At 37.8% G+C, this 51574-nt stretch overlaps 2 protein-coding genes across 3 annotated transcripts; one reads left to right on the top strand and one right to left on the bottom strand.

The window, feature by feature from the left end:
- Positions 1-2567: 2567 nt before the first annotated feature.
- Positions 2568-8786, top strand: LOC115747077 (V-type proton ATPase subunit H-like). Of its 2 annotated transcripts, none has more exons than XM_030683116.2 (12): positions 2568-2645; positions 2889-2965; positions 3218-3343; positions 3479-3581; positions 3660-3732; positions 4767-4832; positions 4950-5040; positions 5378-5539; positions 5658-5783; positions 6029-6154; positions 7799-7978; positions 8281-8786. In XM_030683116.2, exons 2-12 carry the CDS (start codon positions 2936-2938, stop codon positions 8527-8529), a joined length of 1332 nt encoding a protein of 443 aa, XP_030538976.2. In that variant the 5' UTR covers positions 2568-2645; positions 2889-2935; the 3' UTR covers positions 8530-8786. The 2 variants fall into 2 exon arrangements, with proteins under 2 accessions (XP_030538976.2, XP_030538977.2); XM_030683117.2 differs by having other exon boundaries at positions 2584-2671.
- Positions 8787-30216: 21430 nt separating this feature from the next.
- Positions 30217-32641, bottom strand: LOC115747076 (1-aminocyclopropane-1-carboxylate synthase 3). The gene is made up of 4 exons (XM_030683115.2): positions 32492-32641; positions 32163-32294; positions 31895-32055; positions 30217-31395 (listed from the first exon to the last, which is right to left on the bottom strand). The coding sequence occupies exons 1-4, from the start codon at positions 32639-32641 to the stop codon at positions 30426-30428; spliced, it is 1413 nt and encodes a 470-aa protein (XP_030538975.2). The 3' UTR covers positions 30217-30425.
- Between the last annotated feature and the right edge of the window lie 18933 nt (positions 32642-51574).

Below are 51574 nucleotides of genomic sequence, written 5' to 3'. Positions count from 1 at the left end.
TGATCCTTGTTTTTGCTTTCAGTTTTCATTGAATGGAACGTCGGTGACCACCATGTCGACCTCAAACGACAATGGTGAGGTGGAGGGACCATCTAGGATCTGTCTACTATCTATTATTCATCCTTTGACCATAGATAACACAACACATCACCGTTTCAATGTCCCATTGCTCTAACTCTCTTAGCTTTCCACTTTCAGATTAACTGGCCCATTTTTCAATAAGCGTGATTAATAATCAGGATGAACTTTGCATATATTCTCTTTATTCTTTACTTGCAACCTCTGGAAAAGAATAATTAAGTAACTAATAAGCCTCGATCATTAGAGGAGTCGAGTTTATGTAAGTAACCGCTGCACATTTATATTTCGAAAATTAAAATTCACTTAAAATCCCTCTCTACTTCGCGCATTTGATTTATACGCAATATCAATGAAATTCGAGGAAATATCGTCGACAATAATATAGATCGTTTAATAATAGATGATTGAATCATTTGGGTCACATGTGTCGACTCACCATATGCCTAATTACGAAAAAAATTTATGTATCATGTTTAAGTAAGATTGAATTTAGCTAGGACTATTTTTCCTTTTTGAATTGAAACATTTATTTGGTCATTTTATTTGAGAAATCATTTTCATCGAGATAACATTAACTCTAGGCTTCCATTTTGCTAAATTTTTTTTGTTAGATGAAATCAAGGTAATTTCATTCTCTATGTTATGGTAATGATTATGTTATGATTATGTTAATAATTATCAACATTTTCTATATTGCGTTATGTATTATGTCTAGTGTAGTCAATTTGTTAGTTATAGATATTCTTTTTGTTTCGGTCTGATGTTTTGCATCACATCAAGGGACAAAGTCAACTCTTCCCTATAATATCACATCTATATATTTATAGATTTCTCATCTCGGTTACATAAAATTTGCGTGCACAATAAAGTCAATTTTACTTACGTATCTATGTTGTCGATTGTCGATATATTTACTTAATGGTTATACCTACGTAGATAAATTAAAATACTTTTATCTTAAAATTTTCACCAAAAGGAAAAATATGAAAAGACTTCTGTGATGACCCAAGCCTCACCATCCGCTTCACATGCTTACTCGTTCTGTTTTTAATCTGATATTATACATATATAATCTGCGCATGCGAAAGACTATACCTAGCAAGTTGGCCATACAAACATGTAAGTGTAATCACAAGACGGAGGCACGACGCTTAAAAGGGTATAGCTTCATTAGATTCACTAACCTGAACCTAATAAATAAAAAAAAATACCACACATATCATGAAACATCTGATGTCATATATAACATTAGCCATCATATACATCTGCCGTCCCGTTCAGCTACATCGGCGGGGTCGCTGGCCCTCGGCTAGTGGTCGATGGCTTCGTTGGCTTTGAAACAAAACGGAAAAAAAAAATCAAAATTAAAATCGAAAAATGAAAAAATCGAAAATCAAAGGGAACTGAATTGAGTTTTTCAGTTCGGTTCGGTTCATGATGGGTTTTGGTTAAGTTTAGTTCGTTTTTAAAAAAAATCAAACTAAACTATTGAAAAATCGAACTGAACATTGGATTGAGCCATGGCCATGGCGTGTGGCCCAAACTCCAGAGAGCCCAATCCATGGCGTGTGGCCCAAACTCTGTCCACTCACATTCCTTTGTCCATCTCTGTGTTTTGTAGAGAGAAGGAGATAGGGATAGGAGAGAGATCAGACGGCGAAACAGTTCCCCGTCACCGATCGCGTACTCTGCTATGTAGCACCGACACGACACGGGACACGAGATACGACACGACACGACACGCCGACACGTTGATTCTCAAAAAATAAAGAATTCCGACACGTTGGGACACGTTTTATATTAAATATATATTTAAATTTTATTTATATGATTATTTCAATTAAATTGATTTGATTCGGATTCATAAACTAATAAATAACAAAAAAGAGCTTAAAATAAATTTACAATAAAAATGGGATAAATGGTAGCCTCGTTAAGTAAGATAAGAGATCTGTGATAAAAAAAAAAAGATAAAAAAAAAAAAAAAAAATTTTTTTTTTTTTTTTAAATAAAAAAAAAAAAAAAAAAAAAAAAAAAAAAAAAAAAAAAAAAAAAAAAAAAAATTTTTTTTTTTTTTTTTTTTTTTTGTTTTTTGTTTTTTTTTGGGGGTGTGTTTTTTTTTTTGGGCTTTTTTCTTTTTAGTTTTTTTTCCCAAAAAAAAAAAAAAAAATATTTAAGCCACAATGCTATGAGAAAATATCGTCTCCCTCACTGTCTCTCTATCATCTCCATCATCTCTCTCCCCCCAAGCACACACATTTTCAGAGGTAGATCTCAGTCGACGTTTCCGATTGAAGACTGAGCCAATACGATCACCAAAACCAAATCCCAGGTAACAATCGAACCCATCCTCCAGCCCATTTCCATTTCGATCCTCTCCATCGAATTTCGCCGATTTTATCTTTGCAAAATCACTTCTTTTCACGCGTGCGGGCGTGTCTGGCGCTCTACCGCTCTGGCGTCACGCCGACCTCGCAAAAATCCTTACCTCGCGTCCTTTGCAAAACTCTGAGCGCGACTAACCTTCTTGATAGCAAGGAAGAGCTCGAACAGCGGCAGCTGAGGTACTCTTCCTCTTCCTTCGGCTAAGGTTTGGAATCGGTTTCTGCCATCTCTTCCTTCGCTGCTGCTCCTCCTCCTCCACTTCTTCTTCTTCTTCTTTCGACCGCAGGATCGCTTCAGAAAGCCACATCGGCGATCCGGGTCGCCGGCGATCCGGGATCTAGCACGTTCCAGATCATAAAATCGCGGGAGAATGAGCGAATTCTGGTGATCCTAACCTCTTCCTTGCTTTGTGGCGTTCGCAGGCCGTCGAATTGCTGGCGACTTTACTGATATTGAGTTGAGATCCCCGATGGACCAGGCAGAGTTAACCACAGAGCAGGTTCGTGTTCTACCCCACCAAAACATTCTTCATTCGTTACATATATTCTGTCCGTACCAAAAAGGTGGATAATTTTCCATGATATGCGCTCTTATCAAACAACGGAATGGTTGAGGCTGCATCTGGTTATTGATATAGGCATAAGTAAATTAGCCGACTTGCAAAATGGGTATTCTAGTTATCATGGGAAGCTTTGAAAAATGCGGCCCCAATTCAATCCTACTGATTAATTCCCTTCTTTTATCACTTAAGGTGCTGAAAAGAGACATCCCATGGGAGACATATATGACGACGAAGCTGATAACGGGGACGTGCCTTCAGCTGTTAAGGCGTTATGACAAAAGATCGGAAAGCTATCGTGCTCAGCTACTCGAAGATGTAATGCTCGGCTGCCCCCCTTTGTTCATCAGTCTTTGGGCTGAAACTCATGCATATGTGCAATCTTGAGACAATGTGAGCGAACTGTTTTGATAGAACATAATTCTTATACTATCTCCCAACTTCCCCTTTCAGGATGGACCGGCTTATGCACGGATATTTGTTAACATCTTGCGTGACATTTTCAAGGAAGAAACAGTAGAATATGTTGTAGCTCTAGTTGATGAGATGCTCACAGGTGCTTATATGACTTTCAGCATCGTCAGCTTTCTATTGATCACGAGAAGTTGACCTATCTTTTACCCATCATGTGCAGCAAACCCAAAAAGAGCAAGACTGTTCCATGACGAGTCTCTTGCAAATGAAGATACTTATGAACCTTTCCTGAGTTAAGTATTTAATGAGAAATTTGGGACTTGTTACTGTACTTGTCATTGTCTCGCATTTCTCATGTTATGTCTTACTTCCTTCGTTCTCTTATGCTGAAACTTCTAAGGATGAGGGCTTTTATTCGAGTTATTGTCATGTTAATGCTAGGGTTGGACGAGGATTGTGGCATTGAATTTGTGTAAACATTAATGTTTATATATCTTCTTGGGTTTGCTAATTAACTCCTGATCTGAGCAATTTTTTACCTCTTTGAATTTGGTTTATTTTATTTATAGTCCAAGTGCTTATGGTACAGTTGGTTGTGCACCATTGTCTTCTCTTGGAAAAGCACATTAAATTGTGAAGAGTAGTATTCAACTTCTACTGATAAGAACAATAAATAGCAAAAATTAGTAAAACTTATCTAGCACAGGTTTCTGGAAGAGTTTGGCTATTGCATGGGCTGCTGGTCTAACTTTGATCCCAGTATAATTGCTCAATTTGGTTCCTGTATCTATTCATCATGGTTGATGCTTCTTCTTGTTGTCCTTCCTTTGACGCGAATCACGTAAAGAACAAATTGAATGGGCATTTGTTCATCTAAAGTTGGAGGTGGGATGGCTGTCCTGCTGAATGAGAATCATAGCCTAGATGCTTCCAGAAGTCACAGTTGGATTTTTGTTTCCTCATTTAAGGCTACATGAATGCCCTACAATGGTAGCCATACTTTTAGGTTTTTAAGTTAATGAAGTCCATTGATTTTCTACCACATCACCACATCTGAATTGTGCTCTCTGATAGGTTCCTAGTTGGCAGTTATTTATAAGCAAGTAGTGTTGATGGGAAATGTCATTGGGAATTGTGATGATCGAGCAACCATCAAATATGAAGGAAACAAGAAAATGACCTACTAACTATTAAGTCACATGCTAAAATTCAACGTACTTGCTCTCCTAAAAGTGCATGGCATCAAATGATAAATTTAAGTGTTTCCAATTTGGCAAGATATTGGTTTCTGGAATTCAAATCTCTCATTTGTTGATTGATTCTTCAGATTGCTCTGGAAAGGGAACTGGTTCATACAAGAGAAGTGTTGTAGGATACTCACTCTGATAGTGAGGTATATTTATAATTTTGCTCCACTGACATTGAAAATATCAGGGAAAGGAGACTCTTTCAGTAATTTCCTTGGTATGAACTACTTATGTGGATGTTAAAACTGTGTATGTTGTTGCAGTGCTAGGCCAAAAAAAAGTGATAGTTCAAAAAGAGGATTCACCACCATAGATGATGTTCTGAAGGGGCTTGTAGAATGGCTATGTGTGCAGGTTTGTTTTTGACTCTGTAAGTAACTGGCCTTTTGTTATTCTATTAGGATGGATCATTATTGGGGGCTATTGATGTTTGGGATGCTTATTCTCTTCATCAAAGACCCTATTGGTACTCTTTAATACTGCTAATTTGGCTGCTGAAAGTATAGAACATGGAGACAATTGGAAGTAGGTATAGGTAGCCCACCCCATGAAAGCGTCAGTGGTTTGATCATGAAGAATGTGATGGTTGAAAATGTTGATCTGATGCTGTTCGTTACTGTGTGTTTTTATCATTCAAGATTTTTTTTTTATCTTTTACATACATAGTCTTGATGCTGAATTGGCTTTGCAGCTTAGGAAACCTTCCCACCCTACTCGAGGCATTCCTACTGCAATTAATTGCCTTTCAACATTGCTTAAGGAACCTCTGGTCAGATCGACTTTTGTTCGAGAAGATGGAGTTAAACTGCTGGTTCCTTTGATATCCCCAGCATCTACACAGCAATCGATCCAGGTACAACTATTTTCAACTGTAACAGTTGATAATGAGCATGCTCTAGTATTCTGATTGTGACCTCATCAAGGAAATGGTATTGTTGTTTAGCATATTTCTGACAATCTCTTTTTGGCAGCTTCTTTATGAGACTTGTCTGTGCATATGGCTATTGTCATATTATGAACCTGCCATAGAATACTTGGCGACATCCAGAGCACTTCCGCGACTTATTGATGTTGTTAAATGTTCCACAAAAGAGAAGGTGTGTGGTCTGTTCTGCCTTTGATTTCTCCCTGTTTTTTTGCATTTAGTTGATTCCAAGACCTCCCTCCCTCTCAAGCTCATTAACCATTGAACTTAACTCTTTCTCAATTGTTCATATCTAAGGTCCTTTTGCCCCTGAGCAAGTTTGCTTTCCTTTTTTTTTCCTCCTCCGCATCATGTTTCTCCAGATGATTGAGAGAATACATATAATGCGTATGTCTAACATTCTTAAGTTTTTGGTAGGTTGTCGGGGTTGTCATTTTGACATTTAGGAATTTGCTGCCCAAAGGGACATTTGGTGCCCAGATGGTAGACCTTGGACTACCTCAGATTGTTCAAAGCTTAAAATCCCAGGCATGGAGTGATGAGGTGAGAGACTTATATACTCCTTCTCCACTTTGGATGAGACAGAATTGTTAAGTTTGAATAATTGGATGAATGAAAATTGTGATATGGCTTCCGATTATTTGTTAATTAAGTCACAAATTTTCATTGGCCTTCTGTTTGCTAGATTTGTCTAGGAATTCTGGACTCTTTCATCCTTGTTGGCCTATAATGGTGTAGTCCAGGAAAGGCAAAATGATGCAAATGGTCCTTGAGCTTTGACCCAATGTGCAATGTAGTCTCTAAACTTTTAATTTGACTAATATGGCCCTTGAACTTTAATCCATTGTGCAGTGTGGTCTTTGAACTTTTGATTTGACAAATATGATTCCCGAACTTTTGGAACATGTTGAATTTAGTCCACTTTAACTCAATGTGCAATATGGTCCCTACACTTTTAATGGACATGTTCCAAAAGTTCAGAAATCATATTGGTTAAATTAAAAGCTCGAGCATCACATTGCACATTGGGTTAAAGTTCAAGGACCATATTGATCAAATTAAAAGTTCAAAGACGACATTGCACATTTGGTCAAAATTCAGAGACTATTTGTGTCATTATCCCTCTAGAAAATTAGTGCCTGGATTCTGATGTGAATGTCAATGACAGTATCGGTTTGTGAATATTAGTTTAAGCTAGCCCTAACTCTGTTTACTTTATCGTTTATTTAATGTAAATACCCCATGAATGGACATTCAAATTGACAAATAAATTCACTTGCTCACAGAAATGAAAAGATATTAAGTTGTCGTAGTTCCACCAGTCTTGGAAAGGCAATCGTGCAATCAAATAGTTGTCCTTTGTAATCCCCGCGAAAATAGCTGACTTTATATGGGAAAAAGTAGCTTTTCAATGTGATATGTCAAGTTTGCGTTTCTCTTAGAATCTTCTTTGATTTCTCTACTGTTGGGACGACATATCATGTCCAAACTTGCTGCAACTTCCCTTGAGCTCTATGTAGCACATATTCATGTGATTCTTGTTTATTCTTAATTGAGTACATTCACCTTATTAGGTGTTGCTTTTCCTGCAATCACTTTGGTCACACCTTGGTTTCTATTTTGCTACCACTTTCTTTCATACTCTAGTAATTTCCTGACTTGTGCTATTGACTCTTTACATTATAGTTTTCAGTTGATTGGTCTCTAAGGTAGACTTTATGGATTGTAAAATATAAATTCTGAGAGCATTCACAATTTTATTTGAAATAGATATGTTATGGTGGATGTGGGTCTAGAGCTTGTGATCAGTATGTATTCATACACCAATGTACATGTGCCTGTGTTACTGCGTACTTATATAGTTGATAGTTAATGGGACTTGGAATCTTGTAAATCTGTGAAGAGTACTGCGTACTTATATAGTTGATAGTTAATGGGACTTGGAATCTTGTAAATCTGTGAAGAGTGCTTTTTCCAGCCATTTATTGTGGCCAGCCTGTGATAAATATTAGCTTGGAGCATAATAGAACTCTAAAATGAATGTTTTCACTTCTTGCGGTGGGCTTCTTTTTATTGGTGAAACATATCTGTCCATCATGTGGCACAGCTAGTACATAGTTTATGGTCTCTGCTTCATATGATGTAAGGCTTTTATTCTACTCTAACTGGATGCTGAAACCTTTTCAGGATCTACTGGAGGCTCTAAATGAGTTGGAAGAAGGATTAAGGGATAACATTAAGAGGCTGAGTTCTTTTGATAAGTACAAGCAAGAAGTCCTCCTTGGCCAGCTTGACTGGTCTCCTATGCACAAAGATCCAATCTTTTGGCGTGAGAACATCACACACTTTGAAGAGAATGATTTCCAGGTTTTCTTTCTATTATCGTTGTAGATACTTTGAAAAGTACTTGGTTTTTATATGCACGCACAATATAAGGAGGTAAACTTGGCTGACGTGATGGCCTTGGCAGTATTAAGTTTTTGGGTTGGCTGGATTTGTGGAAGTGGCTGATCTTTTTATATCGGTATTTCTTCTTATTGTAATGTCTGTTGACTATCGTTGCTACAAAACAAGTGAAAATTCAAGCGGAGATGGCCATCTCTCTTATCTTCAGCCATTTTTGTTATGCGTTATAATACATTGAAAGGCTTTTTTATTCTTTTCCACAGATTTTGAGGGTCCTTGTGACAATTTTGGACACCTCAAGTGATGCAAGGGCTTTGGCTGTTGCTTGCTATGACCTCTCGCAGTTCATCCAATACCACCCAGCCGGAAGAGTAATATTGTCTGATTTGAAGGCGAAGGACCGGGTCATGAAGCTTCTGAATCATGAAAATGCGGAGGTCACAAAAAATGCCCTTCTGTGTAGCCAAAGGCTTTTCTTAGGTGCCAAGTACGCGAGCTTTTTACAGGCCTAAGCCAAATCCCGAGAGGGCGATCTTGCTGGAGTGCCTTATTGCTTGTGCTTTCTTGTTTATCGAATGTTATCGTCGAGAGGATCGATGTGTTGTTTAGTTGTTGGAATGCCTGGGTCTCCTTTTAGGCTGGGATAACATATGTAAACTTTGAGAGCTGTTCATTCTATCGGACCTCAAGCGTGTGGTGAATAAGTGGTTGTCTTTGCAGTATTTCTTGCCCGTTATGCTTAATAAAAATTTCTTGTGAAGTTACCAACCAAGTCCCAATGGAGACTCTGCCATAACGACAGCTCCCCCTGTTTAACTTTGTTATGTTGGGAGCTTGATCTTCTTGCATACGGAGATCTATGTCGGCGAAGCTCATCTAGGGGAAGGCCATGGAAATATCCGTTTGAAGTTCATTCTGTGTCGTATGAGGTCGGTCTCATAGCGAATGGGCGACCGGCACATCGCTTATTCACCCAGTGGACATAATCTTATAGTTATTCTATTCAATGACGCCTTGAACTCACTGCACGGGCAACTATTAACATCATAACAACTAACCATTGCAGAAAATACCTTGTAGTTAGTATAAACATTTTGAGCAGGATGACTTTATTGCACTTACAGGTAGAATGAAAGCCATTTAGGAATGCAAATTCTTCGGCTCTTTTGGAATTGAAAGTTCCAGGATTTACAGACAGAACATGCAACTCTCATTGGGGGTCATGAAATCGTTCCTACATGCTTCAAAGGTTTAGGTGTAACCATAGAGAGGGAACTTTGACAATTTTGAGCTTGAGTCTTCTTTCATATGGAGAAATCTGTTCATTTATTCGGATATTGCATTCGAAATTTGGTAGTTTATATGTTAATCCAATATATTTCGACAATTCTTGAGAATTATTTCATAATCTTGGCAGAGAGGATATTCAAGATGGATCTTCGAAAAAATTTGACTTAATTCAATGGCTCAATGGCGATTATACTATCAAAGGGTGTTGTTTCTCTGTCAAAGCAATAGCCAATAGGTATTTTTTTTTTCAAATGAGGACGATGAGCATTAGATTCGGTGAACTGCTTTAGTGATTACTTAGTCTTGCCACTGTTTGACAAGCCCGTCCAACGTAAGTGTGGTCAAACTATAACAATTAATGTTGAGATATGCTGTAACTTATGTGTTTGGAAATGCATACTTCAGAACTGCAATACTAAAGAGTTGGGTGGATCAATTCGTTAAAAGCTGCCGTAATTGTGAGTCGCTTGTCAAACACCTTATAAAAGAGGTAACGCCTCGTTTCAAAGTTGAACAGCCACTAGAAAACTGTATCAAACAACCCTTGAGTGACATTTTTTTTCTAGTTAAAGATTCAACATCATACAAATCGCCTATTTGTTTGATATCTTAAATGTTTAAAGCAAACAAATACGCTAAATCTCAAACCCCAAGTGATGAAAAATCATAGAGGTTCGCTAATTTCTCACTAACTCTATTCTAGTGACCGAAAGTTACTTGAAAAGAGGGTTAAATTGGGTGATCTTTTGGCGACGCAACCCTAGAATTTTCATGAGAAAAACAAAAAGTCATCACTCGAAGTGTCTTCTGTCTAGTTCCCCCAGCTGAGCAATCTTAGGGATGCACCGCCCACTTTGAAAGCAAAGGAAGAAAGCCAATAACCAAAAAGAGACCATGAGGAAACAAATCACAAAAAGTCACCTGGTTAAAGGATTGACATGTCTCAACCACGGTACCTAGAAAGTTGCTTTGTCGGGCTAATGCTTGGGCAAATGATAAGAGAAGTTTGTGGAGACAACAGATTTTTGTTGAGACTAAGAACTTTCAATCCAGACTACTTGACTTTTGAGCACTTGGTAAGGAGTTGCCAGGAATTACGATTGGAACTTTTGAGCTGGAAGTGAATATATTGGATAGCATGTTTGATAATTCTACCGACATGCAGAGTAGCTTTTGTGAAATTTCGATGTGCTACCATTGTTTCGTGCACATGCCCCGAACTCGAAAGTGATGGATACTTTCTAGGACTTTGATCTTCTGTAAAAGTTTCTACTCACACAGCTTGTCTAGGTGAATGTCGTGTGTTTTTTAAAAGTTATATGTATTGGATAGCATGTTTGATAATTCTACCGACATGCAGAGTAGCTTTCACGAAATTTCAATGTGCTACCATTGTTTCGTGCGCGTGCCCTGAACTCGAAAGTGACGGATACTTTCTAGGACTTTAATCTTCTGTAAAAGTTTCTACTCACACAGCTTGTCCGGATGAATGTCATGTGTTTTTTAAAAGTTATATGTCTAATCAATACTTTCCTTTCTTTTCAACCATTTCGACTTTCACGTATTTAATTGAGTTGTATGTGTAGGATTCATCCATATAGGAAACATTTGGATGGTCTCATTCTTATCAATAGAGTTAGTGACTTGTCCATCCATTTTGCAATAAGCAAATAAAAAAAAAAAAAAGATCCGCGCTATTTTCACCCTATATATGACTAAATCCACCCATCATCACTCAAAAGACAAAAGTGCCATTCGTCGTGTAATTGCAATTTAAAGTGGTGGCGCCCATTCCTTTTTCTTCTTCTTATTTTTCTATGTTCATTTTTATTTTTACTTAGAATATAATTGTCATAATTAAGCATTTCGCATGTTCTGTTTTTTTTTTTATTGTGGATATTTTGTGTATATAAAGGCACTATATTCCTTTTTCTTTTTTACATTTTACTTCCATAGAAATAATTCTTGCTGAATATAGAAATTTCCAAGAAAATATGTATCAAGTGTCCAAATTACCACACGTAAGGATGTCTTTTTTTTCTTCATTATAATGGGGGAGATATATTCACACAAAGCATGTAAGACGTTATACGACTATCTATAAACATACTAACAAACATTGACGTGAAAAAATTATGAATAATAAGGAAATTTGATATATATATATACATGTGTATTGTGAACACTTGATTGATGATATTAATTTTGTCAATCCATACTAACGAGATTTCACTGGCATTTAAAAAAGATTCTTTGCTATGTAATGTTTTTTGTATGATTAAATTTCATCTTTTAAAGTTTCATGTTGAAGAATATAGTTGTGATTTTATTATGGAAGCTATTTAAAGAGGTTTTCTTAATAGTAGGTTTCTTGAAATTTTTTCTTTCTTACTGAACTAATTTCCATGAAAGTAAAATCAAACTTTAAAAAAAGAAATATCGTGCCCACAATAAACAAAAGCAAAACATGTCAAATACTTAATTATTGCAGCAACTAGATCCTACTTAAAAATAGAAGAAATTAAAAGATAAGGAAAGTGAATGAATTTAGGGCCACCACTTAATTACAATTGACTGATTGAGGGTGATTTTGTTTTTTGCTTAAAATGATTGGAGGTAGAAATAGCGTCGTCCATAAATAATGAAGACACTTGAATCAAGTTTCACTATTATAAAAAATCAACATTTGAAATTAATGATGTCACCAAGAGGATCATCAATTGGCATGGCATATTTTAAATTCGTCTAAGCATGGCTAAGTCACGACCAGAGCAGACAATATCGTGTTAGCGCTAAGGTGGTCCTAGTTGCTTTTACGTGGTATTAGAGCCACATGGTGGAGATGCTGGATTTCAAATATGTCTCTCGTCCCACATAGCCTAAATTTAGATTGTTGTGCTGATGAAATATCACGTTCCTGGAGCGTTGATCTTAATGCACTTCATGACATTTATTTAAATGCATGAAGAACCTAAATGACTTGTTCTTTGAAATTCAAGGGTAAGAATGCCAATACTTCTGTTTTAGAAATCTATTTTTGGTCAGAAGTTGATTTTTCTATTTGTGGAGAGAGGTAATTTTTTATTTAACTTCTTTAAGTGGCTCCAAAACGACTTCTCGAGCAAAAAAATATTTCAGAAGTAGAAAAATAAAGTTGTATAACCAAACGGATTTTTTTTCTAAAAGTTATTTTATCAAATGGATTTTTACTCTAGAAGTGTGATCATACCCTCTCTCAAAATGGCTAGAGCTCATGGGCCGAGTGTGACAGCAGCCATCTCGACCATGGGAAAACTCATAGGTAAGCTCATGTGGGACCCACATAGTAAATAAGTTACGATGTATGTGGTCCGGTGGGGCCCGGGTCCAAGCAAGAAATTCCCCACTCAAAGTAGAATGACTCCTTTTAGGTGGAAATCCCTGCATTAAGTTATGGTACTTTCTAAAAGAACTAATATCACAAAAAAATCATAGATTATGCCAATTATGATATAAATATCCTGAATATTTTTTTGTTTCATAAAAAACCCTAAACTACGTCACAATGGCACATATACCCTAAACATTTTTTTTATGCCATTAAAAACTCTAAACTTATACCGATATGACAAATATACCCTGGATGAAACTAACATAGAGGATATGTTTGTCGCACATGTATAAGATTGGATTTTTTCATGACACGAAAAAAAAAGTTGAGGGTATTTGTGTCATAGCGATATAGTTTAGGGTTTCTGTGACAAAAAAAAAAAAAAGGTTTGGGGGTACTTGTTGGGCATAATTTAGGGTTTTTTTTTATTTTTTTGTGGTATTTGCCCAAATTCTAATTTGTTCAGCAGGAACAACAGCTACTAGAAGAGACAAAAAAGAGTGCTGGTAAAACACCTGGGGACACAAAGGAAGCGCGTACACACAGCAGCCATGTTCTCTGTGACCATCCTTGTCCTCCTCAACCCCAACACTTCCAAAGGCAATCACATACTTCCTCAGGTGCACAGGTTTCTACAAGCTCCATCAATGGCGATCCAACTTTCTCTCTCTCTCTCTCTCTCTCTCTCTATAACTACTGCAACATCCTTCATAGACTCTTCAAAAAACATGTGCAGGGTGTCTTGTGTTTCCCCCTCTATCGTGCATGGTTTCATGTGACTTCCACATGCCACCCCATACACCAAATCGTCCATTCCGGCCTTCGACTGCAGAAAATGTCTCATTTCTTTGCTTATACAATGTCGGAAGTTCAATGCCGATTGCGAGAAACACGGTGACTTCATTTAACGAGTCACTTTACGACTTGTTCTATGAGCCTCCTTCGATATTCCGAAAGATAACGAATATGCACGAACGCTATGATCTCCAGCAATCGAAGGTCTTGGATTATTCTTCTCTTATTCATGGCCGTTTGATGATTAGAAGTAGAATCGATTAGGGCTTTCACTTAAATGGCATTTTCATGTTGGTCACTAGAAGGGTTAACAGGAAATCCTATAGGGCTATAATCTAGTGATGTACTTAAGTGGTTACGTACGCATTGTGTCGTTGTCCCTATAATGTTGTCTAAAGCAAAACCCACAAGGATTCTTGTGTTACTGTCTTATTGTGATGGCGATGTCTTAAAGCTCATGTGGGAAAAAGGTTCTGGTCTGTTCCTGTCTGGTTCTCTCTTCCTTTCCCCTTTGTCATCTCTTCTTTATGTCCCCCAATAATTAGAATGTTTTAGAAATTTTTGTATTGCCCATTTCGTGAGATAATCTGCTACGATTCACGTGTGACTTGTGTTAGAAAAATTCCACATTGAATAATTGATGTGGTATTAAGAAATTAACACATTCAAGTTGGCTGATAATTCATTCGTTTAAGCTATTAAGTAAATATTGGTCCAATTGGATATATTGATTAACTCGAACTTGGGCTCCTTCTTAGCGATATCCCCATCCGAAGGTATTAGATTAACTCAAACTTGAGCTCCCTCTTAACGATCTCTTTGTCTAAATGTATCAGATTTCAGTTGCGCTCTCTTAACAATTGGTATAAGAGTCGATAGTTTATTAGTGGTGGACAATTACATTAATACATCCAAGTTGGTTCATAACTCATTGATTTAAGTTTTTGAGTGAAGTTGGAGTCAACTGAATATGTTGACGAGCTTGGACTTGAGCTCCCGCTTGGTGATTTTCTTGGTAAAGGTTGATCCCATTGGATATATTGACGGGCTTGGACTTAGGCTCTCTTTTGACGATCTCTGCGGTGAAGGTATCGGACTTCTTCTGCGCGATTATAACATAATCAATACCCAATTTCCTAATTTGCTTATTCTTTTTTGGGCCAATTCCTTCTTTGTTTATTGAGTCCATGGGGCATTGACATTTAAACTTGTGGGCATGTGCTAAATCCCGCGAAGAAGGTTTCGTGCCGCCCCATAAAATCAGATTTGCTGAACGAGTTTGTATAAGGAAAAATCAAGTTCACACATTTCTTATATTCGTATACCCAAAAAAAAAAAAAAAAAAAACCCCAAGAAAAAGGAAAAATAAAATCATAAGTCCTACGCGAGGCTTAGCTGACCACCAGCACATCCAGGCGATTCCCATGGCACGTGCTTTTGGTCAACGGGAACATGAAAATCAACCAAAAATGTTAGTAGGTATATCTTAGGGCAACGGTCTCTTCGGAGACATCCGATATATTAGGGCAACGCGAAGTATGGCAGCCACCAGTAACCCCTTTTAAGTTTGTTAGAGATAATTTGAATGATATGAGGAGATTCCCGAAATCACCTAAGTTGTTCACATTGTCCTTATGACCGCGCCATGTATGACTCATTTTGCTGCATTTCTTCGGATCCTTCAGCATGTCAAGGATACTTTATTTCATAATTTTCACATTTCTATTGACTCTACCTTAGAGTAAAGCGCTTATTTTGATGCCGACTAGTAGGCGACCCTTTAGATCATGGTTCTACTATAACATATTGCTTATTTCTAAGTAACTCACTTATCTCATGGTGTAGAAAAAAAATAGACCATTGTGGTTCACTCTAGTATAGAAGCAAAATATCGTGCTTTTGCTAATACAACATCAGAATTACGTTGGTTACAATGATTACTAGAATTCAACAGAATTCGTTGTATTGGTAGGGACACAAATTTATCTTGTTAGTCATTTATTTTAAAATAAAAATAAAAAAAAAAAAAGAATTAAACTTTAGTCCTACCAAAAATAATTAACCCATATCAGCACACAGATGGGATAATGAATTTTTAACCGTGATCTAATGGATGCAGTAGGTCGACCGACACCAAGGACTCATTATAGACAATGCCGTTTTCTTGCTAGTAGAGGACATGTTTGAGCAAAACTTAAATTCCTTAAAAATTGTTGGAGATTAAATGCCTTAGCTAATGAATTTAACATCTCTAATAGCATATTAAAACTTTGGAAAGGGATCAAGACATCGCAAGTTGGGGGTTGGTGAGAATATAATTTGTAAGATTTTCTAATTGCAAGAGTATATTCTTTTTAAAAAAAGAGGCAAGATTATATTTCAAGGAAGGATTACACTGCACGGAATTGGAAGGGAATCGTGCGGAAGATCAATTTTATCTGGAGCCAATCTTCTCATGCCTATAAAGAAGGACGTTGACACATTCAACGGGGTCGGCAAAAAAATTCTGCTCATACACAGAAATACTCGTGAGAAATAACGGAAGAGAAGGAAGCGTTCTGAAAAATTTCAAGCGACGCCACTTTGCTTCACCTTCGTTCAATGAACCCAATGGAAATTGCGTATACCCGTAGCTCTCCTCGACGCACAACAGCCCTCGTTTGTGCTAGTACTCGCTGGCAATTGCCCACCGCTGCTTAGTAAACCGACGCTACCTGGTCAACCGTCGAAGCGCCACCAATCCGTCCGCTGTCCAGCTCGGGCCGCACGCGACCAGCCCTCGTTTAGCCGCTGTTGCAGTCTATTTCAGCCCCGTTTTATTTTGAAATCGACATCTAACCCATCTGCTACTTTGTGCTAGACTTCCCTGGTAGTTTGGGGCTGCTTCGTTGCAAAATCAGTCAAAGGTGCAGTTTTTTTGGCGATTTCACAGCTCGGACGTGTGTTGATTTTGAGCAATACGAGCTCGATTTGCTCGCTGTCAACCGATCTGCTGCTGTTCGGTGCCGACGAAGGAGGAATTGGCTGTCGCGAATTCATTCCATCAAGTCCCCTTAGGTGCGCAACGTTCCTTAGCGGATCCATCCGAAAGTTCGAGCTTGATATTCGAGTTTTGTGCAAAGTTCGATTAACAAGGCCGATATTTGTTTCAAGGTAAAAATTTTCTACGTTGAATATTTGCTTGCCCAATAGGTTAACTGCATACTCACTGAGTGTTCTTGCGTATCTTGATACATCATGGGACTGGATTGTTTATCCTGGAGATAAAATTGGAGTTTAATTGGATGTTTACTTTGAAAAATAAATTTTCAAATCTTAAAAAAATTTTCTCAAATTGAAACTGGATTTGGATGAGGAAAGGTGGATCCCCAATCTCATATTTTCGCCACCCCCATGGAGTTTCAAATCATACTTAATGGACTTATTTTTATTTTATTTTGTCATGCTTTTTTTACTGTTATAAAGTTTGCACATCTTTAAACAAACTTGCCCATAACACATGCTCCCCAATTGTGCCTTGTCCCTCGGAAAACGACATTAAAGGCAACATATGACTCGATCTCGAGACGATCGTGCCCGTACGTGGAATTAGATATCAAATCCTCAATCTCGAGGAGCATTGCTAATTCCTAAATAGAATTTCAAGGTTTGCCCTATGTATATAGGGACGACGGTAATCTATAATATATTCATTTGCTAACCCTAATCTCGGGGATGTTGGAATAAAAATCGAATTTCGGATTTAAAGGTGTTTTATGGGCAATATTGTTTATTTTGTTCAAATTTCACTGTTTTCATGGTTTAAATAATTTCCTAAAAATCCCAAAAAAGATGTCACGTTTTCTTAAGCTAAATCACATTTCTCTCACTTCTGCAGAAAATAATGTCTAATAAAATTAGGACTTTGAGAAATCAATTTCTTAAGTTAAATTAGATATTACTTCACGTTAGAGTAGTTTTTACCTTTATTTTTCATGAATCCGAAAATACACAAAAATATACCAAAATATACCATCCACGTTGCATAGCATTATAGTTTAGTTTGCATTATTATATTTTCTTTGTCATGCATATTTGCCACATCATTATGCCATGTCACGTATTTTTGCCATGTCATTACATCTCACATGTCATATAGGTAGATTGCATTAGCATTGCATTTAATAAAAGAAAACCCCAAAAAAAAATTAATTCAAATCATCAAACTAAGGTTTTTTTTTCATGAAAATCGGGTACCGAAAGGGCATTAATTGAAAAGTTAATGTAACCAAGTCCCCGAATCCATTTAATCTCCGGTTCGTATGAAATAAAGTATTTTCTCCCGAATACTTTATTTAGGTTTCTAATCTACCTACCATAAAAGATTAGTGACGGCTCCAATTTAAAATCTTGGCGTGTAATTGAACCTAAGTTGCGATTCGGTAGGACTTGGGAGAGTCCCAATTAGGTTAGTTAATCTAATTAACCTAATAATCCGTTAACCAAAAAAAAAAACTAATTTTTAGGTCGCGACAGTAGGACAATCATTTTCTTTGACATCCGGAGTTCTATTCAAATAGAACATAACGATGTTTTTCGTGACTGCACTAAGCACATTGAAATAGACTATCATGTAATTAAATATTATGTGCTTTACGATCTTGTTTGTCTTGTATCCATCTTGTCAATTGATTAGACTGTTGATATCTTTATGAAGGCACATTTACCCCGGCATTTTTCAGATCTTTTCTCCAAACTTCCTAAGTCACCTTGAATTCGAGGGAGGATGCGGAGATAAGCGACATATCGATAGACTTTCCATATCTTCCCAGAACTAAGGACCGGAGAGTAATTGATCAATGATTTCTCTCTACTCTTTAACAAAATGCAGGACATGTTGAAAGACCCGTAGAAGGTTGATTATTTGTTCATAATAGCACACAAATGGTCATTTGAAGACAGTTCATTAAAATGCATCACTTGTTTTCATAGTAGTATCACATATGTCGGCTTAGGTGCATGGAAGATCACATTTATGCAGTCCTATATAATCCTCGCAAACATATGATGCGGGATATTTTACATCCCTTGTCAAATGCAAATCGGATTGAGAATGAGATGTGGAATTGACAGATACTGAGTTGAACACACAAGTAAATTAGGGTAGACCATGTCAGAATGTCCAATGTAAAAGTTTAACTCAAAACGTGAAGAGAGAAAACACAAATATAAGGTCCATATAGAGAGTGATTTAATACTAGATATTCCAACTGACATCATGAAATGTTCATACGAAAATAGGAAGAGAGAGGGAGAGGGAGAGGGACGGGTCGATGTCAATAGATGAACTTGCACATATGGCGATATATTCCATAAAGGCAGGAGACTACCACCAAAATGGTTGTGTTACAGGTAAAAGAGCAACCAGTCTTCTACAAGATCACAAGTTTGATTAATACCGTGAGCGAACATCTAAGCAACTCGTGCGTTGTTTAACCGTGACATATCCCGTTTACGAAATTCCGATTACGGTATTTTCAATTAACAAATAGGAATGAAGGCAAGAGACAGGATGAGATGGGCCATATTTTCCTACATCTCGAATTAGGATGGATCTAGAGTTCTTTTGTTAGTTGGGACAAAGTCAATAGACAACCAAAAGTAAATAAGATCTATCGATTAAGATAGTAAATACGATATTTTTGTGCTCGAACAAGATAGAACGTTAAGTAAACTTTCAATATATATTATTTGTTTTTAGCAATTGAAACCTTTAGAATCATACATCCATTTACTCCAAAGGAGATGCTACATTACTATTAGGGACGGTACAATTTCAACTGTAGATCTACATATATTCACCGTGCATTTTGCATAAAGCATTCATTAATTGAAATATCTCACTATTATGTCTGCTAATTCTGTTTACTAATCCCTTAGCAGCTCACATGTCTCGTGACCATATTGTTCGACTGTTTAACCATAATCTATGTTTTTACTGTTAAAAATGTCGGATTAGGAAGACAGATGGCAAAAGCGCGTGGGGTTAAAACGAGGCCCACTCCATTAATCTAGGTGTATGATTTCCGCTAGTACTAAAGATAAGGCAGGCACTACTGGGTCGGCAAACGCAAGTGTGGACACAAACACCTGACCTTGAAGTCATCACCCATTAGAAGTTTAATAATTACAAATCAGCCTCATAATTATAAATCAATAGATTAATTTAATTAATTATTATGAATAAATTTTAAGAAAAAAAATTAAGATTCAGATTCAAACCGCGTGACTTTATGACAAGAAATATTAAAGCAATATCTTCTTTGACTTTCAAGCTATTTGGAAACAAAACTCGTGATCTCAGCTTGCGTATTGGATATTGGGTGAAGTGACTTTGGAATAACCAAACCATTTTTTTTTTCCCTTTTTTGACTTAACATCTCATTAGCTTTATGAAAAATATAAGACGTGAATACAGAAAAATCAAATAAAAAAAACTCAATAACGTTTGCTTTTTATAACAGTGAAACTGAAACAAAAATTTAAAAGTGGTTTTATAAACTTGAACCGAGTCCTTTACCATGCGATAAGTAGATTTAATTAGTCGAGAATATCATATAGTAGATATAATTATAAGGTCGGAAAGTTTTAACGATATTTGTTGCTCTTTTTTCCTCCTTAAATATGGAATATGACGACTTGCTTAACCTATGGCGCACTAATAATGCGAGTGCCGATCCACTCCATCCTCAGTATGCATTGCTAAGAAAATCCCATATGATGCATTGAAGATGACAAATAATCGAAAGTTACGCATGCAGTGTATTTAAATGTGCAAAACAACGTTTGTATACACAAGTCAACATGCAGATGGAATCGTTAACAAACTTAACATGATGTAGAAAAGCAGGGTGAGGCTTTGCTTCTCCAAAAGGAAAACAAGTATATTGATGTCAACTTTGGTGGGATTTGTGGCTAGCTGCTATTTTTGTATCAGCAACTGTTCTTACATCTGTCATTCTCTTCGTGCGTTATAATACAACGAAAGACTATTTGATTATTTTGCACAGATTTTGAGGGTCCTTCTGACAACTTTGGACACCTCAAGTGACGCAACGGCTTTGGCTCTCGCTTGCTATGACCTCTCGCCGTTCATCCAATGCCACCCAGCCGGAAGATTAATACTGTCTGATTTGAAGGCGAAACGACCGGGTCATGAAGCTTGCACGACGATGAAAAAAATTATTAACTTGTACTATATAGTATAAACATCTCGATCATAAATAGTTTGTTGCAGAATGCAAATTCTTCAGCTCTTTCAGAATTAAGGCTTCGGTTTTTTCGCATTCAAAAAATATTTTCTTGAAAACGACCGTTTGTACCACTTAACGAAAAAGATGTTTGCTGTCCATGAACATATGGAGAAACATGAATTATTATTGTTAATCAACACCTTTCTCGTTGACTAATTATTTTAGCCGGTCCAAGAAATCGTTTTTAGAGAAGTGTTTTTCAAACTATTTATTTTTCGCTATACATACGAAGCCTAAGGGTCGAATGGTTTACAACTTGAACTTGCAATTCACAGGCGGGGTGACGAAATTAGTTCTCCATGCTTTGAAAATTCAGATGTAACCAGTCACATCACAGAAGGAAATTCGACATTTTCTAGCTCGAGTTTCTTTCATTTTGAAAAGAACCAGTTCATATATGAACTTCAACAATTTAAATGTTTGGAATAAACTTCGCCAACTATTGGGAATTAGGTTATAGTCTTGGCAGAGAGGATATAACAGATGGTTTGCATCTCTAAATTTTTCAGAAGATTTTGATTTCATTCAATAGCTCAATGGCGGTTATACTATCAAAGAGTGTTATTCCTCTATCAACCAAATGACGAATAGGTCTTATTTGAATGAGGAGGGCAAGCATATTTTTGGTAAACTGCTGTGGTGATTGAAAAAATTGAACCAAACTTCTGAGCGGCTTTTTCTCTATTAAAGATTCTATATCTTATTAAATGAGTGCTTTATGCAAAACACGCGGTGATAGTGAATAGATTTACAGTTGAATTTGTACCGTCCCTAACAGTACTATCGGGAAAGCATTTATTTAAATTACCTTTTTCGCTAATACTTTGAATGTTCAAAGCAAACGACTGCACTAACCCTCGACTACAGTTAAAGAAGAGTAAGAGAGCGTTAGCTACTTTCTCATGGGCTCTTCTCCTAGCATCTACAAAAAAAATTAGATAGAAAGAGGGTTAGATTGGGTGATTTTAAGGCAGGACAACCCCAAAAATGTTGTCAGTTCTATGCATCACGCACTTTGAAAGCAGGAGAAGAAAACAAATCAACAAAAAGAGACCATGAAACCCACCTTAAAAGTTCACCTGGTTAAAGAGCGACATGTCCCAACCATTGGAGACACTTGGTTCCCAGAAAGTTGCTCCAATCATGTAATCTTTTCGTGAAAAAATAGCTGATGTATCGCACTTTGTCGGGCAAATCCTTCTGGATAAATGACAAGAGAAGTTTGTTGAGACACCGATTTTCAAAATAGTCATTTTTTAGTTTAGCCCAAGGTAATGTATGTGTAACTCGATAATCTACTGAGGCAAGATAAAAATAGACAAATAAGGTATATACTACATGATTTTTTAATGAGTCCTAACTATTAGCTATTTCCCATTCTAGATTGTATATAAATGTGTGGAAGAAGTGGCATATTAATAAAGAAATTTAATTTTTTCAAAAACAAAAGAGCGATCGGGTTGAAATTTTTAGCACTTGGTAACGAAGGAGTTACCAGGCGTTGTGATTGCAAGTGTTGAGCTGGAAGTGAAGATCCTGGCTAGCCAACTCAATATATCTCACCGGCGTGAAATGTCACTTTTGAGACATTTCGATTTTGATTTCTTAGTGTTGTTTCGTGAGCATGCCTATACTCTAGCTTGATGGATGCTTTCCAGACTTCGATCTCCCCTAAAAGTTTCTACTTATGCAAACTTGTCTATCTGGTTGAATGTCGTGTGTTTTGCAAAATTCATTTGTCGCATCAAAGCCTTTCTTTTTTAATTAAAGCATTTAAACCTTTTTTCTAAGTTTGATTTGATTGTGGCTACATGATTGATCCATAAGGAATATATTTGGACGGTCTCCGTCATATTTGGTCCAAATACGTCTTCAATCTTGCATGGCCTAATTATGGGCCGTTCACGGTAGATAAGTCTCGTACAATCTTAAATTAGCACAACGTATTTTAAGCTTTTCCAAGCACAGTTAAGCCACGGCCAGAGCAAATAATATCGGGCTAGCAAAACAGTTTTATTCGTTGTAAGACTTATGATATAAGGTAATAACGCGTAATAGTCTTATTCATCCAATGTTTCAAGTGCACCAAAAAAATATCCCTTCAAATGAATGTTTACATGTTCCAGGAGCCTTCATCCTAATGCTCTTCAACCACTGGGTCCATGAAGCAAGACATTTAATTTAGAATAATTTCATGCATCTAAGATTGATATGCATCCGGCGCACAATCACAACAAAGTAAAGCGCAAAAAAGCAAGAAAAAGAAATAGAAATACAAGATTTTATCCTGATTCACCCTTAAACTAGGGTTACGTCCAGCAGATAATTCCACTGTAATTAGCACCCTGCAGCTCTCAAAGGGGAGTATGAACCACACCCTAACATTAAGAGCCTAAATGATTCGCTCCTTTAAACTCAAAAATCCCTCAAAATTTTGGAATGGGCGGTAAAAAATTTGGGTCCTCGAAGAGGGATGTTCTTGCCCAGATCTCTGGTCCAGGAACTGGGTGCTATCACAGCCATTGTAGGGTCTGCATAATCAATAGTTGTAGTTGATGTCCACTGGGTCCAGGTCCATGCAAGAAATTTTCCTCTCAAAGTAGAGTGACTCCTTAAGCGGAAGTCCTTGCCTTAAGTTCTCAAGCTTTCTAAGACATCTATTTGTTGAGCAAGAACAGCTATTGAGTATTGAAAGAGGACGGCAAAGAGAGCTAGGGAACACCTGGGGACACAAAAGGAAGCGCGCTCACCAGCAATCATGTTCTCCGCGACCATCCTTGTCCTCCTCGACCTCAACCCCAACCCCACCAACAGCAATCACATACTCCCCGCAGGTGCACGAGGTTCTCTCCAAGCTTCATCAATGGCGATCCACTTCATTTTCCTAGTTATTAATTGCGAAACGTCCTTCCCACACTCTCCAAAAACATATGCAGGGTGTCTTCTGTTTCCTCCCTCTATCCTGGTTTCATGTGACGCCCACATGCCACCCATGCCGTCATTATTAATCCAAACCGTCCAATCCTGGCCTTGGACTGCAGAAACTGTCTCATTTTTGGCTCATACAATGTCAGATTCTCAATGCCAATTGCGAGAAACATGTTGATGTCATTTAACGAGTCAGGGTACGACTTATTCTAAGAGCCTTCGATATTCCGAGCGATAACAGATCTAAACGAACTTAATGATCTCCTTATTACATTGGTGATAAGTGATAATTGCTGGAGTTCATATACTGTATGTAATCGTTGTAGAGACTTGATGAGGACAGAGCAATCCAAGGCCTCAAATTACTTGTCTCTTGTTTGTATGTGCGCACTTGACAAATTAGAAGAAGTGATTAGGATTTTCATTTAGTCTCCGTTTGTTTCGTGAAAAATGAATGAACTCGAAAAATTATTGTAGTTGGTGTACCGTTAGGGTTTTCACCATGTATTGCTTCTCTGTGACTGTCCCTATAAGGTTTGCTAGAGCAATACCTACAGAGATTCTTGTGTTTCTGTCTCATTTTGATGGCGATGTGTTAAAAGTGCATGTCGGAAGCAGGTTCTCTTCTGTTCCTGCCTAGTGCTCTCTTCCTTTTTCCCCAGTCATCAGGATTATTTGGAAATAATAGTGTCCTTAGCCAATTGGTTATTAGGGAAATTTAATCCTATTTCCTAAAGTTGGTTACTCTTTTTGGGGCCAATCCCTTTTTTTTTTTATGGAGTCAATGCTATAGTGACACTTAAAAATAAGAAATGCTTCCCCGACCATACGATCAAGTATAGTACAATCTCAACCGTAGACTCACATACCATTATCACATAATTTGCATAAAACACTTATTGATTAATAGATTGTGTAATAGGAAATAACTGACCGTAGAAGCAGACTATCGGGATAATAGCTCTCTTAAAAATAAAGGGCGTAGAATAAGGTATCCTAATTTGACAAATGAAGTCACTTGCGTAACAACCCCTAAATTAATTTAAAAAGTGCACACAACAAACAATTTATTTTGGTTCTTCTGTTAATTGCAAAAATTGAGGATTGGCGAAAGCCGTGAAGAATCCTGCCGCCCCCGAATATCATAGTTGCTGAACTGACTAGTTTAAGGAAAATCAAGTTGACCATTATATTTGTGGACCAAAAAGGGCAAAAAAACAATTAAGAGACATAAGTCGAACGAGGCTTAGCCGACCACCAGCAAATCCAGGCGGTTCCCATGGCACGTGCTTTTGGTCAATAGGGCATGAAAGTCGACCAAGATTCCTCCTATGATTACTGTGTGTCATTTATATATATATATATATATATATATATATATATATATATTATTTACTAAGATTTCAGTCGTATACTACAAGATTTGGCCAGTTTCGGAATTCTAATATTTGATATAGCATTTTCTTATGAATTAAGTTGTTGAATTGAGGATGAAAAAACTTAAAAAGATCTCTTTATGTTACATATTAGAATTAGTCCTAACTAATATATTGTATCCACCTAATCTTTCCCTAGTCGGGCTGATTGGCACCTTAATAGATTCTAGCAATTTCATAAATTGCCAATGTGGTCAGCCGCATATTATGCAGCTTAAGCGAAAAAAATATCACTTTTGTGTAATATATAAAAGAAAATTGGATTAAAAAAATGGTAATTTGGAGATGATTCCCTTACCAATATTTTTCATCATCCAAGGAATGTCAACTTTATGGCTCATATCTTTATTCTGATGATTCATCTTATTATCTGGAGCTTGTTTTGTTTTGAAGTTACAGCGGTTGGATTGGGATGCTTCGTCTCTCTCTCTCTCTTATTTTTTTGGTTGATATGAATGAAATATTACTTTGACAAAAAAAAAAAAAAACTCCTAGACATCATGACATGAATAGGGTTGTAAATTTGTAATCTTCTCTCGTTCATTTTCATTGGGAATTTTTTTGTGTTGCGTGGTTGTACACTCATAGTTCATATTGACATGCATAATTTTAAGAGCTTAGTTCGAATCAAAGGAAGTTGGACGTGGATCCTCTACATCACGCGGTGCCTCCGGCAGCGTCTTGACATATCTCAAATGATTGATCAAATGCACGACCTGTTGAAAGGCTAGTAGACGGTTGATTATTTGTACATAATAATACACAAATGGTAAATTTTAAAAGAGTTTATCACCGTTGGCCGGCTTAGGTGTATGGACTATTATATATCACACCAAAAAACTTAAAACTATTAGGTGAATGATGATCGCATGTATATAGACCTATATAATCCTTGTAGACAAACAATGTGTGATATTTAACATTTCTTCTCACGTGCAAACCTCGCTCAAATATCATGTGAGAATCTCCAACCTAAAAGCTTCATTCAAAATGTGAAGGGAGAAAATGCGGATATAAGCTTCATATATAGTGTTTCATATAACTAAATGATTTATAGGAAAATCCTGCTAGACCTCATATTAAGGTCTAGTGCTCGATGTCAATGGATGAACTTGCACATATGGCACACATCTGACAATATCATGTGAGAATCTCCAACCTAAAAGCTTCATTCAAAATGTGAAGGGAGAAAACGCGGATATAAGCTTCATATATAGTGGTTCATATAACTAAATGCTTTATAGGAAAATCCTGTTAGACCTCATATTAAGGTCTAGTGCTCGATGTCAATGGATGAACTTGCACATATGGCACACATCTGACGGTATACTCAATAAAGGCAAGTGACTACCACCAAAATGGTTGGATTAATGGTAAAAGGGCCGCATGTCTTTCTTGAGATCAAAAGTTAGATTAATATCGTGAGTGAAACTTTGAGCGACTCCAGCTGTGTTACCTAATCGCAACATATCTCATGTTGTTAGCATCTTAATGGGTTTGTGGCCATGGGCTAGCTAACCGTAGACCCCCTGGTCACAAATGGCGTGTGTAATTATAATTCAAAGGGAATATTCCGTAGCAGGTGTGGGACCATGATGATAATGCCTATCAGAGTTGGCTATTGCTAGTCACCTCTCTCTCTCTCTCTCTCTACTTATAAAAAAGAAAGAAAAAAAGACAAGAGATACGGACTAGATAGTTGGATCATATTTTCCTTTGTTGGATGTAGATTTTTTGGTTAGTGGAGACAAAGGCAGTAGACAACAAAACTTAGATAAGATCTATGGATTAAGATAGTGAATGCAACATTTTTGTGCTTGGTAAGAAAAAAAATTGAGTAAATTTCCAAACATGTTTAGCGATTAAAACCTACACAATCATACATATGTCTACAGATATTCTTATTGTGGAGGCAAAATGACCAAAAAAAAAAAAAGTGAGAAAATAGCTAACTTTTTCTTTCCCATCAAATTTCTGGTGGCCTCATTGAAAAGTTCTAAATTAAATTTTAACGTCAACACATGTTTTTAACAAATTGTCCCTACAACTTACCATGTAGATCCGTCCTTATCCCTAACAAATTGCCCCCAAGTAGTTGGCTTCTATTTTCGGTTTGTTTGCTATAAACAGGCCCGATTCCCTAAAAAATCCTCAAGTTCGGATTCAACCACAATTGTGCATCACCAACTTTCACTCTAACCCTAAATCTGCCCCACGCCCAAATATTGCCTCTGATTTCTTCAAAACTATCAGCATTAGGAGAGTACGTTTGTTCGGCAAGAAGGTTATGGTGATGGTGAAGGTGCAAGTTCTGACAATGAATCTCTATCTGGCCCTGGTAGTAGTAATTATGAAGAAACTAATGTCGATTTTTGGACTTGAGGCAGATTTAAGAATACATTGATAGTTTGTGATTAGATAAGCCAAATTGGTCACACCATTTGGAGATATCTCACCATTATGTCTGTTATTTTGTTTACTAATCCCTCAACAGCTCACATGTCTGGCGACCATATTGCCGACTGTTTGAGCATAATCTCTTTACTTTATTGTAATAGTTGTCGGCTTAAGGAGACAAATTAGCAAAAGTGCTTACAGTAAAAGGGGTCCCCCACTCCATTAAAATGGGGGAATGATGTCCTCAGGTACTATAGATCCGGTGGGCATTGGGTCGGCAAATCCAAGTGGGAACACGTGACCTTCAAGTTACCACTTACCACCCACTAGAAATTTAATAATTTCAAGTCATCGACATGATTATAAATCAAACATAATCTCACTATTCATTAAAAAACTATTAATAAAAGGTAAGATTCAGATTCAGGTGAAGCCTTGCCAAATAGCCGCAAAGACGCGTAACTTTATGACAAGAACGTTTTGAGCGCCGCTTTTTACGAGGAACGTCGAAGCGTAGTTCTTGACTTTTGAGCTTATTGGCAAGCAAACTCACTCAAGATCGAAGCGTGCGTGTTGGACGAACTGGCTTTGGCCATGTCTTTCTTTGGTTTCTGATTAAACATCTCATTGACTTTGTGAATTATGTAGGACGTGATTAAACAAAAAAAAAAAAAAAAACTCAATAATATTTTTACATTAAAAGATCAAATCATAGCCACAGTCCTCTCTCCAAATATAATGTACACCTGTGTATGAAATTTGTTTTATAATTTAAATCGCGTCCTTCACAATGCGATGAACAGAGTCAATTATACCGACATATGACAGAGTGCACCCTCGAAAAGTCTTACCTTTTTCAGCCTCAAAGGGAAGGTGGCATGCCTCATATATTCAAATTCATTGTGCTGGTTTAGAACTCATTATATTGAAGACGTCAATCTACCTTCTAATTGGAGAGGATCTCCGTCTTTTGATGATACACCCTTTTCATAATATTCTAGATTTTATTCGTTGGAAGTTGAAGAATATATTTGAACAACCCGAAACATTTAAGGGTGCTTGTGGGAGAGCATTTGTCAAAAGTCTTTGCATAATGTAAAGGGTTTTGAGCCTAAGGGTTTTCATGAGATGCAAATAGGGTTTGACAAACACTTGTTCTACAGACTCTGATATCCAACCTAAAAAATAAATCTGAAGATTAAGGGAATAAAAAAAGGACTAAATGAGCTCGCCTAAGGGCCGGCAGATTAGCCGACCCAGCTTCCGGCTCTGGCGACATTCCATCGCAACCCCAAGCGATGCCCCACCAAGGTCGTTCAACCCCACGCGCCCCTTGCTTGAGGTCACTAGAGGTTCAATTTTAGCTTGCCCCGACATCAAGCGACGCCGATCACATGTGCACAGCAAAGTGAGGGTGAGGGCACACTTGGAATTTAGGTAGTTTAGAGAGGGAAAAGTTGGAAGAGAAACATAAATTAACCCCTAAGCGGCTTTATAAGAATGCTCGAAGCCAATGCTGGGTGACAATCACATTGGGGACTTTGGAAATGCTAACTTTGACTCAAAAGGCCTCCTGAAATTATGTTGCCAAACGCCTCAGCTTTGGCATACAAGCCTTTGGAGGCTCAAAGTCATTTGCAAATGCTGAACTCAAATGCACCCTATGCCCGAATGATTATCAGGAGTAAGTTTTACGATCCGAAAGCGCCTGACTCAAATCGAGTGGCATGAGTGTAACTATGACCAAGGGTCAAGGGCAAAAAGCTATTGTGTCTTCCTTAAGTCCTATATAGGACTTATGTACCATGAAAACTACATTCTTGATGAGAAATGTGTCGGTAGCCAAACCCCCTAAACATAGGTATGTTCTTTTGACATTTTGGTGCGTCTCGACCCCCAACGCAAAAGTCACACCCCAAGCTTGGGGGTCAAATAATTAAAAGCTCCTCCTCCTCCTCACACGGCTAAAACCCCGCGATGAGTCAGCGTGATGGAAACATAACCACCGCCAAAAGTCGGTTCTTCAAGACAGCCTGTATTGATGGTCGGCCGCCCGGCAACGACCAACCACCGCCTCAAGGCCGCATATCTCGCCGCCCCGCCACTCTTGCACGCGACAAAATCTCCTTAGCCTTTAAAAGCAAGATATGGGATTCTATTCGTGGATTTGCTCATCCAATGAGTTGATTTATTATTATAATTTTTTTTTTGGAGAATGCAAGCACATGCTACTATTTTATATGTAGGACAAGGGGGCAAAAACCCTCATTATCAAATCACATATTACCATCAGCTTAATGGAGGACAAAAAAATAATAATAATTCCATCGTTCACGGAAGAACTCCAACTCCTTACACTTCTAAACAAGTCAATTGACATCCATATTATTTTGGCCAAGGTGCGTAAAAATATAAGAGGTAGAGCTTGATTTTACCAAAAAATTCGACCTTCCTAGACAAATGTACTTTTGGCTACTATGTGGAGACTTCCTAGCTCCATCTTTTTTAATTATTAGCTCTACTTGTAATGCTGGGGATGCCCCTGAGCTACTGTACTTCATCTACTCTATAGTATTTACGTCTTCAACAAAAAAAAAAAATAGAGTGCAATTTTTCTACACTGATAAGGGGGGAAAAAAATAGGAAATCACCCCAAAAAATTACGATGAAAAAAAGGGAAAATTACATCACCATCACCTTCTTCTTCCTCCTTTTATTTTTATTTTTCAATGTAAAGATTGAGGTTCTATGTCCAAAAAAACCAAATGAAAATTTCCACTTGGAGTGATCCTCATCATGAACTCCTTTCCATCTCAGTCACGTGGCTTCCACATGACTTTGGATCCGGTCCATGCAAGAATATGCTCCAAGAAAAAAGAAAGAAAGAAGTAGTCACCGGGCTATCGTTCGCCGGCCTCACGGTCGTGGAACGGTAGCCGGAAAACCCACTTGGAAAACGACTTCTTTCTCGAGTTCACGTTCCTAGACCTTTGGCTACTAATGACCTTATCTTGGCCTCTAGAGGCGGACTCGACGAATGCCTTGATGCGCCGGATGGCGATCTCAAGGGTTTCTTCGGTCATGTTCGCGAAGCACACTCGGAACCATCCCGGCTCGCTGCAGTGGCACGACGACCCCGGTGAGATGTTCAGCTTCACGTCGTGCACGATCTTCTTCCACAACTCCATTTCCGCTTCGAACGTGTTCGAACTCAACAGGTGCCGCATGTCGACCCAGGAGAACAACCCCGCGTTGCTCTTGAGGCAGCTTATGCCTGCCTTCTGGAGGCCCGAGACGAGCGATGCGTGCCGCTTTTTCAGCCTCTTCTTGTTCTCAGAGATGTAGTTCCTGGTGAACTTCTTGTCTGAGAGGAGCGCGGAGAGGAAGTACTGGGTCTGCGATGAGACGAGCCCGAAGCTCGACATCTTGGTTGCCGCAGCGACGATCGAGTCGTTGTTCGAGTATATAGCTCCGACACGAAATCCCGGGACGCCGAGGTCCTTGGAGAGGCTGTACACGACGTGGACTCTATCCCAAACCTCGGCTTTCTTGTACTTCGCAAGAACCTCCATGATACTTGTATAGTTTGGAGAGCTAAAAACGGTGCCCGAGTAAATCTCGTCGCTGACAAGATGGATTTGCTTCTCAACGATGAAATCCATGAGGAGGTCGAGCTCGGCTCGGGTCATCGTCGTGCCGAGCGGGTTCGAAGGGTTGGTGACGAGGACACCTTTCACTTTGAGGTTACGGCTTAGGGCTTCTTGATAAGCTTGTTGGAGAGCACAAGCAGTGATTTTGAAGCCATTGGAGCTTGTACAGTGTATTGGCACAATCTCTGCTCCTGTTCTCCACTTTAGGTCTCTGTCAAATCTGGAAAATATGAGTTTATACTTAGATGACTAGGAAAATCTGAGGAAATATCAGCAACCAGCCAGTTTCATGCATAAGCAACGACTAACTTGACATTGTAGCAATAAATAAGGTCCAAAAAGAAGGACATGGATTTATCTCGAAGAAGGGTGGCGGCTAATGCCGAGAATGTCCCAAAAAAAAAAAAAAAAAAAAAAAGATCGTTGCCAGAAAAATACTGATGCAAGTCCTATTATTGTTTGTTTGAAAAATAGCTTGAAAACGACAAGACGTGCGGCACGAAAGTCTGTTCGAGAAAAAAGAACAGGATGTGATTGTTCGAAATAGACATGAATGTTGGAAGGAAATAATCATTCTACTTGTTGTAAACTTGATGCGACATAATTTCCAAGTATGTCTATATTCATTAATGGCATCATGGTCTATAAGGAAAATAATGCCGGTATCGTATATATTCCAAACACATACAGACAGTTGCACACCATAAATGCTTGCGTACCCCGGGTAATATGGGGTGGGAATGAGAATGGCGTCGCCGGCTTCGGCGAGGCAGAATATGAGAGTCTCGTTCGCAGAAGTTGCGCCCGCGGTCAGAACTATCTTGTTCGGGTTGAAGCCCACTTTGTTTCCTCTGATTTCCTCCATGAATTGCACCAACGCCTGGAAACATTGCAGCAGCCAAAAGTCAGCAACAAAACATACGAATACATATTCATATCTACTTCTGATAAGTATTGGGAAAAATGGGGCCTTATTGAAGTTCTTACTTGTTTGAACTCGGGAAGGCCGTGATAATCCTGGAAGAGAGCTAGCTCTCTGAATATGGACTCTCCATTTCTCTTGAACCCGGCTATGTCTTGGTTTTCGGACAGCCATGATTCAAGAAGATCAAACGAGAGCTGCACGAAAAAGAAGAAGAAGAAAAGGAACAGGAAAATGGAAGGAGCGAAGTTAGGGACGCATGAACGCATTCTGACAGCAACTTTCGAAACATTGATAAGAATGCTATGTCTTGCTCTTATCCCTACGAGTTCTGAACGTATAAACTTGAGGGAGAGATTTAGAGAGAGAGAGAGAGAGAGAAACGATAGTATACCTGATTCTCGGCGAGACCCATCTGGATGATGCCCTGAGGATTCCGGGCTTGGTCGTAGGGATTCTTCTCGTATTCCTGCCATCCCAGGAAGTACGAGGAATCCTGGCCGTGAGAGTTGCACTTGGCTTTCCCTGACAGCAGTAGCCTCATTCTTCTTCCTTTCTCCTCCTGGGTTTCTTCTAGTTTTGATCTCTGGTTCGCACAGAATATGCAGATAGCGAGAGAGAGAGAGAGAGAGTGGGTTGGTGGGTTTGGAGTGCAGAGGTCTACTGCGAGCTGGACATATATATAGGTATTTTGTGTGTGAAGAAAATTCCACTGAAGCAATCACAGGTTTGACCATTTGAGTAGAGAGAGAGAGAGAGAGAAAGACGGAACACAAATTCTTCTTAACCATTTCTTAAATGCAACGCGCTTTACCTTGGATCCCTAGTTCCATATGATCCCGAAGGGCTTATACCATGAATTATGTAAATGACTCGGAAATATTTAGCGTATGATGCATACCCTATATGTTTCAATGTAACATCATCATCATTCAATCGTACGGGTAACATCACCGAGCTCAGTAGCCCAATAGCAAAGGAATTGTCACAGTGCCTTCATTGATAGGATATCAAGTTCGAACCGTGTCGTGAGTGACTGTCTCCGACCAGGCTTCCGTTTTGGACGTTTGCCGCCTTGTTCGAGCGGACTTGATACCTTGTTACACGCCGTTAAGGCCGTAATTTGGAGGGATTGAATAGTTATGACTCAAATGGAATGTTCCATCACCAGCGTGGAATCCTTGTGATAATATAAGGAGGGTAGCTACAATTATTGTCCCTTAATAACCTTTTTATTCATTAAGAAAACTCTAAGATACATGTAATTATCGTTAATTACCTTGTAATATCTCGTCAACAGATCACGTGGTGAAAAGAAAAAGGAAAAAAAAAAACATCCATGAGGCGCTTTCTCCTGAGGGTTGTGCAGTCTTGATCGCATTTTGTTATTTTAATACGCGTTAGGTAAGGATCTTACCCTTATTTAGCAAAGTGCATAAAAGCTACATAACCCGAATCACGACTAACGTAACTCATAAATGCACAGCTTTCTTGTCCAGTGTGCACCTAAAATTGATAGTTCATAGATTGGTCTAGCATTTAAACCAAATTAAGCGGTAAAACCGATCGATTTAAACGATGAGATTTCTCGAATAACGAGCTCAAAATCGCTAGATAATTGTTCCGCGATACGCATTGTGATTGGCTTGTTACAAAGTAGACTGTCTGGTATCCATGACATAGGTAAAGAAAGAAAAGCATAGAAAACATTATTGTAAAGCTCATACGATATCGGCAAAAGAAAAGTCGTGATTATCACAAACTTGTAATAATTAGATATGCTCCAGAGATTAATTTCTCAACTAGGGTTTTTTGATGCAATGTCAATGCCTCAGCTTGACATTAACGGCTCCGCGAAAGACTTTCTTGAGCTCTTCGACTGAAGTGGGTTTGGTGAGATTGTCTTCACAAAGTGAGAAGAAGGGAAGAAAACAAAAGGATAAGACTTGGGAGGGGAGAGGGGGGAGAAGAGAATGAAGCGCTGGGTTTTGGAAACATCTACCGACACACCTCATTGGAAATGGGGTCTAGTGATCCGCATGGTCCATGCTAGGGTTTGAAACCTAAAATGTTGCCTCGGTCCCATTTGTCCCCTCAAGTTGTGTCGCCTTGGTCCACCCACTCATGTTGACCATTTTCTTTGTTCTTTTTCTTTTTTTGGCTTTTTTAGGATCTTTGTAAAATGATAATCTTGGAGCATGTATTAGGCAAAGTTAATTGGAATTGTTTCAGTATAGTCATTATACATAGCAAGAAAAGAAATGACTGATCTTTTACGGATCGTTTCTTACTGAATTTCTCTTTCAAAAACTTCTTTTGGCCGGTCTTTTTGACCATCAATTTGTGCATACGAACACGGTCCCTATTAATTCTTAAGTAATTTTACAGGTGGGTAAGTTCGCTATTGTTACTTTACTAATTAGATATTCAATTCGAGGAAGTTCTTTCTGCGACTAAAATTGAAGGAAAACACGTTTGCATTTGCTTTTTGTCACAAAAACTGCATCAAACTCGTCCTTAATTTATTGCTCCTGGCTTTAGTAAAGGCCAACAAAAATGCTTTCCTGTGAAGTCAACCCTTCAGAATTTCCTAATGGGAACAAAAGGAAGCAACCACCCTTCCCCAACACCAATCTGTTGAAAAAACAAATGTTTGAGATTTTCTGTTGATATGTTTTTTCCAAATGCCAAAAGGAAGTAATATTTGACTTGGTATACCAAACTTTTTTTATTTCGCTTTTCCAATTGTTGATGGTAGATGTCAACTACATTGCTGAAGGAGTGAAGCAGATAAATTACAACTTTTCTATGAAAAGATTGCCAACTTCATGATCTTTTGACGATTCAATCCTCGTAATTGTTAGGATTTGGCGCAACCACAATGAAAGAGTAAAAATGCTAAAGAAAAAATCAAGGCATAAGGTTTTATTCCAATTCACCCTTAAACTAAAGTTTTATCCAACATAGAATTCTCATTATAATTAGCACCTCCAATGTCTCTATTACATCACTCAATTACAAATGAAAATTATATTGTAGTAGTTATTTATGGGCCAAGCCTAAACTATCAACAAAATATGAGCTCCATTACAAATGAGATCCCGTGTTTTTCTATCGATGGGGAGTATGAACCATATCCCAACAAGAATAATCATGGAAAGTTAACTCGTATAACCAAAGATCCTTGGCATTTTGAATTTGCTATTCTTGGCTTCATTCAAATGGGATTCTTTCGTGCATGCCCAGCTCCAATTCAGCGCCAAAATCGCCATAAAGACAAGATTTTTGGGACGTTGAGATTTGAGGGCCTATCGGTAGCTTCAAGAAGCACCGACATAATCAACTCTCGTTGCTAAAAAGCAAAAACCTTAGTCCAACCAATCGACCGCCCTAGGTTTTCAGCTAACGGATTTTCGGACTGCATCATTCTGAACAGCTTTTGATTAGTCATAATGACATGGCTCATGGAGGTACTGCAACCAAATAAAGAAAAATTACAATTTTCAGAGCCTTGATTCGTGTAGTTTTTTTTTTTTCATTAATCATGTTTAGCAAGTGCTCACGGGACACTTTTTTATAAGACCCTGATTAAAATATCAAAGGTAGGTGAGAGTGGTAACAAAGTAAAGTAGTTAAACCAAGGGTCGCGCTCCTAGATTCGAAGGTGGCCTCTTCTCTTTTTCCTTTGCCTTATTTTGGAACGAATTAACTTCTGAAGGGGGAAAACAGAAAAAATAAAAATAAATATCAGGAGCATTGCACTTTTGCATCTTGTTTTGCACCTGAAGAACCTTGTATGTTGCAGAGAGGCTAGGGTGAGATTGATGTCACAAAACAGGTTCGTTTTGACATAACCATTAGAGAACGATGCCCACTGTGTTTTGTATCGTAACACTCTTGAGTCGTGCGATGCCTGATAAGGATTCGTTGGAATCGAGAGTCGAAGAATCGTCAAACGTACAGAACTCATAAACGGCAAAGAAGTACGAGGAATCGGGTTTGAGAATTTTTAATATCCTGGTATTATATCATGAGACGGAAGCCTTGCATTTCTAATTCAATATCACATCTCCTATTAATCACTCTAGTTCAACAATTGATGTAGAACTAAGATTGCCTTTTTATGAATTGGTGTGGCACACAGAAAATGTAATTTTGGAATTGAAGGAGGGCAAATCAGATAGTGATAATCAAGGGAATAAACATGGGAAATGCTTCCTTGACAAGATCGTTAGTGATGGTAAAATCTCAACTGTAAATTCACACACCATCACCATGTGTTTTGTATAAAGCACTCATTGATTATAAGATGGTGTATTAAAAAATAACTGACAGTATTGTCAAATTATCACGCTAGCATCTTCTAATAAACACAATTTAAAAAAGGAAAGCAGGAGAAACACACCAATTCGATTGCGGAATGTAATATCAATTCAATTTAGTGAATCACATTTGCTATTTCCTCATAAATAAGCGTATCGCATAATCACATTAGGTATTATGGGGTTTAAAACACGTCTAGATCGAGTCTGCGTCGAGGAATGTCCCCGATAAAAGAGACCCGGACACCCACGCGCTATGCCAGAAACTCCATCTTCACTCAGGAGGCTTGCCGAGCACCCGCCTAAAGGGCTGGCTTTTCCAGGTGCTAGGCGGGCTGTCTTCTCACCTTCTCTGGTCATCTGTCTCCATCTCCGAGCTCCTGCAAACACCCCCAGCATCCTGGAAACATTAAAACTCGGGTCGATTCCAAATCAAACGAGATTAATTTCAAGTCATAATCAACGGATACCACTCAACGAAGAGGGGAACTGGGTAGCGAGTCGAGCTTGGAGCCATAGAAAGAGAATTAATAAGCTGGTACGAACAATTCTAGGCATCCTAGATCATAATTATACAGTGCTCGACAAAATCTTACCTAGCAGGAAGACACGATCTATGTTTTGTGTCTCATTATTGCGGCTGGTGACGTTCGAGTCATCAATCCCAGCACATTATGCTCAGAATAAGCATAGCTGTCTTTTGATGTTTTAGTTCTCTATAGAGACTGACGGATAGGTATCGAGTCAATACCGGAATATTGGTTGTATGTATGTTTAGACGCAACTTTAGCCAATACGAGGAAGTAATTGTGGCAATACTTTATTATTCCACATCTATTTTAATGATAGAGTATCCCGTCGAATTATCCCAACAATAATAAATAATTAAGCTGCAATTGTTTGGGGAAAGAGCAAAAAAAAAAAATCCTAAACCTATTGCAGTATCAATTCAGTCCTAAACTTTTCAATTGGATCAATTTAGTCTTAAACCTTTTACATTTGTGTCCATTCAATTTATATGATCATTTTTGACAAAAATCATTGACATGGACGGACAAAATTTATAATTTTTTAAATATTTTTTAACTTTTTTTTCCATCTTATCTAGCGTGACTCGCGACTATTACCTAGGTCGTCATTGGCCGTAAGCGAGGGCCGCCAAGCCCTTGCCCAGGCTAGCTCTCTTCAAATTCGACGAGGGCGGCCCTCGCCCAAGCTGCTAAGGTTGAGCCCTCACCAAATCTAGTGAAGACAACCCTCATCCAAATGAGGGAGGCCCTCACCTAGGGCGCAAGGGTTGAGCCCTTGCCGGAGGTTGCTAGGGCTAACCTTGTCCGGGTGAGGGTTGCCCTTGTTGAACCCGACGAGGCCTTAGCCCTCACAACCAGGGGAGGGCCGGCCTCATCGGATCTAGTGAGTGTCGTGACCTTCCTTGCCAAAATGAAAAGAAAAAGAAAATAAAAAATTCAGAAAAATATTTTAAAAAATTCTAAAATTTGTCTATGTTGGCACCGATCATGTCATGTAGGACGGTTGGTATCCATATTAGTAATTTCCTCTTAAAATTTAGTCGGATGAAATGAATCGGCACTAATGCAAAATGATTAAGACTAAATTAGTCCAATTAAAAGATTTATAACTGAATTGATATCAATGCTAAATGGGAAATGATTCCCTAACAATACTGTCAAGGATTGTACAATTTTAATCGTAAATCTACACACCATCTCCACGTGTTTTGCATAAAACGCTCATTAATTGAGAGATTGTCTGGTCAAAAGTAACTAGCGATCTTGTCGGGATGTCTAGCTAGCAGCTTTCATGCTAAATAGATTTACCACTTTGTTGGTACTCTTTCGGCAATTATTTAGTGCAGATAAACCCGAAAGGCTTGCACCTAAAAAAAAAAAAATATGAACCACTCTTGTAGTAAACCTAAGCAACACTACAACTGTTGCCTTGGCATTCTTAAAGTAAAAATAAATTAGAAATATGTCGGTGCTTAAATTGAACTTAATCAATTTGGACATTCTAACACGGTAACAAAGCATAAGTTTTACAGACAAATGATTTGAGACACCTTTCATGTGCAAGTTAAACTTGAAACGACACACAAAATTTGACAAACGGGATGGAGCTGCACATGCAAAATAAACTGGAGTAGAAACTGACCCTAATACCATGATAGAAAGTTTAGAAGTGGAGGGAGACGGAGACCGCATAAATATAAACTTTATGTAAACCCCATTAAATAATACATACTCCCATATAATTAATGGACAGTTGGGTAGTGGCACACACGAGACAAATCCACGTGAAATAAATCTAGTGATTTGTTGTTATGCAATTACACGAACACAACACAGATTAATCAAGTTTATTCTGTGACAACCATCCACCAGAGATTGTCTCCAGATTGGGTAAAATGATAAGACCGACGTGAACTTTATTGGGGGATCTTGGCTTCTCGAGCGCTAGGCAAACCCATATGATATGCAAACGACATGATGGGAAACCTAGAAAGCTTCAATGTCTCTGCATGAAAATTTTTTTGGACTATATGTGAGCTGCATGTTGGACTCTTTCGCCGTAGCTATAAGAATTATCGTGGTAGATTCTTTAATTATTACACTGGCCACGTGAAAATTTTGTTTTACGCAGTTAAAAGTACTCGGATCTTCGTTATGCCCACGTAAAATGTCTATCATAACCGGAACCCATGCCTTGCCATTTGAACCACCTGCCTCTAGTGACGAACTTATTGCATAGTTTGTATGCTACAATAGAATTCGTGAATGACGATAAGTCTGTTTCGGGAGTATAAGTTAGGGTTTTGAATGTGAAATTGGGCTAGGGTTTGTTCCAACCTGTTTAGTTTCAAACGAAAGAAAGCAAAGAAAAGAGAGAACGCAAGGTTAACGTAAGTATATTCGTATGGGCTACACTAATCAACAGATTAATGATATCATAAGTCTCATGATATTAATTTTGTGGAAGTTGAAAGAACAAAGGCGGAAAAAAGAAAGACAAAGTAAATGAACAAACATCGTCCCATAGATGTGAAATCGAAGTTTACTTCAATGCCAAGACGAACATACTTGTTAATACAAAGTCATGTTGATGCTGTCCTAGAAGCATGAAAATTGGCTAGGATTAGGTTCGTTCCCCACATCCGGGGCACATCACGGAAAGAAATCTTCAGTCAATTGGTATCAGAGCTACATTGTATCCTTACCCGAAGCATGTGGATTTGTTGCGGTCTTAATTGAAAGATACAAGAGTTGGACCCCACGTTCGGGGTGCACATGACTCTGTTACACGACTTTGAGCCCTCCAGCTCTAGTAGCTAGCTTGTTTTTCATTTTGTATGGTTCTTTCGACAAGTAATCGAAACACATGCTTTCAATGTAAAAAATTTATTTCATAGATCCTGCCTCTATATTTTATTGCTCTGCGAGAGAGAGCAAGAGCAGTTAAAACCCCAATAAAATCAAGGGTGGGTTAAGATTGTTTGTATCGTATTCTCTCGCGACGCGGGCAGGACATGTTGTAATTTCCGTGAAAATTAAGAATACTTTCCCCGGCAAGATCGGACAATCGGAGGGGGCCACGTGGGTTGTTATGAGAGGGAGGGAGGTGTTATGAGGGGGCATGTGAAGGCCACATTTGATTGCTCATATAGTCTCTTTTATAATTGCTTTCAAAGGTTCTCTCTCTCTCACGTTGGTGGTGGGGGGGGCGGGACCACGAGAGCGTGTCCGATTTGGGTGACAACTAACATGATGCTCACGTTAGTCCATTTCTCCTCTCTTCCTAGGAGACACTGCCATGCCCCCATTTACTTCCCTCCCTCTCTCTCTCTCTCTCTCTCTCTCTCTCTCTCTCTCTCTCTCTCTCTAGATTTGGCCCATCTTTTTCTCTCGATCGATAGGGTTTGACGTATTGCCATCTAAATTGATCGCAACCCAAGGGGTCAACGCGGAAGCTACGCACACCCACTTGCTCCTTCTTGAAGTAGAAGAAACTGCACGTAGAGAAATATATGGACTTCGGAATTTTAGACAGCTCGAGAGAGAAACATAGGTTTTCCTTCCTAAAATGGTGTTTTGAAAGAGAGGGACATCCTCCACGGATTTGACTTGAGTGAAAATTTTCCCAATTATTGAAAGGGTGCCATTGCTCTAACAGTTTGATAGTACTGTCATTATTTATGATCCCTACGATTTTTAATTAATGAGTGTTTTATGCAAAATACGCGATAATGTTGAATGGATCTATGATCAGAAATAAATGACAATACTATCAGACTGTTAGGGAAGCATTTCCCTTACTAAAAATATACCTCGAATTTGAGCCCCAAAAATGAAAGTTTTCTAATACAAATAGGTTTCCTATTTTAAATAGGTTTCCTAATTGATGATTTCCTAGTTGGAGAAGGTTTCCTATTTTAGATTCAACCCTTGCCTATAAATAAGAAGCGGATGTCCTTTGTGAAAAGTATTAAAGAGAAGCTTATGCTAGTGAAATACATCCGTAGTGTTTGAAATAAATTAAATCTTGTGAGTAAGATTTGTGAATCCCCTCATGAGATTGAGAGATTATTCCATAAGAAATTGTGGGGTTAAACACTTGTAGATTATTTGATGTAATTAGAGATTAAGAAATACTAAGAGTATTTTAATTACTCGAGTGTGGTTTATAATTTCCTTTGTATCATTGATCTATAGTGAAATTTGTCACTACTCTCCCCGTAGACATAGGTCTTTATGACCAAACCATGTAAACCTAGTGTCTAATTTATTTTCTTGTTATGTCTATTTTATTATTCGATAACTTGCTTTCACAATAATTTGTATCAGAACTAGGCTTGCTTGAGCGGAATCAAATCGATGGTGATTAAAATAGGGTAAAATGAAAATTGATAGATTTGATGGGAAAGATTTTGATTTCTAAAAGATACAAATTAAGGATTATCTATATTAGATGAAACCGCAGTTACCTTTGTCCGGGGAGAAACCGGAATCGATGAAACAAGCCGACTAGGAACCGATGGATAGACTAGCAATGCGTGTTATTCGGTTGACACTAGCTCATAACATCGCGTTTACTATCGTGAAAAAGAAGACCACCGTGAGTTTGATGAAAGCCCTATTAGATATGTATGAGAAGCCATCTACAATCAACAATGTCTATTTGATGCAATGTTATGTTTAGTATCGTGAAAGAGAAGACTATCATGAGTTTGATGAAAGCCATATTGGATATGTACGAGAAGCCATCTGCGATCAATAATGTCTATTTGATGCTACGTCGCATTTAATATCATGAAAGAAAAGACCCTTGCAAGTTTGATGAAAGCCTTAATATATGAGAAACCATATGTGATTAATAAGGTTTATTTGATGCGACATTTGTTTAACTTAAATACTAGTGAAGGTACGCTAATTACCAATCATATCAATGAATTCAATATAATCATTAATTGATTGAGTTCAGCTGAGATTGACTTTGAAGATAATGTATGTGCTTTGATTCTATTATCTTAATTGCTTGATAGTTGGAATACTACTGTTACTACTGCTAGTAATTCTTCCAAGTCAACAAGTTTGATGTTTGATGGGATTCAAGATTTAATTATAAGTGAGAATATCCGTAGGAGAGAATTTGGTGAATTTGTGTATGCTGCTTGGGTAGGTAAAAATAGAGAAAGAACTCGTACTCATATTAGCAAAAGTAGTATAAACATGAATAGACATAGTTAGTCTAGGACTGGAGATGCTACTTGTTGAAATTGTGACAAAAGCGGGCATCTTAGAATGGATTACCAAAAGTTGAAAAATGAGAATGGTAAGGGAATTAGAATTTAATGTGCAGATGATGTTACAGCTCTAGTTGAAAGTAAATAGGATAGTGATGATTATGTCTTGTTTTCATTGATAATTCATCATTTTGCTGATGAATTATGGATTTTGGTTATTATTTTCATACTACACAAAATAGGAATTGGTTTATTATTTGTCAATACATGGATACTAGAAAATGCAATTGAGGAATAATACTAAATACGATGTTGTGGGCATTAGTGACATTAGAATCAAAATGCACGACGATGTTGTGAGGACATTGACTAGAGTGAGGCATGTTCCAGAGTTGAAAAGAACCGGATTTCTTTAATTGTCCTTGATTCAGCTATGTGTTGATATTCTTCAGAATGCCGAGCTTTGAAAATTATTGGAGGTGCCTTAGTGATAATGAAATGAATAAGCACAATGACCTATATGAGCTTCAAGGTGAAATAGTAACAAATTTCGCTGTGGAGATGTCGGACGCATATGTTTGAGAGTATGAATTGTGGCGTACATGTTTGGGACACATTAGTGAGAGAAGTCAGAAGGTTCGAAGCGAAAGAAATTTACTATATGGTTATTTTATTGATGAACTGAATGTATACAAGTACTATGGTTTAGATCAACAGCAAAAAAATACATTTTAATGCGATTGTCGGACAAACTACAGAAATTGTAAAATTAATTCATTTGGATGTTCACAAGCTATCGTGGTTACCATCAAGGAAGAGTGCTAGATTTATACTTACAGTTGTTGATGACTATTCAAGGAAAACCTAGATGTTTGTACTGAGGCATAAGTTTGATGCTATTATTAGGATCAGGCGATTGAGAGCTTTGATTGAAAAAGAGATTGGTAAAACAATTAAGCATGTGTGGACTGACAAAAGCATAGAGCTTTGCTCGGAACTGTTAAATGAATTCTATATGAAGGAAGGCATAGTGAGACACCGCACTAGTGCTAATGAGCCACAATATATTGCAAAGTTGATGAGTAGAACATTATTAAAAATAGCCCATAAAATGCTCTCTAGTGGTGGTATGGCTAGGAAATTCTTGGTGGATGGGATTAGTACGCCGAACTACTCGGTAAACAAATCCCCATCGATTACAATTAAATATCGGACTTTCGAAGAAGTGTGGTAAAAAAAACGTTGCTAATTATTTTGTTATTAGAATATTTGATTACCTGTGCTATGTTCAAATTAGTGGTTGTAAGTTCAATGGAAGGGCAAGAAAATGCATGTTCATAGATTATGCACAAGGTAAGTGTGGTTATTGGTTGCGGTGTCCGGAACTAAATTCAACTATTATCAGCAAAAAAGTTACATTTGATGAGTCTTTAGTACTTTTGGGAAAGAGTGATTTTAGCGGTTTTCATACAGATTTGAACAGTGTTCAGCTTGAGATGGAGTTGCAATTAGAAATTTCCAAGGTAGTGGGTACTAGCCAAGTAATTGATATATATGGTGCTTATAGCGAGGAGGAGCCTATAAAGCCAACGGTTACTTTAACTACTGATATTGACAATGTATATGTTCGATCTCCTAACAAATATGGATGCAGTGATGGTTTTGCTTTATTTATGGTAGAGGAGCTTGTGACGAAAAGTCCTTGTGGTGCAATTAAAGGTGCATGTGCAGTTGGTGTTCTGATGGGGTCCTCGGTTATGGCGAAGTTTAGGCGTGGCTTGGACTTGAAAGAGATCTATGATGGTTGAACCCATAAGGGCTGTGGGAAAGTTGTAATGACGTTCATATTTTCAACAAAGCAATTGTGACTTGGCTCAAATGTCGAATCAAGATGGAGATTGTTAAAAATATGTCTTGAATTTGAGCCCGAAAAGGAAAGTTTCCTAATTCAAGTAGGTTTCCTATTTTGAATAGGTTTCCTACGTGATGATTTCTTAGTTGGAGAAAGTTTCCTATTTTAGTCTAACCCTTACTTATAAATAAGAAGCGGACGTTCTTTGTGAAAAGAATCAAAGAGAAACTTCCGCTAGTGAATTATATCTCTAGTGTTTGAAGCCAATTAAATCTTCTGAATTAAATTTGTGAATTCCTTTGTGAGATTGAGAGATTATTTCGTAAGAAATTACGATGCTAAAACACTTTTGAGTCATTTTATGTAATCGAAAATTGGAAAACACTAAGAGTATTTGAGTGACTCGAGTGTGTTTTATAACCTCCGTTGTATCGCTTGATCTATAGTGAAATTCGTTGCTATTCTTCTCATGGACATAGATTTCTACGACCGAACCACATAAATCTACTTTTCAATTTATTTTCTTGTTCTGTCTTTTTAGTATTCAATCACTTGCTTCCGAAACACCAATCATGAAAGTCAAAACTCTTTAGTCGTGAGTCGATTTACTACTTAGTTTTCAAATGTGTATTTTGAGTTCAAACAAGTAAAGAGTGAGACTCAAGTTTTCCCTTTCCATATCGTGAAAGACAAAACTATCATTTAGGGTGCACAGCTTCGCAGTTTACGTGAAAGTCCATAAAATAGTATGTAAACTTTGTGAACTAATTGAATTCGGATCTTCATCATTTGTAAATGGCTTTAACTTAAGCAATTTGCACGCAGTTGGTGATAGAGATGAGCATGGTTCTAGGGTATAATCCGGAATTCAATCGGTGGGAATGGATCCGGTTATAGTTTCTAGTATGCATGGTAGGTTTCAAGTTCCAAAAATTAGAGAACCGATTTCGATGGGTAGGTTTCGTGTTCCACCTAGAACTTGTCTTTGTGTGTTTTTTTTTTTTTTTGTTCTATACCTCTCGCCCGATCCTACGGCGTTCCATGGCATGTGATGATTAGCGTGTAATGTGGAACCACTACTTTGAGCTTCTATTTTCGGCGATGTACATGACTGAGGCTTTTACTTTGTTAATATTTTATATTCTTTGTGTGTCTAAATATGAGCTTTGGTTAGTGAATTTTAACGGTAAATTGTAGTCATTTGAGGTAATGATTCACTGCAATTTCTAAATTAAGAATACATATGGGATATGGATAGATCCTAGAACCAACCTTGAAACCGAGTCGTAGGGTAGGTTTCGAGTTCTAGGTATGTAGGGTAAGTTCCGGGTTTTAAAAATTTGAGAATCGGTTCCGATTGATAGGTTCGGGAACTTGGGCCGGCTCTAAAACCGCTTACCCCTAGTGGGTGATATTAGGATGAATGACCTCTAGTTTCTGAGTTGAAAATCTCCTTACACCCTAGCCAACCGCACCAACCCTACAGTGCACCCAAGATTCTAGATGAGTGGTTATGGGGTTGGTTGGGTATGCTAGATTGCATATTCAATATTCCGAGGTTTTGCATGATGCTATTTTTAAGTGCAAGTAGATCATTTGTCTTCGTCTAAATGCCTATGCATATTAGATTAGTCAAGCCGCAAGCTCGAATATCTCCTATCTCTAACAAATAGAGCCGGAATGTGCAAAAGTGTTTTGTCAAAGCCCTCTTGCATGCATGTAACTAAAGTTTACACATCGGCTTAACAATTCAAGGATCAATGGCAACGTTTTCTAAAAACACTACATCGACGAGTGATGAGTCGATGGTTCGTTTCACAACCCAAATTCAGAATGCTTCCGGCAAATTGTCCTCTATTAGATTTATTAGGAGATGGACTCAAGAATTGACTAAAGATGACTACAACAATGACATGCAAAGAACATGACTTAACATTCCTCGAAATTTCATTTTCGTAGAATGAGTAATATATCGTGTCTCTATCAAGCAGAAGCCCCATGATCATCAAATCAACTATATATTGCATTAAACTGTTTGGGTGTGGTTCATACTTCGCATCGATAGGAAGGTATACTTTTATAGTTTGAGTTCATAATTTATTGATAGTTTGGGCTTAAATCCATGAATAGCTATTGCTTATATATAATTTCTATCTCATGTAATTAAGAGTCGTAATAGAGAGGTGTGATGCGCTAATTATAATAAAATTATCTACTAGATGAAATCATAGTTTAAGGGTGAAGTAGGATAAAATCTTGTATCTTGAATTTCCTATCTTGCTTTTACTTTTTATTTCGTTGTGATTTGTGTGCCGAATCTTAGCATGAACCATATAGGTGATATCTAGAATTGATTTGCATTCTTAGCATGCAAAATGGACATTGTTGTCTCGCACAAGTATATTAAACATAAGAATCCAAAGCTATGGAAAGTTGCTAGTCAAAGGACCCGCATTTGCATATGTGTCTAACCTAAATTGTACGTAATTTTGACAAGGGACACTTGTACATCGCTTTCATATTTCATAATCATTCGTGCTTCAGATTATTCGAATAGGAAGTTATCGGATTAAATAGGTTGGATTACCAATCGACGTGGACGATCTTAGGGCTCATATGAGTTAGACTAATGTATGGTTGGGCCCATACGAATCGATTTAGTTGTTTCTATAACTTTGAATGATATATACTAGTCACATTACTTATGTTGAATTTAGAGTTTGTAAATACATCTTCTTTATATAGAGATAAATGGTCAACACTAAACCTAATTGGAAAAACTCAATGCATGAGATAGTTATCTTTCAGAGATTTGACAAGAAAAAGAGTACTAGAGTTGCGAATGAGTAGAAGTGAAGATCACCTATGTGGCATGGCTTGGGCTGAAGTGAAATTTTTTTTTCAATTTTATCTAAATTTTTTCTTTCCTTTTTATTTTTTGTTTCCCTCTGCTGATCCCAGGGCATCAATGAAGCTAGCCACAGGCAAGGGCCGGACTGCTCCCTTGCCGGATTTGGGGAAGGCACGAGGGCCGCAACATCCTCGCCTATGATTGGTGACCTCCACTGGCCATTATTAAGGGCCCGATCGGCATTCACATTAGCGAGTTTTGGCCAAATTTTGCTAGAATGATTGCATTTGCAAATTGTTTAAAAGTTTAAAATGTAATTTGCCAAAGTAAAAGTTTAAGATTAAATTGGCTGCCGTATATTTTTGACAATTTTCCCCCTTCCATACACATTGTGTGCTTCTTTGAGCTTCATATTATAGTTTGCCAATCTAAATTCGGTGTTACACATACACCCAATCACGCTTCCAATGCATATATCTACTATCGATATGGATCTCAATTTGAGTTTCTTGAAGGTGTTATTTAATGCCCACCATGCGTGATAGACGTTGCTATCATCGAGTCAATCATAACCCATACACGCATTTAATGGAATTGAGGAGCTCATAAGACTGAGTAGCTCAACTCACTCCTAAAATTTATGAAGAGGGGTCCCAGGTTAGGACTTCTCTTAGGCTAACATGTTTCTTTCAATGCCCAAAATGATTTGTCTCGGTGTGAACAAGTGGGTCATCATTCGGGTCGAGAGCACATAACAAACTAATTTCATGGTCACGTGATACCAAATCGGTCAACCCCAGTTGAGAAAATGAAGGCATGAATGCCATATTGCTCTGAAAGTGGGGACTCATCCAGCGAAGCTTGAGAGGGATCTCTCGTCCTTATTGTGGAGCTACTTAAAACACAAGCAATTTGAAAAACAAGTGTTCGTTCCTAGGCAAGGAGAAGATACTGCGAATCTGCCTTTCTTTCTTGAACTTACACGCGTAATCTGTACCTTTCGCGAAATACCGAAAATATAACTCATTTTTAACGCAAACTCACATGTTTCTACTTTTGCAAATATTATTCAAATACTTCTAAGCAAAACCCCGTATTGGAAAGACCAAATTGTCTCTCCTTGTATACTCATTTTAGTGTCTCTCTTAGGGTATGAGTGATTTGATTTTTTAGTTGGTTTTAAGTGTTTTAGGTAGGTGTGAGAATTTAGGTTAGGGATGGGCATCTTCCGAAAAGTAAATGGCATTTTCGCAAATGAAGACACAAACATAACTTATGTGGAAGTGCAAAGTGATCTCCAGAAGTAAAACTCAAGTATGCACTTGGTATTTTCAGCAGTAAAAGGGTATGTACGTGGTCATCAAGTGCCAGTTGCGATCATATATTTTTCTAAATCTTTTATTCACATACTAATGGTAAAATCTGCCAATGTATAAGCTCTTGTCTCAATATCAATCGTCATCATGAGTTTTAGACACTTCTACAAGGTAATGAGTTGATACCGTTGTGCATAAGTATAATCATTTTAGTGCAAAGTCGTATTGGATACTCTATTTTCATCGCGTCAACTTGGAACTTCAAGTTGGCAATTTATTCCTATCCACTCAGAGTTATTCTTTATTGTTTCGAGTAGCTCTTAATACACTAAAATTGCCAAAAGTTAGTATACCAAGTGATGTGACTGACTATAAGTAGATCTTTAAACAAGTGAGTTATATTCAACATATGTCGTATCTCCCGCATCATAATTCATAGCATTATTCTACTTTTACTCTTCACAAAATATGAGAAGACAAACTTTGTGCACATTATAGTGAAACTTTTTAAAGCATGGAGACAAAAAGCAAACTACGAATGGTCATATAAGGCCTAACATGGATTTAAAAAATTGATGGTGATTTTAGCAAACTCTTTATTCTTCACTTATAGAAATTGTTGATGATTTTAGAAATCCGAACATGGGTTAAAAAAAGGGCCTTATGAGGCCCACTTGCCACTTCATGCACCTTTCTTTTTATTTTCTTTTGCTAAACATTTATACACTTCTTCTTTAGTTCTAAGCTTCTCTCTCTCTCTCTCTCTCTCTCTCTCTCTCTCTCTCTCTCTCTCTCTCCTCTCTCCCTCTCTCTCTCTCTCTCGATTGATAATAGTAATAAAGTGGTGTCTGAGCCAGTTTTCACACATCTCAGCTAGTCCACCTCCACCGCCAACTTCAAGACGCACTCTCCTACATCAGCCTAACGCATTCCCAATTTTACTACTAAATTCCCCTAATAAGATCAGAACCCAAGATCTAAAAAGAGGGAAAAAAAAAACACAAACAATCTTGTTGGTAAGCTTTGTTAGAAAGTTCAAACTAAAAGCACGTGGAATTTGAAGGCTCTAATACCATATTAAAAAGCCCAACCCAAAAACTTAAACTGATAAGTGAATAGAGGCCATGTGAATATAAAAAGCATATAGAACCCATTGTCAAGCGATATGGGATAACTTCGATGAGCTTCTCTTCCTAGTTCGGTTTACCCTAAGAGCTTATTCTATTCAATACCCGCTGAACGAGGGTAGGTGGTGTGGGGGCTTCCTTGCGATGGGAGGAGACATAGACACTCTTTCATCATCACATTTTCATATAATGTAGGAGACATAAAGTTTGATGGGTCAGATTTGTAGCCGAAAGAGGGTCATGCATGGGCCAGAGACCCAATAAGAGATGGACGCAAAAATAAGCAAAAACCCTCCATCCGACCTTCGCATTCTGAATCTCACGTGGCATGTCATTAGCTAAATTTCTTGCAAACTAGTATTAGGGCTATAACCCTAATGCAGCAGCGCAGGGTTCACGAGCCGCTCCAATAACACCAACTTTCATTCCCAAAAAGAACGTATTTTAGGGCAAACTTTGTTTTACCCCTCTTTTATGGTCAACAAAAGGACTCGAAATGCCACAAAAAGCAAGGGCAGAGTTGCTGTCTGCAATGTATCTTGCAAGGTCTCGTGTGTGTGTGTGTGGGCAGATTTGTGATGTGGAAGCCGTTTCTAGCTTTGTGTTTTCAGATCCTACATCGGTTGTGTAGGGTTGTGTAGCCAACGGTCCATGCGGTTTTCGAGTGAATAGAATCGTGTATTTTGATTTACTTGGCCCCCAAAAAAAAAAAAAAAACACCCTTCAACTTTATGTTTAATCTCAATTCTGTCTCGGACTTTTTTATTATATAAAAAGAGCACCCTCAAGTTTCACTCTAATCTCAAATTTGTCATCGCGTTCAAAAATCGCCTCTAGTTTTTTCAAGATCATCACATCAGAAGGTTGATATTGGTCTATACGAAAGAGAGAGTGTTGATGAAAACACGGATTCTGATAATGAACCTCTAACTAGTCTTGATGTTCATAATTTTGAAAAAATTAGTGGTGATTTTTGGATGTATAGACAGATCTTGGACTAAAATAAAAAGGTTTATTATAAATAAAAAAATAAAGTTTAGGGCAGAATTAAAAATTGACCTAAAAGTGTGAGATTATTTGAGGGAATTAGGCCCTTCCGTCTGCCCAAAGAGCATGATTTTGAGTTGGGAGGGGCTTCGAAATGGAGTTGATGGGCCTAAACAAAGGCGACCCCTCAAGGGCCCATAGCTGCGTTACACTTGTAGATCTTGTCAAATCCATCTTGGAGTGTGGGCTCAAATTGGTCCATTCCAGTAACTTCTACTTTTAACTTCAATATTCATTTTTAACTTATCTCTATTGCGAAAAACTTTAACTTCCCGAACTAAAAATAATGAAAACATCTAGCATTGGCTAACTATTTCAGGTGATTCAAGGGATCATTTTTAGGAGTATATTTATCAGTTTATTCATATTTTTGTGGAACAAATGGAGCCTAAAATCAATTTAGAGAAAGTATATTGACTTCATAATTTTAAAATTTTTATTCTCCTTTGTTCTCTCTGGGCTGACATTAAGATAAAAAAAAGTGATTAAATGAATCAAGATCTAACTTAGCTAATCTAAGGAAAATTTCAAGCATTTCCCCACTCATTGTATATGTAATTTACTCTGCCTATCTATACCTACAAGTTTAAGCTTAACTCTTTTAATTAACTTTCCTATTTAGCCCTCATCTATTCGCTCATTGTTTAAGATTTACGTATATTATGCAAGACTTTTGCTTAGTTAATGTATTAAAAAAAAACATATACATTTGATTTTGCCATGAAATTTCAAAATTAAAGAGAAAAATTTAAAATTCACCAAAGAAAAAAGGATGCAAAGGTGAAGGAGAAAAGCTAAACACCAACTAGCTATTAAAAACTGCATTTAGTGAAATTCCTCAATTTTCAGACATACATTGGGTGATGCTAAATTCACCCCATTTTGGCTCCATATATATCTTTAAAAAGTTAGAATAACAAAACTACCCATAATTCCTAGAGAGGCTGTAGCACAACTGTTATTTATCTTTCTTTTTCTCATTATACACACACCGTGCCATGCTCGAGAATGGAGGCTATCGCCAAGCACTCACCACCTTGGGTCGAGGCCGACCCGTTGGACTACCTCGAACGGCCTTGATCCCTTCAAACATAGTGGAGCATGCTCAAAGCCGCAGGAGGGAGAGGAGTTGTAGGGTCTGTGCAAAGCAAAAATGGGTAAAACAAAGAAGTGGGACTTTGGGATCCATAGTTTGGATACTTGC

Source organism: Rhodamnia argentea, chromosome 1 (genome assembly GCF_020921035.1).
Source record: "Rhodamnia argentea isolate NSW1041297 chromosome 1, ASM2092103v1, whole genome shotgun sequence".
NCBI lineage: Eukaryota > Viridiplantae > Streptophyta > Magnoliopsida > Myrtales > Myrtaceae > Rhodamnia > Rhodamnia argentea.
Note: the sequence above shows the minus strand (reverse complement) of the source record. Positions and strands in the feature narration are given on the sequence as shown.

What these genes read in the sequence shown, in the direction of transcription:
- LOC115747077 (XM_030683116.2), top strand. Translation starts at nt 2,936, where the DNA reads ATGGACCAGGCAGAGTTAACCACAGAGCAG. An exon ending in AGTTGATGAGATGCTCACAG is followed by an intron (nt 3,582 to 3,659) that starts GTGCTTATATGA and finishes CATCATGTGCAG; the next exon opens with CAAACCCAAAAAGAGCAAGA. An exon ending in ATACTCACTCTGATAGTGAG is followed by an intron (nt 4,833 to 4,949) that starts GTATATTTATAA and finishes ATGTTGTTGCAG; the next exon opens with TGCTAGGCCAAAAAAAAGTG.
- LOC115747076 (XM_030683115.2), bottom strand. Translation starts at nt 32,641, where the DNA reads ATGAGGCTACTGCTGTCAGGGAAAGCCAAGTGCAACTCTCACGGCCAG. An exon ending in TGGGTCTCGCCGAGAATCAG is followed by an intron (nt 32,295 to 32,491) that starts GTATACTATCGT and finishes TTTTTCGTGCAG; the next exon opens with CTCTCGTTTGATCTTCTTGA. An exon ending in CCCACCCCATATTACCCGGG is followed by an intron (nt 31,396 to 31,894) that starts GTACGCAAGCAT and finishes CATATTTTCCAG; the next exon opens with ATTTGACAGAGACCTAAAGT.